This window comes from Macrosteles quadrilineatus, unplaced genomic scaffold, assembly GCF_028750875.1.
Source record: "Macrosteles quadrilineatus isolate MER2022 unplaced genomic scaffold, UCM_ALF_1.0 Scaffold_1__1_contigs__length_201487025, whole genome shotgun sequence".
Classification (NCBI taxonomy): domain Eukaryota; kingdom Metazoa; phylum Arthropoda; class Insecta; order Hemiptera; family Cicadellidae; genus Macrosteles; species Macrosteles quadrilineatus.
In genome coordinates, this window is record NW_026542594.1 from 31,723,980 (window position 1) to 31,796,068 (window position 72,089).

General features: G+C 37.9%; 1 protein-coding gene across 1 annotated transcript; it reads left to right on the forward strand.

The window, feature by feature from the left end:
• The first annotated feature begins 23,909 nt into the window (after window positions 1-23,909).
• Window positions 23,910-27,458, forward strand: LOC128995699 (uncharacterized protein K02A2.6-like). The gene is made up of 2 exons (XM_054420719.1): window positions 23,910-23,937; window positions 24,703-27,458. Exons 1-2 carry the CDS (start codon window positions 23,910-23,912, stop codon window positions 27,456-27,458), a joined length of 2,784 nt encoding a protein of 927 aa, XP_054276694.1.
• The last annotated feature ends 44,631 nt before the right edge of the window (window positions 27,459-72,089 follow it).

Genomic DNA, 72,089 nt, shown 5'->3' on the forward strand with positions numbered 1-72,089 from the left:
AGCGTTTTTCCTCGCACTCCAATCATAGGGGTTGAAGGAAAAATTGGCTGGAGGCTTGAAATGGATTTGATTTGTTTGAAGTGTGTTCTCTTCAATTTCCTGTTGGAGCTGTAGGTTTACATCACGCTGCGCCATGTATCACGACCGTGATAGTTGTCGTGACAATAATTTAATCAGGAATGAACTAAATTAAATAAGACTTTATTTAAATATGTTTAAACTAAATATGTTAAAGACTTTGATTAAACATGTTTTATTTTGTAAGAAGCCAAAAACAATAACAATATTTGTTTAGATCTGATCATGATACCCTAAATAAAACAAATGTTTTATTTGCAGTCTTTATGAAACACAGTGTTAGTCTATGATTCTAGCCCATGAAGAGTGCACATCTGCAACTACTGTATTAAAATCTCAATTATGGCGGGAGAAGTTTGTAGATTGGTGCAAACACGCGAGAGGCTGTGAACCTTCTTTATGAGAAACATCTGTGGCCTACTTGCTGTACAGTGTACAAGTCTAACAAGCTGTTCGGCGGAGCATTGTGAATCAGCTGACGTTTCTTGAACTAAAACAACATGCTGATGTTTGTAGGTGTTCGAAAAGTTTACTTATTTTCAAAACAATTGATTAGTACATTTTATTTTTGACAACCAATACCAACATGTATGCTCCTTAACACTATACGGGTGTAGGCCCTTACCGACCCCGTATCTTTCACGCTACTTGGGTTCTGACCGTACGGTGAGATAAATGTTTTTATTATATTTGTGGTTACCTACTAACCTGACGGCAATATCTGGATAGTGTGATAGGCGTAGTAGGCCTACGTGTACAAGATATTGTGTGTGTTTGACCACTTTAATGGCTAGCGTCTTCTACGTATTACTTATACGACTTTAATTTAAAATATTGTGTATTTTTCCGCACGTGAATAAGGTGCTGATTAAAGAAAAGTTACCTCGTAAAACTTACACTAACCGTATTACTTTAATACAGAAGAGTTAGTTGATGACACTGATAAAAAGCGGTTAAAAAGATGTTGAAATAATGTAGGACCCTTATAGGGCCTGGTCACGATGTTTCTCTATATGCCATATCTCTTTTTAAACGTTATATCCTTATATACATTTGAGTAATAAATTTAAACTTTTTCAAATATATGTCTACTTTCCTTTCTATATAATAAAACTAGCAGTTATACCCGTGCCTTGCAATGGGGTCAGTATGTAAAAGAGACATAGTCTGTTCTTTGAAAATGACTTAATAGTATATTTCGTACCTAGGGCCGAAAATGGTTTTGCCGGCTCGAGACAGTTTTTAAGTTCGAGACGAGGTATGAACGCTATTTTTCACCACACTATACCCTATTACCACTATTCACCACAATTATAATGCACACTGATAGTCAACACAACTACAACTTTAAGGTTATGTGAAGATATAATTTGAGGAATCAGAGAAAAACAATAGTTGCTAGGCAACGGTGACAATAAAACAATTCTATTGCAATGCTATGGATTTTGATTGTGTATTAAAATGCATTCATGTTTTAAGCAAGTAAGCGGACAGCTGATTTTGCGGCCCTAGGGATGTAAAAACCTGCTCGGTACCCAAATTACGACTTCAGCTGGCATGGCCAGCAAAACGCAACTTTCAGCCACCGTATGTAAAACAGCTAAAACCATCATAGTGTGGTGAAAAAGTTGTTTCACTACTACCATTTAATTTAGAAACAAAATTGAACTGTATTATTTAACTTGATAATAATACGTTTTTCTTAACTCAGACTGTAAACACTTAGTTAGGCTACCTAAGATACAGAAATCATTGATAGATTTTAAGGTATAATCAAATAACATGTTGAATGGTTTGTACTATAAACGAAAAGCTATGACAATAGTTCCAAACCTGTCAATAGTGTATTATCGTAACTTATTTTTGTGAAATTATAATCAGGCAAATGGACAATTTACTTAGTCTGCAGGTTTGCTGTGGCAGGGGTGTCTTATTAATATTTACACAAAAATGTATTTAAAAAATAATTCTTATAAAACTCAGGATAAGAGTCTGACTTATTCCCTGTAAAATATTATTACATCATTTCAAAAATATCAGAATAGACTCAGTAATAGATCATAAACATACACAAATGACCTAACTGAAGGAATCCTATACTAATGACATTAACATATGGTTTGACAGTTCCATTTAAGTAATGTTAAATAATGTTTACATTCGGGCTAGTGACATAATTGTTTTACGTTTATGATCTATACCCTTTCTATTCTAATATATGTACAGTATTTAATATGTTTGAACCCGCTGTGTGAAAATGTGAAATCAAAATAAATTCATTTGACAGTCTGCTTGTTTACATTTAAACTTTGTGAGATTGCACTTTTTTACCAAGGAGACCAATCAATATTAACTCTTAAATCTCTCACCTCAGAATTTTGAAAGCCTGTGGGGCAGAGTCCTAGTTTAATACCGAAGGGGGATAGTTCTATATGTATCCTTTGAGTGGTAGCTTTATTTTTGTCCAATTTGGGTCCAATCAGTTCAGTAGTCTTTGAGTTTATCTCATACAAACACACACACACACACAGACACACACACTCACACACACCACCACTGCTTCTTTATAATATTATAAATTATCTAGCTACCATTAAACCCGTGTTAATTTACACTTTTTGTATAATCATTATACCCCCTGTAACGTTATAAATCAATATAATGTAGACTATTCACGTTGTCTTGAAAGATGTTTTGTGTATTATTCACCACGACATGTTCCACTACTCGTCTACGGCGCGTGCGTAAACATTTCTCTCGTGTGCAGCAAAGTGCCACTTCGCCCACTAGTTTCACAAATAACTATTTCCTAAGAAAATATTAAAGTGGTTATAAAAGAGAGAAGACAAACAAATGTCAGTATGGTATAGAATATATAGGCCAACATGGTTTCGTTTCAATTTACTTAACTTTGTAGTATTCATACTCCATTTTGAGGTTTTGTACCATTTTACGACGATTGAAATTGGGTCTTTAGATTACAATTTAAAATTATCGCATGGATGAGCAGAAGTTCAGCAAGTATTCAAGTCTAGATGTTTAACTCAGGATTTGTTGTTAATGGTCACGTTGTATACAAAGGGAGAGCGCCACTTGACCAGGGTGAAATTGTGCAATTCCTTCATGAATCTTGTCTCGAGTAATGTTACTGATCAGTGATCGTACTACAACTCTGTAGCCTACGACAAGGATCCTTGTAGCAGCACAAATCTGTAGCGCAAACACTGTCTACCTGCACGACTGTTTACTGATAAGGAGCCTATGATAAGGAGTTTACCTCCTGGTAATTAACACTCCTTAAGCCACCTTCTCTGTTTGCACCAGACTTAATGACGCTCTCTCTAAAACAATCTGCTGATGAAAATTTTCACGGCCGCATTTAATAGCCCCACCGCAGCAAACCTGCTGAATTAGTAAATGTCCATTTCTCTGATAGGATTTTTTTTAATATTTCCATAAATACGTCGAACTTATTCCCTATTTTAATAATTAAGTTTAACGAGAATCTAAGTTCGCTGCTACCGGGATAGGAAGGAACTAGGTGTTTTTTATGTTAATAGCATAGTGTAACACGAATAAATGTGTCAAACTTTAACAATCTATCTATCTATCTATCTATATATATATATATATATCTAATATATAAAATTCTCGTGTCACAGTGTTTGTCTGCAAACTCCTCCGGAACGACTTCACCGATCGTTATGAAATTTGGTGTGTAAATTCTGTAGGTATGCGAATAGGAAGTAAACTATTTCCCGTTTCGAAATTCTTAAAAGGGCTCCGCCCCAGTGGCTCTGGAGTTTCCCATGTTAACCTTATGGGAAATGGAATTAATGAATCTTAACAGCTGTTTCAATTAAACAAGTTGGTTCTGTTCTATGATGTTCAATGGCATTAAAGTTACAAGGATTACCAACAGGGTGCAGCACTATTATTTCTTTTACATTTATGACAACAGCTAATTTGCAACCAAAAGGTGAGTGAGCGTAGCGAACGAACTTCAACCTGGAGGCGAGTGAGCGTAGCGAACGAGCTAACCTAAAGGCAAGTGAGCGCAGCGAACGAGCTCCAACCTAAAGGTGAGTGAGCGTAGCGAACGAGCTCCAACCCAAAGGTGAGTGAGCGTAGCGAACGAACTTCAACCAGGACGTGATTGAGCGATGCGAACGAGATCATCTTGAAAATTAAACGTAACGGTACTTTCTTTCCATCGGTCTGTCTTAGGGGAAACCTATAACTTAGGCGATACGAAGTTCGCGGGGTCAGCTAGTATATATATATATATATATGCAAGCGAACTTCAACAGTTCCAAGTTAACGAAATAGCAAGAGTTCTAAATTATCAATTTTGGTTTTAACATGTTTGTTTTCTTTAGATTTTACAAATTTGGTTAAGCATAAAATGATGTGAACCAAATTAACTATTATAATATTAAAATCTTTATACAGGCACAGGTTTTGATAAATAATTTTGTTAGGAACCAAAGAGTTATTAACTTTGAACAATTGAAAAATTTAGCAAAAAACTTATCTTTACTAGTACCTACCCTATATTGGTATAAGAAAAAAGAAATAAAGTGTATGCTTAAATTAGCTCTAAAATGGTATTTTTTTAAATGGCTAAGGCCCCGTTTATGCACCAAGTGCGGTAGCGGTAGCGACAGCGGGAGCGATTTCTAACACCATTGAGTTAAATGGGGCTGTTTACGCACCAAGAGCGATAGCGATAGCGGTTGACCTCCCGTTGCGATTTCTAATTCGCCCGCTGTGTAGTTAGGAATCGCAGCGGTTGCTTGGGCTGAAGCCAGGGTTGCCAACTTGACCCACGCGCACGTGCACTTAGGACAAATAGTTGTGTTAATTATTTGGCAGAGTTTGAGTTGGCAAGACTGTGTCCCCCTTCCATTCTCCTTTAACCAACCGCTACCGCTATCGCTCTTCGTTCATAAACAGACTCATTTACAGCGGGAGCGGGCCCGCTATCGCACCGCTCCCGCACTTGGTGCATAAACGGGGCCTAAGCTAAATAATTTCAAAACTACTTGACAGTAGAATACCTTCAAAGACAATGCACTTTTGGCAAAATACTTGTTATTAAAATGTTATGGTTTAAAATAAATTTTACGTGGAAATCGCATTCGGAATTTGCTACAAACTCAGACACAATGTAGTATACAATATAATTTTAAATTTATCACAGTATTAACAGAAATGGTAGTGTACAGTATACACAACTAAACTGGTAGTGATAAGTTTTACTTTTTAATAGCTAATTGTTTTAATTACATCAACCGCAAGCTACATAGACCATTTAATTATTATGAGTTCTTATGATTAATTTACTATATTTCATGGTAATTTTTAAATCCCATAAAGTCTAAATTTGACAATGTTATTTATTTGTACGAAATACACTAATACTAATAAACAGCAAGAGATTATGACCGTAATTTAGCTAACTTTTTATGTTGGTACGCTGTTTTATTTTATTTTATTTTATTTTTTTTTTTTTTTTTGAGAGACATACTCTGCTTTGAAAATGAGCTGTTTTACAACACCAAACACTAAAACAATCTCTAAAGTAAAAATCCCTCTGGTTTGATGGAGACAATCAGGGATGATAAGTGGTTGTCAACATGAGTAGAGTTAGGCTAAACCAGAGTAAAGATAAACCAAGTGTTCATCTCAGGTGTAAAATCTGAAAGTAAACTAATAACCTATTACAGCAGACAGTGTCTGTGGCAAATATTTGAGGATGCGGGGATGATTAAAGGATTATAGGGTCGCCGCGGCGCTGTGTGCTCAACTGATCGTGGTGACGTTTTTAACGAAACGCGCCACAACCTGTAACCGCTCCCGCCAAAACCTACCCTTGCTCTAATTTGAGGTTAGATCTGAAAGTTCTCTGACCAGGTTTTACCCGTGGACTCGAGAGCTCTACCCACACTGACAGTTAATTTGCAAATTAATTTGACATAGGCCTAGGCCTACTTGGTATTTATAAAATTATTAAAACTTTATAGCCTACTGATAAAATATAAATTACACTATAAAAAGGCTTTACATAAATAACACGGTCAAAATTTGACTTTATGGGATTTAAAAATAACCATGAAAGATACTAATTAAATTATGACTCATATAAGACTAAATGGTCTACGTAGCTTGCGGTCTCTAACACTGTTAAAATAAGTTAAAAATTATAGTTATATTTCGTAACAAGGGTTATTGAGGGGTTCAAGTCAAAAATGTTTATGTTTTACATATAACTAAGACCTTAAAATGTATTCTAAGACACGACTAAATTACTGTTGTAGTATTACTTGAATTAAAGTTAGAATTTGAGGAAAAAGTGGTTTCATTTTAAACAACATCATTTAAGCTATGAATACTCATCATATTAAGCGATCGTTTACTGATGCCATATACCCCCTATATAGGGGGTATATGGCATCAGTCGAGAGTCAAGCGATTATGCACTAGCCTACTTAAACCACATCGCATGACGAGGTGGTCCCCATGATGACACGGTTATTGACCAATACAAGTTTCCCCCATTTCTAGAACAATTCAGTGCATTGTCGCAAATAATATAACCACTACTTACAATGCATGTATTATTACAAAAAAATTATTACCTACTTTATGATACAATATTAATATCGATAATCTCTTTTAATGTATTTATCCCAATAAACGTAAATTTATACATACTTTAAGGTTTTTTTATCAATCTATACATCGTTTTTTTAAAGATAGCAAAACTACTTCAATAATGTTAAAATTAGAGTTTTTATAAAATGTAAGTTAAAAGGTAGAAACTCCACCGAATTTGTGAAGTGTATGTTGAAAACGAGTAAATTAGAGAAGACAGAACTGCTTGACAAGAGTTGAAGAACAAATCCGTTTTGAGTTGCAAGTCTAGAGTCACTTAATTAAGACATACCGATTTCAAGACAGCACAGCGTCTTATTAATAATTTTCAGAAGAGTCTGGCTCCGCGCTCGTGTTTGTACTGAGACATCTGCCCGCGCTCACTGTTTGACTTGGTTATTGGAGCTTTCTTAACTCACTCTCTCTGGAATTAATAATAAGCTTTCCGTCCTCTATCACTGGAGTTTGCGACATTTTTGGGGGGACCTAGAGATGAGTAGGAAGTAAAATCAGGGATAATAGTATCTGGATAAGAGTCTTGAAATGAGAGAAAGTTTGCTTATGAAAATGAGAAGAGTTGTTGAAGCGTTTGAGACTCCTCGAGTTATCACAATGCCTCTCATTCTACCTTGAGGAGAGAGAGACTATGGGCTCGTGTCTGTAATGCAAGTAGCAATGTTTAATGTGGGTAAAGTATGATATTAACAATGATTATCATATGAGTAGTAGTTTTAAGCACTGGACTTTTAGGAGGAGCCCTTGCATCGGTAGTTGGAAGGTTTCGATGTCTTCCTAATCCCATACGCATAAAACTAAACACTGTACCATTGCATCACAAAACCGGTGTGGAATTTCATAGTACAATATTTTTAACACGTATCAGAGACAAATAGTTTAGTGAGAGAGTATTAGATGGTTGCACGAGCATTTAATATCGTTTGGGTCTTAAGCTCAACCTCAAAATTATGAGTACAATTTTTCTTAATATTTTTAAGAGAAAGATTCTGTTATCACTGAACAATAACCTGTTCAACAGATTTTACAGGTTTTTGTGAAAATAGGAAATGCATCCTTTTTTTAAATGGTTTTTGTATAGAACGTAATCAATGATAACGTTAATTTACGTTTACGTAAAGTGCATACTAATATACATGGATGTCGTAGTTTTACCAAGAAGAGTGTTATGAGATGAGTATAACATCCGTTGCGAAGCACCTACTTATAATTTTATAATATTAACATTGATATTAACTACCTGCAAGGAATTATTCTAGGAATAATTACCACATACATGTTTTGCTGCTAATTATTCGTTAATAAATCAACGAATTTGAAAACAAAACTTTACTTAATTTTATCCTTATCCTGTACCAACCCAAAAATAGTGCAAGTTTGTGTGCTAAAATATTTTACTGGTTTAATATTTTATAGTGTTTTAGAAAGCGTGTACAATGTGTTCTCTAAAGTAAAAACTTTCCTAGGGAAGAAAGAGATGCTAATAATCGAGCCGTAACTTGTACGGTACACAGTTTTTAATTGAGAAGGACCGAGTGTCAACAGTTCTGGTGAGGGGGAGGGAATGTACACAGCATCCATTTTGCAATACGCTGTACCTTTTCTCACTCGCACCAAAATTACTAAGTGTAAACACACTTTGAGAGTTGATCTTGTAAAAAAGTAACCAAACATTGTTACGGTTTACTACAGCCTTTCGTGCCTTTAGGGCTGCATGTTGACTTCATGGTGTGTTTTATGTGAGGAGAGCTTCACGTACAAATTGATTATATTACCGAAAATGCGAAGTAAGACAAATAATTTTTATATTTTCAAACCATGCTGGTCATTATGTTGTCATTATATTTAGATACTATTTTAGTGTTCACTTAAATATGTTCTTTACCTATTTTTCAGTGGTAATATAAAGTAAGTTAGGAAACCTTCAAATTATGCCAATTGTAATAATTGATATTTTGGCTTAAAACAAGGTGGCAACTCATATTGTATCAATGGACATAGATATTATCATTAATTTGACTGTTTTACCTTGTCTACAACAAACTGAGTGGCTAAAATTGAGTCTATCACTTAAGAAACAACGCTGACTGCTACCATCATAGACAAATAGAATAAATATTTGTCTATGCTACCATTGACTATTAATACTCTGTAATTTACACACTGTATATTAATTTAATAGTCAACGCCTATACGAACAGTTAACTCATGAAATCACACTGTATTCTAAGCTATTCGTTTTTAAAAGGCACTATAGTTGTGCAAATAGTTCTACAAAAATATTATAACAAACAAATACTATGTTTAGGTTCATATGTACCCACTTATATACATGTGCTCATATATTTATATGCGTAGAAATATAACTAGTAATCTATAATACAAAGGTGCATATAACATCAAATAAAGTAAAGGGTCAGCCAATTACGTATGACTATTGACATCTGCTGCCAAAGACTAAAGAGTAACCTGCGCCCTTGCACTACTCGTTTATCTGTGCGTTCACTAATCAGTAAATAGTGATAATTAACGGTTATTGCATATCCTGATGTGACGGTGACAACACTTCTTATCACTCTGTAGAGGTTCCAATTTCTCTCAAACTATTTAACCTAACCTTTCTAATAACATTTTAAAATACGTACTTGGCTAAGATGTTTAAATGTTGGCCGTATCGTCTACGTGTTTTAATTTTTAAGTCCAACCAATATGGACGTTGAGAAATAAAGAAGCTTGAATTTTTTAAATCTTATTTGCCGTCAACTGTCGGTAGTCATAACTCATGTACTCATCAAAATAAAGTACGAAAGTATAAAAATGTGTGTGTCCATTTTTTTGTTATACCGGAGCTTTTTTCATTTTACTCTCAAACTTCATCATTTCTCCTCTCATTTTACAGCCTAAGAGTGATGTTTGTATTAATGATGTTGTCAAAGGTGTATTGTTGTTTGGCCAGCAGACCCAGGTCCGACGGCCAGTAGGTAATGGCCACGCCGCATCCTGTTGTCCACGGCTCTATTTGCTCGGACTTGCATATTGCAGATTGCGCTCACCACGCGTTGATTGCACAGTTGTGTTCAAGTGTCCACAAAACAACGAATTTCCAATATAAAACCACCCTAATGGGCCCCGGTATTTACATTGGTTTCATTTCGATCATTGTTCCAGAAGGACTTTTAAAACATAAATACCCCAGCCGCAGCAAACCTGCAGACTAAGCGAATTTCCATTTACCTGGCTGGCTAGATTTATACTAAAATATTCCCTTAAAATTGTCAGATTTATTTCCTATTTAAATAACATTAATCTATATATAAAGCCAAAAGTACCCATGAAATTTTGAGAAAACTACATCCTATTTTTTTTTTATTTCAGCTTAACTCAACCAATCAATAATTTTATTAATACTTATGAAGTCAAACGGGGTGAAGCCCGTGGGTAACAGCTAGTTTTCATAAGTACTTAGGTTTGCTGCTACAGGTAATGTATTGAGGTGTGTTTTTTATTGAAATCTTAATTGCTTAGTATGAAATAAATAATAAAATGGCAAAAAATGATTAAAATATATCCATGAACAAGCAAACTACAACGGTTTATTTATTCTCCATAAGAATAACATGGGAATTTTTAATTTACATTTTTTTAATTATCTCCGTAACCGTTAGGCATACAACAACGCTCCAACATAAAAAAATATTTCTTTGTTTCGGCTCTACAAAATGGTTTGAAAGGAAATTGTGAAATTTTAAGTTTTTAGGGGGAAAATGGGGAAAACCAATATTTACCCCTATAAAATATTTTGGAAATTTCTCGGTAACCATTAGGTGCATAATAACGCTTCAACATACTAGATTATTTTTTTAAGCTCTTCAAAATAGTTTTAAAAGAAATTGCTAAATTCTATGTTTTTAGGGTCAAAATGGGAAAACCCTATTTTTACCCCTCCCATAAACCCCTGTTAACATAGTCCGATCATGCTGGTTCGCGAACTCGTTCGAATAAACGTAGGTTTACACATTTGTACCAAATTTCATCAAAATCTGATCACTTTTGCTCGAGTTATCGCGCTAACGGACACACACAAACACACATATATATATATATATGAATTTGAACGGATGGTGTTTTTGGCCTCTGGGGGCCTCAAAACGAAAAAGTAGATAGGTCCCGGGTCTAGGTCTAAGGGTCTAGACCTACTGCAATAGCTTATTCCCTATATGGGAAATACCTTAAAAACCAAAAAAGTTCGGTTATATCTTTTTACTAGTTAATGGTTATGCACAAGTTTCAATAATTACAATTAGAACACTAAAACGGTACAAATTGCTCTGCAACCAAAGTATTTAGAGACATTTCTTCTCCTGTAGTATTTAGTTTGATTTCCATACTTAGATTTTATCTTTATATTATTTTTATCATTACAGCATCCTAAAACCCAATTGGCCAAGTGTGGCCCAAATTATCATTTAATAAATGTAATTTATTAAATGATTTGCAGAAATATCTGACCAAAGCCATTACAGTATAATCAGTGTACAAAGCCAAAACCAATTTGGCACTGCTTGATATCTTTTCTTTCGAGAAGAGTGCTAACTCACCTATAATTATTTTCGTTATTTTAATTTACAGTTATAAATAGAGTTGTAGCTCTACAGTCACATCATGTACTAATTTTCATTCCTAACCGTTAATACTCCTTACTTTTTCGCAAAAAGATGCATCGCGTTTAAATAAACGACTGAGCTGGTCAAATACTGTTCTCTTTTGAATAGCTCATAATTTTAATGCATTCAGACATATTCGCTTGAAATGTTTGTACATCCAAATTAATTATGGACCTCTATTGTCCTCTCTTTCAACCACTACAGCATTCTATCTACGTTGGCCTTCTCCAGTTGTCTTGAACGACGGAATATCCATTCCATTCATATGTATAAACCTTACCATTTTAACATATTGCATTTACATATTTTGTGTGAGTTAAGTTATCATAAATACTCTGGGAAATGTTTTATTACTGCCAATAATGTAAATGTAAAAGAGTATATACTTACCTACTTTAGTACATTAGACGTTGCATCGACAGTTCATCCTAAATCCTATAAAAGAACCTGGGGTGATGCCGTCGTACTATGGCATTAGTTGACAACTGTAAAATGATGCCTAAATTGCTCAAATCTGAACTTGTGGCCTGCGAGGATGGATGCAGGTTGTAAGGGTCCAGACAGCCGTTACATCAGGGAGGCTGTGGTAACGGGATTACCCTACCACAATCGAACCAGCGCTCTGGCGAAGGAACGTCCAACAATAGAATCATAGTGACCTGCGTCGAATTAAATCCGCCCAACTAAAAAACTGCTCTTTGCAAAAGACCTGCAGGGTTCAGTGAGGCGGCAAGACGAACCGAATGAGATTTGCTTTTATTGCGGGGTTTTGGACAGATTCCCACAGTATTTCGACATGGGAGGGTGTAAGTAGACATGAAAATATACCCTGTCAATAAATCCACTGTTTCAATCAGGACAACACATTGATAGAACGCGCTATAACCACACGTGTGCAACATAAAATCAAAGTTTAATTAAATTAAATTAATGAAAATGTTTCGATCTCTGTAAAATCTACTTTTATCCAGAATGTTGGTGCTGCAGGAAGAAAGTTAAAGAGAAAAATTAGGAATAATTATCAAAGCCTTTATTACAAAGTTTGTTGGTTGGCAGTTTTATTGGTGTCATCAATTTTGCGGTCAGTCCATTTACCAGTCGGCCATTTTCTGGTCATGTGTCGATTTACGTATGGGGTGAGTAGGTTCTGGGGGTGGGAGGATTTCCATTTTGCGGTCAGGTTTCGATTCCTAGAATATCTGATGATGAATAAATAGTGCTATAAGTGGTTCCATGTACATTGAGTAGAAACAGTTCTTGATTTTGTGAGCTATATACACATCAGTTCAACATAGGGCAGATGTAAAATATCTTGAGAGAATTCTTCAATCTATGGGCCTTGCTGAGATCATTAAAGAGCCCACACGTGTTACAGAAAGCTCATCCTCTCTGATTGACTTAATAATTGTCGACAAAGCTCACAATCTAGAAGTAGGAATAGTTGATACAACCAACATTTTTACTCACAATGGAAAACGGATCACTGACCACAAGCTGACTTACTGTGATGTACTATACAATAAGCCTAAAAGCAAAGCAAAGCTTATTACATATCGAAATTTCAGAGATTTTGATGGCGATAAGTTCATTGACGTTGCTTCCAATATATACTGGGATAACGTCAAGACACAGCACAACGTCAACGACATTGCTAATGTAATAACAACAAATATAATTCAAGTGTTTGACGAATGTGCCCCTATGGTGAGAAAAAGGATAACCAGAAAGAAATCACCTTGAAGAGATTCAAATGTAAAATATCTTACAAATGAAAAGAATAAATGTAAAAATAACTACCTGGCTGTGAAAACACAGGCTTCAAGAAATGCTTACTGCAGAGCCCACAATGCACTAAATGTGGCCATAAGATTAGCTAAGAGAAATTAATTTTCTGAGAATTTGAATACAAAACAGCCTAAGACATTTTGGGCCACTTTACGAGCTGGAGGTGTAATGAGCTCTGTTGAAGCAAAAGACCATTATGTTGAACTAGAAGATTTAAACCATTATTTCTCAACTATGGGAGTAGGTCTAATTGCCCGGTACCATATAGGGCGGAGTGGGACCGGAGGTAATTAGTAATTACAATGAGTAATTACAATGAGTAATTACAATTAGTTTTTTTTATGTAATGAGTTTTTTTTGTAATGAGTATTTACAATTATTTTTTTATCAGTAATGAGTAATTACAATTAGTTTTTTTTTTTGTAATGAGTTTTTTTTTTTTTTTTTGTAATGAGTATTTACAAAGTATTTAGTTTTTTTATGGGTAATGAGTAATTACAATTAGTTTTTTTTTAATGGGTAATGAGTATTTACAATGAGTTTTTTTTTATCAGTAATGAGTAATTACTGATTAATACGCACTACATAGGTGACGGAGGGACGACCGGAGGTAATGAGTAATTACAATGAGTAATTAGAATTAGTTTTTATGTGTAATCTCAATTAATTTTTGTAATGAGTATTTACTTTTAGTTTTTTTAAGGTAATGAGTAATTGCAGTGTTTTTAGGTAATTATTATCTATTCTGCCTCACACATGCCTCCGCCTCCGCCTCAACCTCCGCCTCCGCCTCCGCCTCCGCCTCCGCCTCCGCCTCCACCTCCGCCTCCACCTCCGCCTCCACCTCCGAGGTGGTAATGATTAATTACAATTTGTTTTTTTTTCGACAGTGTGTAATTACCAATTTATACACATGGCGTAAGTGGTGGAGGGTACCCCTCACCACCAGTGTTGTGAACTTCTCACAAAGATAAAAGGGGATGCTTCCACAATCCCTCCCTTCGCCAACCTCGCCACATGTTTTAACATAATTTATGATGTCTAGACACGTGGAGTAGTGCGTAGGAATCAACAGAGAGGGTTCATCGCAGACACTATTACATCACTGTCTTAGCTAAGCTGAGATAGTATGAAATAGTTATAATTATTGGTTTGTTTGTTTTTTTTTTTTGTTTTTTATATTATTTATTTAAAAAAATCTAAACTTATATAGTATACAAATAATCTTAAAACTAAGGAATTAGGTTTCATTTAATACAATTTCCGCTTCAGCCCGTTGTTGCAGCAGACATTCCACTGTGACCAGCTTTGCCATTAATTTATTTAGATGTGCCCATTCCTCGGGGCACCTCGGTTGAGCACACCATTTACAATTAAACTCCCACGAATCATCATCATGCTGGTTCTTGAGCTCCTCAGTTGTCATCTCTTGAAATTTTTTATTCATATCTTCAGCTTCCAACGCATTGGCGATATGAATTAGCTCCTGCTCGCTAATACCTCGAAGCTGATTCTCGAGGTATTCTGCCTCAATTGTATTGGCAATATCAATTAACTCCTGGTCGGTAAATAATGGTTCCTGGTCCGACATGTTGATCGAGCAGTGGTGATACTTTCTTGGCTAAAGGATGAATGAATAGTGAGATACGTTTGGATCAGCTCCAACCGTGACGTCTCAACGCTACCTATTGAGCAACTCTTGAACTAACAGTGAGGATTTAGTCAACCACTACAGACCACATATGTTGATATGACGAAGACAGTGGAGATACAACGTCGGAGGGACCACCAGCGCAGGTGTTGACTGTAACCACCTGTTAAGATAATATTTCATGTATGAGGGGAGTAACTCCGTCTGACACTCCCTAAGCATTGTTTGATGCGCATCATATCATACACATCTCTAATAATCAGCAATAAATATGTTTACGCATAATTTGCAAATACCAATTATTGTATTGTAAATGCGTGGTTGACAATTAATAATTTTTCAGTAAAAACATAATACAATGAGTATGCGTTACACGTATTTAGTGTTTATAAGTAACGAATAAGTACTATATGTAAGAAGGCTTATGAATAATTTATAAGGTTATTACTGCACCGGTATATTTAACTTGATTCAAATCATTGGGTTTATTTTTTAAACTCAATTATTTAAATCATACTCACAATGCCAATGTACATAATTTTCTATATACACATCACTTCTAACTATGTAATGATTCAAGTTATTTTTTTTTTCAATTTAATTTGTTCTGTAATAATTAATTATCGATTAGTACAAATGGCGTAAGTCCCCGTCCTTATTTTTTTTTTAAGTATTATCATGTATTAAAACGTGACAGGGTTTTTTTTATTTCACGATTCTAAATCAACCACTTTATGGATTTTCATCATTTTTGTGTTGAAAGAAAGATCATTTTTTTAAACTAGAAAATGTTGAAACCATAATTTTAGTTTAGGGGTTCAGTTTGTTTTGTACATCAAGTTTTAATTTTCAAAAAGTCTAGCAGCCGACGCTAACATTCTAGACAATCTTTTGGTATAATACAATTTGTTTAACTTAACAGTTGTAAACATTCAGCGTTTTCGACACAAATTCAGCATTTGATTGAAAATGAACGGACATACGTAGAATTAACTTATTTATACTATGTGTAATGCTATAATCATCGATACGTTCATTTATTCGGTAAGATGATGAGAGTTTATTTAAATATACATAGTAAAATACTAGATGTTCTAACTTTTTTTTAGCAGTCTTTAAAATATTTAGCTTGTTTTAGTGCAATATAATTTGTTATAACTAACAGCTGGTTGATTACAAAAATATTCAATAGAACTATGTGTGATTTTGTATTGATTATAGGAAACTAGCAGAGTACCCGTCCTTCGTACGGGGTTGGCATATAAGTATAAAATACTTAGTACAGTTATACTCAAGCTTAGCGTTTGCAATGAGGGAGGACACAGTTTGACAAAATTTGCTTCTTTAAATTTACAGTATTCTATAGTATTACACATCTACCACAGCCATAATGTTCTACCACTTCACCTAAACAATAGAGAAAAATAAATATTAAAAAATTCGCAAGATATCACAAATTATTCATTAAATTAAAAACATAAACATAACTTCCTACTTTGACAGTTAGTTTTCATTGTGTATTACAGTTTTTTTTTTGTTTTTGTTTTTTTTTTTGCTGCTTAGTTCAAATTAGCTGTTTTTATAAATGCAAAAAATATATAGTGCTGCACTCTGTTTGTAAATCTTATAAACTTTTAATGCTTTTGCATATCATAGAATCAACTTTTTAGTTGAAACAGCTGACTAAATTCTTTAATTTCCTTTAAATATGAATACTCATAAGGATAACATGACGAACTACAGAGCCACTGGGGCGGAGCTGAAAAGATTTTTGAGATAAGAATATGCCTATATGTTAATCGGGAATGTAAACTATCATCATGCCAAATTTCAGCCCAATCCGTCCAGTAGATAATGCGTGATTGAACTTCAAACAAACACACACACAAACTTTCACATTTATAATATTAGTAAGATAAGTGAGATTCTATAACCATTGCTGTATACGAATCGAAGCTCACGAATCTTCAAAAGAAAGCTTATGACAATTATTTTACTACTACTCGACCTTTTGAGGAAATTATGGGAAAATAACAGTGAAAACATGTTTTAATTCATATTGGCAGCTTTTTATTTACTATAAATTTTGAGCTGCTTAAACTATGCTTGAATTGGGAACAGAAATATTGATATAATTATATATAGTTTTAATGGACTATTCGATTCCCGTACACACTATTCGACGGTCCAACATCTCGTAATTATTATTTTGGAACTAACAGTGAGGTTATTTGGTCAATCACTACTTTCGGGCCAACAGTATTGATGTCACCATAATGTTTTTTTTTTTCGGTAATGAGTAATTAACGGTAATCTGTTTTCATGGTTACCTTCCTATCAGATGTGATTAAATGATGACATCTAGACCACGCATAAATATGGATATACCACAGGTCTCCCTCTTTTCAAGAATCAAGAATCAAGAATTGTTATTTCCATAAAATGCAGTTACATTACTGGAAAACGTCAGTACAACTACAGCTCAAATAAAAACTAAAATAAAACAATGGTACAAGGTTTACTTCCCGCACACTTCGTCAAACGTGACTTATAGACTGCATCTGTTGACACACATATGTAGGGACTAGAGCTGATAAATAGCTAACAGCACCTGCTACAAACAATTCACTCTCCATCACTCATTTCATCCCCACCAGATCTCGAATGTGAACCCCCAAAACTTCCAAACTGTTTAGTCCGCAACTGTTACTGAGCAAGACAACATCAGCAATGTCGTTCACTTTTGAATTGAGATTTACCGAGGAAGACGACTTGTCGAATTTGAGTATGCTGGAAGAATTTGATTCAACATACGAGTCATGCTGGTTCCAGCATGGCTTTTGAATCGAAGGATTTCCAGGTATATGAGACCGACGGAAAGGAGGATTGAGGTACTCTGGTACCTAATTGCCGAGGCAATTATTAGTGGCAGGGGTTATTTTATGAGAATCCGTCTGTTTGACCAGGTCTTTGAGGATTTGGAATTCGGAACGACATATGGAGAAGAAGATATGCTTAATTAGTAAAGTTCTTTACGAAAAAGAAATAAACCACATCCTTCCCCCTTCTTCTCCAATAATCGGCCTTTTTCAAGGCCACACAAGCTTTAGTGAGTTAAGTGCACCATAACAATCAAAATAGATGGTGCAATATAGTGCTATTTAGTTTTCGAGTTGGACCACCCACGTAGCTAGGTGGTGACGTCACCTTGTGAATACGTTATATCGTAGTAGTTGTTGATTTATCCGCAACAACACGCTCATTGGTCGAATCATCTATGGAATACAAGGTCTATATAATGCACCCATACTTGTTTAAATCTGACAAATCAACTTAACTTCGTATGAGTTAGCTCCTTTGGAAAACATTTTTGTCTACAAGTTATAAATTGGTCATTTATTAGATTCTGTTGTGTCGTTATACACCGACAAAAACCGAAGACTTTGGTTTGCAATACGAAAATTAAAAAGAACTTTTTCTAAACTAATATGATTTGTTTATTCTTAAACTATTCGTCTGTAAAAACATGAAGAAATAAGGGTTCACTTACATAATCCGTTACCAAAGACATCAGTGTCGAGTATAATTATTTATCTCATACGGCAACACCCTGTCGTAGATATCCATTACTTTAAAAAGATATAAAAAATCATCGTGGTCAATTGTATCATTGTTTGAAAGATTGGTATATCAATCGCATACTCCTCAGTGTTGTTTGCATACACATTCCTTTCACAGGGTAGGTAGACAATAAGAAGCGATTGTTGTATAATAACTTTATTCCTGAAAGACGAATATATACAAATAAGAATCCTTGTCCCTGGAACACTGTAGAGCTTAAAAGTGCGATGAAGGAAAGAGACAGTTTATATAAACGCTATATTAGAACTAAGGATCGCATAATTTGGGAAGAATACAGGGTGTTAAGAAATAGAATCAAACGTCAAATCAGGGATGCTAGAAATAGATATTTCGTGAATAAATTTGACTCTGAATCAACTAGCAAAAGTTTGTGGAAGATAGTGGAAAGTCAGGGATCGGGTAAAGAGCCTAAAGATATATCCGATCCTGTGGTAGACTTAGAAGAATTGAACACGTATTTTTGTGGTATAGAAAACAATGTTAACCTTGAACTTATTCAATATTATAACTTACTGAGAGATAATGATAATTTATTTGGCTTTAACGAGATTGCTGTCGATTCTATTTTAAAGGTTATTAGTAATATTAAATCTAATTCCGTGGGTAGTGACGGTATTCACATTAAATTGATTAGAATTGTGTTTGATGAAATTAAACAACTACTATGTCATGTGTTTAATTTTTCTCAAACTAATTGTGTGTATCCAAGTCAATGGAAAAAGTCTTTATCCTACCATTACCTAAAGAGTCAAGAATTTTTAAACATTACAGACCTATCACCTATTTAATATATTATGTGTGTTAGGTAAAATAATTGATAAAGTTGTGTTTCAGCAAATCTCTAGTTATATTTGTGATAGTAATAAGTTGTACAAATACCAATCAGGCTATAGTTTGGTTCATTGTCAGAATGGAAGTGTAATCTAATTGGTGGACCCCAGGGCTCTACCTTGTCTGCAATGTTATTTTCTCTATACATCATTAAAATGTGTGATTAATTGGTTTTTACTAAATCTATGCTCTACGCAGATGATTTGCAATTGTATTTACATGCTCCTATTAAAAATATTAATAATGCTATTGATATGTTAAACACTGATTTGGACACTTAATTAGAGTGGTGCAATGGTCATGGCCTAAAACTAAATATAAATAAATATAATTTGAGGTACTAGCAGGCTATTGAACACAATAGATTTGGAAGTAGTCCCTAAAGTAATGATAGATAACAATGCTTTAGAGTATCAAACAACTTTTAAAAACTTGGGTTTAAGAATGATGAACAGCTTATCATTGTCCGAACAATCTAGTTACATACACAGAAAGGTATATCAGTGTTTATACCAGTTAAAGCGCATGTGCTTCAATCCCTCTGAAAAGTTAAGAAAAACTTTTATTTTAACATTGGTTTTTCCCATTTTTCGATTGTACTAGTGTAGCTTTTTGTGATATCAGTAATGCTCTGTTAACTAAACTTCAGAGAGTACAAAACGCTTGTATTAGATTTATTTTTAGATTACAATTACATGAACACGTGACAGAATATTATAAAAGATTAAATGTCCTGAAGGTTAAAGAGCGATTAGAATATAATACTCTCGTCTTAGCTCATAAAACAATTAAAAGACACGAACCAATGTATTTATTTGAGAATCATAGATTTATGAGGAATGTTCATCTTAGACGGACACGTTTTGGTGATAATATTTTACAATTTCCTAGACACAAGACAGTCATATATACTAATTCTTTCCGTGTTCAATCAATATGTTTGTTAAATTCCCTCAATGATGAAGTAAAAAATAGTATTAGTGACAAGATTTTCGCAAAAAGACTCAAAGCTAAACTCTTAGAAAGATATAGTTTGTAAGATGTTCAATATAAATATGTTTATAATAAGAATCGTGACAATTTGTTTTCCTTTTTTTTTTGTAGGCCTATATAGTATACTAAACATTGTTGGGTTTCTTTTTATTTCACTGTCCAATTGTATAAAATAGTGTTGTTGTATTATAGCTACAACATATCATTAAACAACTTGTGAATTAAAAAAAAAATCGGCATTGTAATAAATATTTTATTGAGTGTAACCACAACAATGTATTGTGATGTGCTTTTCGTGCCTGTTGTGATGGAAGATTGGACCATCGAGGTCTAAATCACAGCAGGTGATATAAAGAAATGTCAAATGTCAAAATGTCTCTCTCTCTCTCCCTCCCTCCCCCCCTCTTTCTCTCTCTCTAATAGTAATATCTGAAGAGTGAATTTTGAATACGTAAAAAAATATTTAATTTGTTGACTTTTTTTATGCGGCTGCCGGCGGTGGCCTTGCGCGATAATACAACGCGTTACGCGTGAGGGTAATGCGTTACTCTTTCGCGTTACTCTTTCGCGTGAAGCGTTTCGCGGAAGTCATATATTAAAACGCGCGGGCTCGATTCTCTGAAGGATTTCGCGTAACGCATTACTCTTACGCATTTCGCGTTACTCTTACGCGCAGATGCGTTTCGCGGAAGTCTTACATACACATTAGCGTTACTCCTACGCGCGGGTGCGTTTCGTGGAAGTCTTAAGCGTTTTAAGATTATGTAGTAAAATAAGTGGTAATAAAAAAACTTCAAAATAAATTTTAATCCGCAATTCACAGTAATGTGGAACTCACAAGGAGATAAGGGGTGTCTACATCGCCCCTTCCCTCGCTACCCTTGCCACCTGTGTCAAGAGATTAACGTCGTCTAGACAAGGTGATTGATGCGTGGGACAGCAAAATAGAGGGCTTGTGAAATGCATTTCGCGGAAGTCTTACATACACTTTTGCGTTACTCCTACGCGCGTGCGCGTTTCGCGGAAGTCTTAATCGTTAAGCATTTCGCGTTACTCTTTCGCGTTACTTTTTCGCGTTACTTTTTCGCGTAATGCGTTACCCTCACGCGTAACGCGTTGTATTATCGCGCAAGGCCACCGCCGGCAGCCGCATAAAAAAAGTCAACAAATTAAATATTTTTTTACGTATTCAAAATTCACTCTTCAGATATTACTATTAGAGAGAGAGAAAGAGGGGGGAGGGAGGGAGAGAGAGAGAGACATTTTGACATTTGACATTTCTTTATATCACCTGCTGTGATTTAGACCTCGATGGTCCAATCTTCCATCACAACAGGCACGAAAAGCACATCACAATACATTGTTGTGGTTACACTCAATAAAATATTTATTACAATGCCGATTTTTTTTTTAATTCACAAGTTGTTTAATGATATGTTGTAGCTATAATACAACAACACTATTTTATACAATTGGACAGTGAAATAAAAAGAAACCCAACAATGTTTAGTATACTATATAGGCCTACAAAAAAAAAGGAAAACAAATTGTCACGATTCTTATTATAAACATATTTATATTGAACATCTTACAAACTATATCTTTCTAAGAGTTTAGCTTTGAGTCTTTTTGCGAAAATCTTGTCACTAATACTATTTTTTACTTCATCATTGAGGGAATTTAACAAACGTATTGATTGAACACGGAAAGAATTAGTATATATGACTGTCTTGTGTCTAGGAAATTGTAAAATATTATCACCAAAACGTGTCCGTCTAAGATGAACATTCCTCATAAATCTATGATTCTCAAATAAATACATTGGTTCGTGTCTTTTAATTGTTTTATGAGCTAAGACGAGAGTATTATATTCTAATCGCTCTTTAACCTTCAGGACATTTAATCTTTTATAATATTCTGTCACGTGTTCATGTAATTGTAATCTAAAAATAAATCTAATACAAGCGTTTTGTACTCTCTGAAGTTTAGTTAACAGAGCATTACTGATATCACAAAAAGCTACACTAGTACAATCGAAAAATGGGAAAAACCAATGTTAAAATAAAAGTTTTTCTTAACTTTTCAGAGGGATTGAAGCACATGCGCTTTAACTGGTATAAACACTGATATACCTTTCTGTGTATGTAACTAGATTGTTCGGACAATGATAAGCTGTTCATCATTCTTAAACCCAAGTTTTTAAAAGTTGTTTGATACTCTAAAGCATTGTTATCTATCATTACTTTAGGGACTACTTCCAAATCTATTGTGTTCAATAGCCTGCTAGTACCTCAAATTATATTTATTTATATTTAGTTTTAGGCCATGACCATTGCACCACTCTAATTAAGTGTCCAAATCAGTGTTTAACATATCAATAGCATTATTAATATTTTTAATAGGAGCATGTAAATACAATTGCAAATCATCTGCGTAGAGCATAGATTTAGTAAAAACCAATTAATCACACATTTTAATGATGTATAGAGAAAATAACATTGCAGACAAGGTAGAGCCCTGGGGTCCACCAATTAGATTACACTTCCATTCTGACAATGAACCAAACTATAGCCTGATTGGTATTTGTACAACTTATTACTATCACAAATATAACTAGAGATTTGCTGAAACACAACTTTATCAATTATTTTACCTAACACACATAATATATTAAATAGGTGATAGGTCTGTAATGTTTAAAAATTCTTGACTCTTTAGGTAATGGTAGGATAAAGACTTTTTCCATTGACTTGGATACACACAATTAGTTTGAGAAAAATTAAACACATGACATAGTAGTTGTTTAATTTCATCAAACACAATTCTAATCAATTTAATGTGAATACCGTCACTACCCACGGAATTAGATTTAATATTACTAATAACCTTTGAAATAGAATCGACAGCAATCTCGTTAAAGCCAAATAAATTATCATTATCTCTCAGTAAGTTATAATATTGAATAAGTTCAAGGTTAACATTGTTTTCTATACCACAAAAATACGTGTTCAATTCTTCTAAGTCTACCACAGGATCGGATATATCTTTAGGCTCTTTACCCGCTCCCTGTGTATTATAATGTTATATTCACATATCATCATATGTTAAATGTATCATATGTTAGTTGAAGGCTTGAAGGTAAACAATATCAGTCATGTTTATGTTTCAGTCTTGAGTGGAATTGGAAATAAACTTCTGAACTTTAAATGTTAAAGCTTCTAATTTTATTTATATTTTCTAACTAAAACATGGTGTCAGGTGTATTTTGAAACCTAGAAGAAATAATGGAAGTATCTGGATTGTTTAGGTTGCCTGAACCTATGAGTTTTGAAGGAAATGTGAGTGAAAATTGGAAAAGATTTCGTCAGAAGTTTGAACTGTACTTAATAGCTACTAGTCATGGTAAGAAACTTAAGGATGAAATTAAGATTGCGCAGCTGCTTAATCTGTTAGGCGATGATGGCCTAGATGTATATAATACTTTTAAATTTGAAGATAATGACAAAGATAGTTTTGATTGCGTACTTGATAAGTTTGAATCTTACTGTTGTCCTCTGAAAAATGTCATATTTGAGCGGTTTAAATTCTATAGAATGAAGCAGGAAGAAGGTCAAGACTTCAGTAAGTTTGTTATGCAGTTAAAAATAGCAGCTAAATCATGCGAGTTTCTTGAACCTGACAATATGATTAGAGATAGAATTGTCTTAGGTATAAGAGATAAAAGTACTCAAGAGCGTCTATTAAGAGATACAAAACTTGACTTGAAGAAAGCTATTGATTTCTGTATGATTGTAGAGAGTAGCAAGGATCAATGTAGGACTATTGTAGAGCACAATGAAACCAAGCTTTCGGGGACTAAGTCGGATCCATACAGTGTATGTGTTGTTAATAATGTACCAAATCAAGAACTTTCGCGGAGTATTGCAAAAGAAAAACAGAATGATCTATGTAACTTTTGCGGCTACAAACATGTTCGGGGTAAATGTCCTGCATATGGCAAAACATGCTCGAAATGTGATGGTAAAAATCATTTTGCAAAGGTTTGTAGGAGTAAAACTATAAAATCTCATGCTGTTACAAACGAGGAACAACACAATGAAGACTCTTGTGTGAGCGATGTTAGTTTAGGCTCGGTAAGCTTAAACATTAGTGGAGTGAAAGGTCAAAGTGAAAAATCGTGGACGGAAAACTTGACTGTTGGTGGTACACAAATTAAATTTAAACTAGATACAGGTGCAGAGATCAGTATTTTACCTGCTAGTTATGTACGGAAAATGAACATTACACACGTAAAACGTAGTTCTTATGTACTCTCAGCCTGGGGAGATGAAAAATTCAAAATCAAACCACTAGGTCTTGTGATGTTACAATGTAAAACAATTACAGGTGTAACTGCAGATGTGAATTTTGCTGTAGTGAATGTCGAACATGAACTGCCAATTTTAGGACTGAACGATTGTGTCAATTTAGGACTCATTAAGAGAGTGTCATCGATATATTTGAATTTTAAGGATAAGGATGATGTTTTAACCGGCTACAAGACAGCTTTTGAAGGATTGGGAAAGTTTCCAAGCACTCATCATATTCAGCTTAAGGAGGGTGCTATCCCACAAATTCGACAATCACGGAGAGTACCTTACAGTTTACAGGAAAAACTAAAGGAAAAGTTGGACCAACTTGAGGAGACTGGGGTGATTCGGAAGGTTGACAAACCTACAGCATGGGTCAATCCTCTGGTGATCGTGGAAAAACCCGATAAGTCTTTGAGAATCTGCATAGATCCGATGCCATTGAACAAGGTGGTAATGAGAGAGCACTTTCTAATGCCACACCCTGATGATATTCTGGTAACGTTGAGTGGTTACAAATATTTTACTGTTTTGGATCTTAAGGATGGGTTTTTTCAAATTGTTTTAGATGAGGAGAGTCGTGAACTGTGCACAGTCAGTACCCCATTTGGGAGATATCAATTTTGTAGATTTCCTTTTGGAATCTGTTCGGGTCCAGAATTGTGCCAGAAAAATAACTACAAATGCTTTGGAAACCTGAAGGGAGTTAACATAGTACATGATGATATTATTGTAGGAGGAACGACATCGGAAGAGCATGACGAAAATTTAAAGAGAGTTTTGGACGCAGCCCTTAAACTTGGAATCAAGTTTAATCCAAACAAGATGCAATTTAAGAAGAGCGAAGTTAAGTATCTGGGACACATAGTATCGGCTGAAGGAATCCAACCCGACCCAGATTATGTAAAGGCCATAGTTGAAATGGACCCACCCACGGACAAGAAAGGGGTAGTGCGGTTATTGGGCATGCTAAAGTATTTATCGAGGTTCATACCAAATTTAGCAAAAATCACTGCACCCCTCAGACATTTGACAAGAAAGGATGTGGACTTCTTATGGACCGTAGAGCATGAAGATGCTCTGAAGATTATCAAGACGTTAATTTCCAGTGAACCAGTTTTGGTATACTTTGACTCTCGAAGACCTCTTGAAATACAAACAGACGCTTCTCAAGATGGCCTAGGATGTTGTTTGTTGCAGAGTGGGCAGCCAGTGGCTTTCATGTCCCGTTCATTGACTGATACAGAGAAGAGATATTCGCAAATCGAAAAGGAAACTCTAGCTATAGTTTTTGCTGTTGAGAAGTTTCACAGGTTTATTTATGGCTATAAAGTAACAGTTCAGACTGACCACAAGCCACTTGTAAATATTTTTCAACAAGATTTGCACGTGGTACCAGGTCGGCTACAGAAAATGAGACTAAGGTGTTTGAATTATGATCTGGAAGTAAAGTACTTACCTGGTAGTAGCCAACTTATTGCTGATACGTTGTCAAGAGCAGCATTAAAATGCACAGGAATGACAGTGTCTTCAGAATTTCAAGTACACAGTTTAACAAGTTCATTGCCTATGACGGAAGAGAAGAAGAAATTATTCCAGCGTTACACTGAAGAGGACCAAGAAACTGCTATTGTGAAGAGATACTGCAAAGAAGTTTGGCCAGAAAGGAAGCAAGACACCCCAGAGATAGTACGCCACTATTGGAACCAAAGACATATGGTATCTGAAGAAGATGGTTTATTGTTTTTAAATCACAAACTGATTGTGCCACGACAGCTACGACAGGACATGCTTCAGCGAATCCATATCGCGCATGGAGGAATTGAAAAGTGCAAAGCTAGGGCTCGACAGATACTTTATTGGCCACGAATGGCTACAGACATTGAAAGTTTTGTGGCTCGTTGCAGGATATGTGAAAGGTTTTCCAGGAGTAATGCAAAGGAAACCCTTATGCCGTATCCTATACCTACTAGACCATGGGAGCGTATCGGATGTGACATATTTTCATATGGAGGAAATGTGTACTTGGTCATGATGGATGCTTACTCAAACTGGTTGGAGCTGGTTAAAATGCCATGTAAATCAGCAACGTCTGTAATATCAGCATGCAAAGACATCTTCAGTAGATTTGGCCCTCCTGATATAATGGTAGCGGATAATGTCCCTTACAACAGTGCCCAAATGAGGGAATTTGCCCGTGAATGGAATTTTGAAATTGTGACACGCAGTCCAGGCTATGCACAATCCAATGGGCTTGCTGAAAGGGCAGTTGGAATAGCCAAAGAGTTGATAAGGAAAGTACAGTATGACAATAAGGATTTGAAAATGGCTTTATTGGAGCTTAGGAACATGCCCGTTAAGCATCTGGGATATTCTCCAGCTCAGCTGATGTTTCAACGCAGGTGTAAGACAACAATCCCTGTTACCGAGGAACTGCTGAAACCAACGCTGAATGATGGAGTACAAGACAGGTTAAATACAAGACAACAGCTGCAGAAAAAATACTATGATCGGTCAGCCAAAGACTTAAGGGTTGTAAGAAATAACGAAAGAGTTGTCTACAGAAATGAAGGAAGGTGGGAGCAGGGAAAGATTGTTAATCAAGGACCAACTCCAAGAAGTTACTGGGTAGAAGGTGATAACGGAGCTATATTAAGAAGAAATCGCCGCCATCTGAAACCATCACTCACTCAACAAAACAATTCCCAGTCAGTTCCAAGGCAAGACGAGCCAGTACAACTAAGACCTCGTAGAGAAATCAAGCTACCATCAAGATTTCAGAATACAATATAATGGTCTTAAAAGAAGGGAGAAGTTTGGTTGGTTATTGTTTTTAGTTAATTCTTTCAAATTTGTTTGCTGTTTTTTAAAGGGGAAAGATGTATTATAATGTTATATTCACATATCATCATATGTTAAATGTATCATATGTTAGTTGAAGGCTTGAAGGTAAACAATATCAGTCATGTTTATGTTTCAGTCTTGAGTGGAATTGGAAATAAACTTCTGAACTTTAAATGTTAAAGCTTCTAATTTTATTTATATTTTCTAACTAAAACACCCTGACTTTCCACTATCTTCCACAAACTTTTGCTAGTTGATTCAGAGTCAAATTTATTCACGAAATATCTATTTCTAGCATCCCTGATTTGACGTTTGATTCTATTTCTTAACACCCTGTATTCTTCCCAAATTATGCGATCCTTAGTTCTAATATAGCGTTTATATAAACTGTCTCTTTCCTTCATCGCACTTTTAAGCTCTACAGTGTTCCAGGGACAAGGATTCTTATTTGTATATATTCGTCTTTCAGGAATAAAGTTATTATACAACAATCGCTTCTTATTGTCTACCTACCCTGTGAAAGGAATGTGTATGCAAACAACACTGAGGAGTATGCGATTGATATACCAATCTTTCAAACAATGATACAATTGACCACGATGATTTTTTATATCTTTTTAAAGTAATGGATATCTACGACAGGGTGTTGCCGTATGAGATAAATAATTATACTCGACACTGATGTCTTTGGTAACGGATTATGTAAGTGAACCCTTATTTCTTCATGTTTTTACAGACGAATAGTTTAAGAATAAACAAATCATATTAGTTTAGAAAAAGTTCTTTTTAATTTTCGTATTGCAAACCAAAGTCTTCGGTTTTTGTCGGTGTATAACGACAAAACAGAATCTAATAAATGACCAATTTATAACTTGTAGACAAAAATGTTTTCCAAAGGAGCTAACTCATACGAAGTTAAGTTGATTTGTCAGATTTAAACAAGTATAGGTGCATTATATAGACCTTGTATTCCATAGATGATTCGACCAATGAGCGTGTTGTTGCGGATAAATCAACAACTACTACGATATAACGTATTCACAAGGTGACGTCACCACCTAGCTACGTGGGTGGTCCAACTCGAAAACTAAATAGCACTATATTGCACCATCTATTTTGATTGTTATGGTGCACTTAACTCACTAAAGCTTGTGTGGCCTTGAAAAAGGCCGATTATTGGAGAAGAAGGGGGAAGGATGTGGTTTATTTCTTTTTCGTAAAGAACTTTACTAATTAAGCATATCTTCTTCTCCATATGTCGTTCCGAATTCCAAATCCTCAAAGACCTGGTCAAACAGACGGATTCTCATAAAATAACCCCTGCCACTAATAATTGCCTCGGCAATTAGGTACCAGAGTACCTCAATCCTCCTTTCCGTCGGTCTCATATACCTGGAAATCCTTCGATTCAAAAGCCATGCTGGAACCAGCATGACTCGTATGTTGAATCAAATTCTTCCAGCATACTCAAATTCGACAAGTCGTCTTCCTCGGTAAATCTCAATTCAAAAGTGAACGACATTGCTGATGTTGTCTTGCTCAGTAACAGTTGCGGACTAAACAGTTTGGAAGTTTTGGGGGTTCACATTCGAGATCTGGTGGGGATGAAATGAGTGATGGAGAGTGAATTGTTTGTAGCAGGTGCTGTTAGCTATTTATCAGCTCTAGTCCCTACATATGTGTGTCAATAGATGCAGTCTATAAGTCACGTTTGACGAAGTGTGCGGGAAGTAAACAACCCAATATTGGTAAGAAACCTTGTACCATTGTTTTATTTTAGTTTTTATTTGAGCTGTAGTTGTACTGACGTTTTCCAGTAATGTAACTGCATTTTATGGAAATAACAATTCTTGATTCTTGATTCTTGAAAAGAGGGAGACCTGTGGTATATCCATATTTATGCGTGGTCTAGATGTCATCATTTAATCACATCTGATAGGAAGGTAACCATGAAAACAGATTACCGTTAATTACTCATTACCGAAAAAAAAAACATTATGGTGACATCAATACTGTTGGCCCGAAAGTAGTGATTGACCAAATAACCTCACTGTTAGTTCCAAAATAATAATTACGAGATGTTGGACCGTCGAATAGTGTGTACGGGAATCGAATAGTCCATTAAAACTATATATAATTATATCAATATTTCTGTTCCCAATTCAAGCATAGTTTAAGCAGCTCAAAATTTATAGTAAATAAAAAGCTGCCAATATGAATTAAAACATGTTTTCACTGTTATTTTCCCATAATTTCCTCAAAAGGTCGAGTAGTAGTAAAATAATTGTCATAAGCTTTCTTTTGAAGATTCGTGAGCTTCGATTCGTATACAGCAATGGTTATAGAATCTCACTTATCTTACTAATATTATAAATGTGAAAGTTTGTGTGTGTGTTTGTTTGAAGTTCAATCACGCATTATCTACTGGACGGATTGGGCTGAAATTTGGCATGATGATAGTTCACATTCCCGATTAACATATAGGCATATTCTTATCTCAAAAATCTTTTCAGCTCCGCCCCAGTGGCTCTGTAGTTCGTCATGTTATCCTTATGAGTATTCATATTTAAAGGAAATTAAAGAATTTAGTCAGCTGTTTCAACTAAAAAGTTGATTCTATGATATGCAAAAGCATTAAAAGTTTATAAGATTTACAAACAGAGTGCAGCACTATATATTTTTTGCATTTATAAAAACAGCTAATTTGAACTAAGCAGCAAAAAAAAAAAAACAAAAACAAAAAAAAACTGTAATACACAATGAAAACTAACTGTCAAAGTAGGAAGTTATGTTTATGTTTTTAATTTAATGAATAATTTGTGATATCTTGCGAATTTTTTAATATTTATTTTTCTCTATTGTTTAGGTGAAGTGGTAGAACATTATGGCTGTGGTAGATGTGTAATACTATAGAATACTGTAAATTTAAAGAAGCAAATTTTGTCAAACTGTGTCCTCCCTCATTGCAAACGCTAAGCTTGAGTATAACTGTACTAAGTATTTTATACTTATATGCCAACCCCGTACGAAGGACGGGTACTCTGCTAGTTTCCTATAATCAATACAAAATCACACATAGTTCTATTGAATATTTTTGTAATCAACCAGCTGTTAGTTATAACAAATTATATTGCACTAAAACAAGCTAAATATTTTAAAGACTGCTAAAAAAAAGTTAGAACATCTAGTATTTTACTATGTATATTTAAATAAACTCTCATCATCTTACCGAATAAATGAACGTATCGATGATTATAGCATTACACATAGTATAAATAAGTTAATTCTACGTATGTCCGTTCATTTTCAATCAAATGCTGAATTTGTGTCGAAAACGCTGAATGTTTACAACTGTTAAGTTAAACAAATTGTATTATACCAAAAGATTGTCTAGAATGTTAGCGTCGGCTGCTAGACTTTTTGAAAATTAAAACTTGATGTACAAAACAAACTGAACCCCTAAACTAAAATTATGGTTTCAACATTTTCTAGTTTAAAAAAATGATCTTTCTTTCAACACAAAAATGATGAAAATCCGTAAAGTGGTTGATTTAGAATCGTGAAATAAAAAAAACCCTGTCACGTTTTAATACATGATAATACTTAAAAAAAAAAATAAGGACGGGGACTTACGCCATTTGTACTAATCGATAATTAATTATTACAGAACAAATTAAATTGAAAAAAAAAATAACTTGAATCATTACATAGTTAGAAGTGATGTGTATATAGAAAATTATGTACATTGGCATTGTGAGTATGATTTAAATAATTGAGTTTAAAAAATAAACCCAATGATTTGAATCAAGTTAAATATACCGGTGCAGTAATAACCTTATAAATTATTCATAAGCCTTCTTACATATAGTACTTATTCGTTACTTATAAACACTAAATACGTGTAACGCATACTCATTGTATTATGTTTTTACTGAAAAATTATTAATTGTCAACCACGCATTTACAATACAATAATTGGTATTTGCAAATTATGCGTAAACATATTTATTGCTGATTATTAGAGATGTGTATGATATGATGCGCATCAAACAATGCTTAGGGAGTGTCAGACGGAGTTACTCCCCTCATACATGAAATATTATCTTAACAGGTGGTTACAGTCAACACCTGCGCTGGTGGTCCCTCCGACGTTGTATCTCCACTGTCTTCGTCATATCAACATATGTGGTCTGTAGTGGTTGACTAAATCCTCACTGTTAGTTCAAGAGTTGCTCAATAGGTAGCGTTGAGACGTCACGGTTGGAGCTGATCCAAACGTATCTCACTATTCATTCATCCTTTAGCCAAGAAAGTATCACCACTGCTCGATCAACATGTCGGACCAGGAACCATTATTTACCGACCAGGAGTTAATTGATATTACCAATACAATTGAGGCAGAATACCTCGAGAATCAGCTTCGAGGTATTAGCGAGCAGGAGCTAATTCATATCGCCAATGCGTTGGAAGCTGAAGATATGAATAAAAAATTTCAAGAGATGACAACTGAGGAGCTCAAGAACCAGCATGATGATGATTCGTGGGAGTTTAATTGTAAATGGTGTGCTCAACCGAGGTGCCCCGAGGAATGGGCACATCTAAATAAATTAATGGCAAAGCTGGTCACAGTGGAATGTCTGCTGCAACAACGGGCTGAAGCGGAAATTGTATTAAATGAAACCTAATTCCTTAGTTTTAAGATTATTTGTATACTATATAAGTTTAGATTTTTTTTAAATAAATAATATAAAAAACAAAAAAAAAAAAAACAAACAAACCAATAATTATAACTATTTCATACTATCTCAGCTTAGCTAAGACAGTGATGTAATAGTGTCTGCGATAAACCCTCTCTGTTGATTCCTACGCACTACTCCACGTGTCTAGACATCATAAATTATGTTAAAACATGTGGCGAGGTTGGCGAAGGGAGGGATTGTGGAAGCATCCCCTTTTATCTTTGTGAGAAGTTCACAACACTGGTGGTGAGGGGTACCCTCCACCACTTACGCCATGTGTATAAATTGGTAATTACACATTGTCGAAAAAAAAACAAATTGTAATTAATCATTACCACCTCAGAGGTGGAGGCGGAGGTGGAGGCGGAGGTGGAGGCGGAGGCGGAGGCGGAGGCGGAGGTTGAGGCGGAGGCGGAGGCATGTGTGAGGCAGAATAGATAATAATTACCTAAAAACACTGCAATTACTCATTACCTTAAAAAAACTAAAAGTAAATACTCATTACAAAAATTAATTGAGATTACACATAAAAACTAATTCTAATTACTCATTGTAATTACTCATTACCTCCGGTCGTCCCTCCGTCACCTATGTAGTGCGTATTAATCAGTAATTACTCATTACTGATAAAAAAAAACTCATTGTAAATACTCATTACCCATTAAAAAAAAAACTAATTGTAATTACTCATTACCCATAAAAAAAACTAAATACTTTGTAAATACTCATTACAAAAAAAAAAAACTCATTACAAAAAAAAAAAACTAATTGTAATTACTCATTACTGATAAAAAAAATAATTGTAAATACTCATTACAAAAAAAAACTCATTACATTAAAAAAAAACTAATTGTAATTACTCATTGTAATTACTCATTGTAATTACTAATTACCTCCGGTCCCACTCCGCCCTATATGGTACCGGGCAATTAGACCTACTTATGGGTTGTAGCAAGACTGTGAGCACCGAAACACTGAGATTCTTTAGCAGCAATAAATGTGCAGGGATAAAATCACCATTTACTTTTTCTCCTGTTTCAGAAAGTAAGGTAAAGGATATGATGAACAGTATCACAAGTACTGCATTTGGGGTGGATGGAATATCAATAAAAATGATCAGAGGTTTGAGCCCTTTTTGTATTGGAGCAATTACTCATTTGATCAATGTATCACTGCGCACTGGAAGTTTTCCTTCTAGTTGGAAGCAGAGCGTGGTAGTTCCTCTCCCAAAAACCCTAAACCCTTCTTTGGTGTCTGACTTCCGACCTATTTCGATCCTCCCTTTTATGTCCAAAATACTGGAAAAGGTTGTGGCCGAGCAATTAGTCTTTCATTTAGAATCTGAAGGATTACTTCCTGAAACACAGTCAGGTTTCAGGCAGGGGTTTAGCACTTGTTCAGCTCTTCTCAATGTTATTGACGTAATGATCGTTGCAAAAGATAAGGGCCTAAACAATGTGATGACTTCTCTTGACTTCTCTCAGGTGTTTGATTCGGTAAATTTCGAGTTGCTTCTTGCAAAGCTGAGGTTTTATCAGTTTAACGACATCTCAGTGAGGTGGTTTTCATCGTACTTGACCGGGCGTACTCAATGTACAAAGGTTAATGGACAGCTCTCGTCAGCACTTCCAAGGTTTGTCGGTGTTCCTCAAGGCAGTTGCTTGGGGCCTATTCTATTCCTTATATACACTGCAGATTTGAAAGATAAATTGAGTCACTGTTCTTTGCACCCTTATGCCGATGATTCCCAACTGCTAATTTCTTATAAGCCCTCAGAAACAGCTGATGCTATTCTTTATATCAACAGTGATTTAGAGAGTGTATATAGATGGTCGGATGACCATGGTTTGCTATTGAACTCCAGTAAGTGTTCTGTCTTGCTTGTAGATAGGCCATCTTCTGGTGCCCACTCAGTGAATAGTTGTGTTGAACAGTGTATCTTTGTTGATGGAAAACCACTGATTTCAAGTAATATTCTTAAGATTCTCGGTGTCACTCTCGATTCACAACTTGATTTTTCTCACCATGTCAAAGCTATCTGTAAAACAGTAACAATACGTTTGAAAACTCTTCGCAGACTAAGCTCAATTTTGCCAGAACTTTCTAAGTTGGGAATTGTCCGCTCAACCATTTTTCCTGTTATATACTATGCTCTTCCTGCTTTTTCCTGTTGCCTTACTCAGGAAAATCTTATGATCCTTACCCGGCTGCAGAACAGAGTGCTTAGATTTGTCTACAATCTGGAAAAATTTGATCACACTAGTGAGCACAGATTGAGTGCCAAGGTGTTGTCAATCATGGGGTACTCTGACATACAAACTGTAAATCTGGTCCACAAAATTCTTCAGACGGGAAAACCTGAATACCTTAGGGAAAAGTTGGTATTTAGACATGAACTAAGTGAACACAGTACTCGACAGGACAGCCTGTTGCACTTGCCAAAGACAAAACTGGAAACGGGGAAGAAGCTAGACGGACAGCGTCCCAGATCTTTGTTTGGGGAAATCCCCTGATTTATGGCCTGAGGGTAGTGGTCACCGGAGGAGGGGTGGGGAATCGAGAATTCTGAATCCCACCGGAGGCGTTAACTTTTTGTCAAAGATTTCGCTTAGAATGCGATTACTTAACTGTACATCTTTTGTTAGAATTTATAATTTTATGATCAGAACTATTTTCGATTAGGAAACCTTTATTAGATTTTTTCATTAACAGTAAGTTTGGTTGGTTTGGTTAGGTTATGATAGTTTAATTTTATAATTAAAAAATTAAAAATGGAATTTTAGGCATTTGTAATTTTATTTCATGAACATAACTATTTTTTTATTAGAAAACCTTCATTCGATTTTTCATTATCAGCAAGTTTGGTTAGTTCGGTATGATAGTTAAATTTAATTTAATTAAAATGTAACCTACAAACGATACGTTTTGACAGCGACGGTGATAGAGCTAACAATTTGCCGCGAACAGTTCGGCTATGCACGGTATGTAGCGGAAGCGTTCGACACCAACCTACTACCCGGGGAAGAAGGGGTTTAGTTTCTTTGGCCCAAAAAAGTACAATGCTTTGCCACCCACTTTAAAAGAGTACAGTTGTCATAGGTTTAAGAAATTTGTAAAGGAAATGTTTACCTAAACTGTATAGATAATTTAATTTTTGATTTTATGAATAGACTATTGTATTGTTTTATTTACTTAATTTGACCAAAGTTGTCATGAAAAACAGAGTTTGTACTTTGATGAACGCTTGGAAATAAAGACCTTATTTATTTATTTATTTATTTATCAGTTACAATACAAAACAAAGAAAGGTTACATATATTAGTTGTATACATTTTACATAGAATAAAGCATAAAATCATTTAAAAATACGTATGGGAATGAATATGTCTAAAGACTATAGGTTATAAATTAATAAAATATATACCAACAAATTACAAACATTTCTATCAATTTAAAACGTGTCATACTTCTCCATACTTTCTTCATAACTTCGAGTGCTCCTCGCGATTCTTTCGTCCAACCCCACTTATTTTTTTCCTCTTCACGCATTGGTTGAGTTCCATTGTTGTGATCTTTATGGTAGTGTTGCTGGAAGTCAAATGTTCGTTATAGGTCAAATCCTACTTCCTACTAATATTATAAATGAGAAAGTTTGGATGTATGGATGTATGTTTGTGACAAGTGAACGCGAAAAATACTGGACGGATTGGGCTGAAATTTGGCATGATGATAGCTCACATTCCCGATTAACATATAGGCATATTCTTATTTCAAAAATCCTTTCGGGCTCCGCCCCAGTGGCTCTGGAGTTTCCCATGTTAACCTTATGAGAAATGGAATTATTGAATCTTAACAGCTGTTTCAATTAAACAAGTTGGTTCTGTTCTATGATGTTCAATAGCATTAAAGTTACAAGGATTACCAACAGGGTGCAGCACTATTATTTCTTTTACATTTATGAAAACAGCTAATTTGCAACCAAAAGGTGAGTGAGCGTAGCGAACGAACTTCAACCTGGAGGGGAGTTAGCGTAGCGAACGAGCTAACCTGAAGGCAAGTGAGCGCAGCGAACGAGCTCCAACCTAAAGGTGAGTGAGCGTAGCGAAAGAGCTCCAACCTAAAGGTGAGTGAGCGTAGCGAACAAACTTCAACCAGGACGTGATTGAGCCATAAAACGAGATAATCTTGAAAATTAAGAAGTTAAACGGGGCAAAGCCCGCGGGTTACAGCTAGTAATTTATACTTGTGCCAATAGGTCAAAAACTACAATGTTTCAGTGTCAGTGGGTGAAAATTCCATTGAGTCAAATAATAAAGTTAGTGCTGAAAACGTAGCCTCTGTTAAAGCGATTGACATATTGGGATTTTGACCTACTTCAACAGAAGTTTTAATATAACAAAATACGATAAAATACAAGTTCAGTTTCACAGAGTCAACAGTGCCGTAAGGTCAAAATTAAAGTCGATTAAAGCCCTATAAAATCCCCCATAAACCCCTGTTCCCATAATCCGATCATGCTGGTTCGCGAACTCGTTCTAATAAACGTAGGTTTACAGGTTTTACCAAATTTCATCAAAATCGGATGATTTTTGCTCGAGTTATCGCGCTACGTACACACACAGATTTATATGAATTTGAACGGATGGTGTTTTTGGTCTCTAGGGACCTCAAAACGAAAAAGTAAATCAGTCCCGGGTCCAGGTCTTACCATGAATACTACGATAATAGCTTATTCCCTATATGGGAAATTTGCTAAAACAGAAAAATAGGTAGGCGTAGAAAAATAGGTTATGAAATGGCGGAGGAGTTCGACGGAAAAATGTGGTGTTAGCGTTATACAGTGTGGTTGAAAAGTCCCGGTCTCGGAACGGTGTAATATATTTTTTACTAATATATATAAAGTAATAAGTCTTGGTATATATCAATAATAGCCATAAATATATACTCTCTGAAGCTATTATCACTTTTTTATCCGTTAAGGGGAACGGCCCATCAGGAGTCAGACAAAACTCTTAAGTAGCAGCATAGGTCGAGTTTGGTATCACATTGAAGGTTTTATTTTGTAAAAATACATTGCCACAAACTCGATCTAAACGGACAACCGAGTCAAAAATGGCAGCCATTCAAATATCTCTTGAACCTGTCCTTTTTTACTCATCATAACTTAAATCTTTATAGTGCAGGCCCATTTGTAATAAAATAAAGTTTCGTGTTTTTTTTTTTTTTTTTTTTTTTTTTTTTTTGTTAAAGGCAAAAACTTAATATATTTAGAAAGAAGATATAAAAATCTCCAAAAAAAATTAGGGTGTCATTTTTTCCAATCCAAGGTGGCGTCCAAAATGGCCGCTGTTAGGTACCATTTTTAGGTTTTTCCTAAATATCTCGAAAACTATCAACTTATGTATACTATACTAAATTAGGAAATTAAAGAAGATTAAATTTCCTACAAGTAAAGTATATGATGTAACTATTTCCGTCAACCATTTACAAGATATAATAAATAACTTATTCAAATACTCCTTCCATAAGGAATACATGTAAATTTGTATGTATAATAAATGCTAAACGTGGCAAAACCTATCCACCTAAGGTCAATATAACCGATATTCTTGAAATATTGACAAATTTTTCAGCAATTTGACACTTTAATCATAAAAATTTTTCAAAAATTAAGGCGAGGGTGAGCACACAAAAAAGTTGTAATTATTTAAGAAAACTATTGCAAATAATGCGGTTCTTGTGAGACCGCCAACGCCTTAGTTTTGGACTAATCTTTATGATTAAAGTGTTCAATTGCTAGAAATTTGGTCAAGATTTAAAAATTATCACATAAAAAACCAAATTTAAAAAAATAAATGAAATTACGTATGGACCTGTGTAGGCTCATTTGTAATGAAATAAAAATTCGTGGATTTATTTAATTAAAAGCAAAAGATTATTCTAGTAAATTATGATGTAAACATAAGGAAAAAATTGAGGCGTGATTTTTTGAATACCAGATGGCGTCCGAAATGGCCGCCGTTTAGCAATAATTTAATTTCTTCTGTAGCACACATGTAATTTAAATTATACTGGAATTGGAAATAAATGTACAAACTGTAATATTACATGTCATTCATTCATCATTAACATTAATTTCTCTATTATTTTGTATATTTTCTCTCATAATGTCTGTTAATGCCCCTGATAATGTATTATCAGTTATTTAATATGTTTCTCCTTGTTAATGTGTTATTTTATCAAATTTTTTTCAATGTTATATAATATCCCATCACCCCACAGAAACATCATCCTATTTTATGTTACAATATAATATTTATGCCAATTCTCTCCATACCTATCCGGTACTCATCAAAAACCAACAATAATCATTTACTTAGAATAATATATAATTGTAAGAAAATTGCAATATAGTAATAACATCTTAAATATAGTATTACTTTTCAAAATTATCCAAATAAAATCAAAATTACTGTGGCAAGTGTCATTTATGTGAATTAACCAGCTGTACATCATTGCAACATTGGACATGGACTTCCTGAGCTTCTACCATTGCCTCTCCCCAGATCCTGCCAACTCTTCACAGTGTGAACATCATTTTATTGGACATTGTGTTTGATTTAAATTAAATTCATAATCCTAAAGTATAATCTAAATTTTAAATTTCTTATCATCCAAAAGTATTCGGGACAAGTGCCTTGAAGAGTGCCAAATTTTGACACTCCAAATTTGGTAACCATCATCCATCTTATTTAACTAAGGACAAATTTAATCTTCATTGGACATTTAATCAGCATAGCCTAATAGGCCCAATTAGTGGATATTTATAGGGATGCACTGTGGATGCGATGCTCCCTGGTGTGGATTAACGTCCGCACTAGTGAGTACTACGACTATCCGCAGTATTATCCTGATAATTAGACCAATTCGTAAATTACAAGGAAAAATGTGGTTCGGATTCCACTATAAACTGTAGGTCCCTTAGTTGCCATTAGCTGTATGGGCTATTAATTAACAGCTGTGTCTAAGGAACATGTCGGCCTTAGTCACTAACAAGACTACAAGATCGCGCCACTCATCCTACACTCATCCTTCACTCATATTTGGGTTAAAATACGCACATAGTGGCGTCCCCATCTTAAATAATTGAATTGAATTGAATTGAATTGAATTGAATTAACTTAACTCATCAATATATACATATTTCAAATTGAACTTTTATTCAAAATGTAATCTTCAAATTTTATTTTATTTCATTAAATTCAGTGAAACCATTTGGAATCTTTCTTTGTACATTAACATTATTATATTAATAGCATCACGAACCTAGTATTTCAGAATAATAACTAAATTAAATTATCTACATTTTAAAGAAGCCTAATATATCATTCGAACCGGCACGACCACCCCTCCCTGAGATTAAGAGGTCATCTATTTAAATATTAATTAGTACTTTAGAAGAAACCAACCCAATATAAGCCTAGAATCTTTTCATCCACTTTGGAACCCCCACCATTTTGAACATTTACCATTGTTAACTTACCCTGTAGCTAATTCAACCAATAACTTATCTTATATTTGTATTTCATTAATAAATTTTATATTGTAAGTTACCAAATCTATTTATTCTTAAAATAATTCATATATTATAAGATTAAGATAAAGACTTACCTCATTAGACAGAAATAAAACCCAAATTAGGAATTATCTTTATTAAGAAAGAAATGACTTTGAGTTCAATGAGGGCTAACTTAATAGCCAAAGGAATTTTGTAGGCCTAAGTTAATAGAAAGTCTATAGAAAGCTTTATGGTGCGTAGCAAAACATGAACGATTGTTAAATTACTACACAGACAGCACACTTTCTCCTCAGGACATCCCACGGATATTGCGACAGGATATGCAAGATATCCCATAGTGGTCCTATGGTCAACCTGGGATATCCCAGGATATCCACAGGAATGCGTAATGTCCCCGCCCGGGGATGTCCTACGGATAAGCTCACAGCATATCCGTGGGACATCCGAGGTCATCCCAGGGTAGTCCTCAGGACATTCTCAGGACATATGGGACTACTATGGGATGTCCCTGGGATAAAGTGTGGTCTGGGCCTGAACATAAAAAACACAAAATAATATAGATTTAGTATGAAAAGCTTAATTATAAGTTTAGTAAATTGATTAAATAGTTAATAAACACAAATTTTGAAGAAAAAAACGAGAATAAGTTTTTGGCCCAGACGGATCTCGAACCTGATACCTTTGCCTCATGAACCTCTTACCTTACCTCCTGAGCTATCTGCGCTTGATGATTATGGGTGTTTTTAAGTGGTGAAATAGTAGCCGACGGTTGCAATGGTCGCAATACTTAAAATAGTTTTGATACTACAGTATACTAGCTGTTACCCACGGGCTTCAACCCGTTTGACTGCAAAGTATTATAAAAAACTATTGATTGGTTAAGTTAAGATGAAATAAACAAAACAGAATACAGCATTACAAACAAATAATCACACCAGATATAAATAAGGTAATAAAAATTGAAAGAATAACATACAAATAAGAACAGCTGAGGTATTTTTAACATTAAGTATATGGAAAGTTCCCTTTGGAAAGCAACTAAGACCTTAAAGGGCAATTTATAAAAAAAATGAATAATTTTGCGCAAGGTTTCTCGTCATGACGAACATTTTAAGTATATGGTTTATGGGGATGTGACTTTGTAGCGTCAGCTGATGACGTTGTCATAGCAACGCATTAAGTTAGTCTGATCTTTGTTTTTCTACAGGAATGTACACACAATTTAACTCTTATTAAAATACTTTTCTATTACTTATTTGGTCGTAATTTTATTCTATGTACACGAACAACAACGACCAAAATGGTGACCCCGACTACAACCGTTATCTAAAGACTTATTTTCTTTGAAGAGTTTAAATCTTTTGTGTTTCCTCCTTCGAACGATGTCATTAGAAGACCTGCAGACTCAACTCGCCGAACTTAGAACTGCGAATGAAGAACTGCGTCAACGGATTGGACAACCCAGCACTTCTCAAAACATGTCGGTGAACAGAGTAGCCGTCAAACTTCCGCCCTTTTGGCCTGAAAGACCAAGTCTGTGGTTCTGTCAAGTTGACTCGCAATTTCTTATATCTGGAATTACCAACGACGACACCAAGTTTCACTACGTGGTCTCGCAATTGGACACAGGAATTGCTGCTGAAGTCGAAGACATCATAACAAACCCTCCTCAAGGCGACAAATACGGACATCTAAAAAAGAAACTGATTGAACGCCTCTCTGCATCCGAAGAGCAACGTGTGCGGCGGCTGCTGAGTGAAGAGGACCTTGGAGACCGCAAGCCTTCTCAGTTTTTGAGGCATCTTAGGTCTCTTGCGGGCTCGACTCCCCTTCAAGACAACATGCTTCGTCAACTGTGGCTCAGACGACTCCCTCCTCATTCACAAGCCATATTGACTACGCAACTTGAGCTCTCCTTGGACAAACTGGCAGAACTGGCTGATAAGATCATGGAGGTAGCTGACATTCCTTCAACACCTGGTATTTGTGAAGTCTCTTCAGGTAACACTTCTTTATTAAATGCAATAGAATCCCTCTCTAAACAAGTTCAAGCATTATCAGAAACCAGAGTACGAGATACACAGGTGAGACCTAGGGGTCGTTCCCAGTCTCGTGGTAGATCAGGAAACGAACCTAATCCCTCTAAGAACTGGTGCTGGTACCATAGAAAATTCAAAAACAATGCTACCAAATGTCTTTCTCCGTGCTCTTTTCAGGGAAACCTCAGCAACAATCCGTAGAGGCCGCAACGGATTGTTCAAATGCTGGCGGCCGTCTCTTTGTGATGGACAGAAATTCACGAACTAGGTTCCTTATCGACACCGGGTCTGATGTGTCGTGTTTTCCTAAACGCCTTATCAAATATAAACGTTTTCCTACTAGCTATTCACTAAGTGCTGCCAATAACAGTGAAATAAAGACTTATGATACCATGCCTCTCACCCTTAATTTAGGCCTTAGACGTAATTTCCCTTGGAGTCTAGTGGTAGCGGATGTTTCAATACCTATATTAGGTTCAGACTTCCTTTCACACTATCACTTATTACCCGATTGCAAAATGAAATGTTTGGTTGACAAGAAAACGGGATTGAATGCCGAGGGAATAGTTTCTAACAACAATCAAACTAGTATTAAAGTTATATCTTTCTCTTCGCCATTGGCAGAAGTTTTTTCTGAATTCCCTGATATTATTCGTCCTCCAGGCTTACCTCGTGCTGTGAAACATAAAACAGTTCATCATATAAATGTTACACCTGGTCCTCCTGTTCACTGTCGACCACGTCGCTTACATCCTCAAAAATTGAAAGCTGCCCGGAAAGAATTTGAGGAGATGGTTAAGCTTGGTATTGCTCGACCCTCTGAAAGCCCCTGGTCCTCACCTTTGCACATGGTGCCTAAAGGTGAAAATGGATGGCGTCCTTGCGGTGATTACCGCGCTTTAAATGCTCGTACTGTTCCTGACAGATACCCTGTACCACATATTCAGGATTTCTCGTTCAATTTATGCATATATTGTCGACATTTTAGTATTTTCCCAGTCTGAAGAAATACATAAAGAACACCTAAGAATGTTGTTTGAACGACTTTCTGACTATGGAGTAGTTGTAAATCCATCTAAATGTGTAATTGGTGTACCAGAAGTTACATTTTTAGGTTACTTAGTCTCATCTGCTGGGACACGTCCACCTCAGGAGAGAGTCACTGCTCTACAAGACTACCAGTTACCTCAGACAATGCGTGGTCTTCGCAGATTCTTGGGAATTATGAACTTTTATTGTAGGTTTCTGCCAAAGGCCGCTGAATTTCAAGCACCTCTGCACTCCCTACTTAGTGACGCTGATTCAAAAGGTTCCCTCCCTGTGCCCTGGACTCCAGAGACAGAAGAAGCTTTCCAAGCATGCAAGGCTAGCTTATCATCAGCAACACTATTGTTTCATCCTAAACCTGATGCTCCTCTTGGTCTCTTTACAGACGCCTCTGGAGTAAGTGTAGGTGCTTGCCTCCAACAGTTTGTCGATGACTCTTGGCAACCACTAGGTTTTTTCTCCAAGAAACTATCATCCAAACAGTGCATCTGGCCTGCATAGTACAGAGAACTCCTCGCTATTTATGAAGCTGTGCAGCATTTCCGTCATCTCTTGGAAACAACTTCTTTCACTATATTCACAGATCATAAACCACTTATTTATGCCTTTCAACAGCGCCGTGACAAGTTGCCTCCAGCTCAGTTACGCCAACTTTCATTTATCTCTGAGTTTTCGACAGACATAAAGCACATCAGTGGTTCACAAAATATAGTTGCTGATGCTTTGTCACGTGTTGAAGCCATTTCAACTGTTTTAGATCATGAATCCTTAGCCAAGTCACAAGAGTCAGACGAAGAACTTCAAAATCTCATTTCAGAAAGTACTACATCTCTTAGATTGGAGAAAGTTCCGATTCCTGGAACCCATTTGAGCCTTATCTGTGACACCTCAACAGGAACTCCTAGACCCTTTGTGCCATCAGAACTGCGACGTAGAGTTTTCGACCAGTTCCACAAGCTGAGTCATCCTGGAATACGTGCCACAACAAAACTTATCTGCGATCGTTTTGTCTGGCCTTCCATTCGTAAGGATTGCCACAAATGGACTCAATCTTGCCTCTCATGCCAAAAATCTAAGATAACTAGACATGTTTCTACTCCCCTTGGTGATTTTCATACACCTACAGAACGTTTTTCTCATGTCCACATTGACCTAATTGGCCCACTTCCCTTATCAAAATCTTCTAGGTACTGTCTAACTATCATAGATAGATTTACTCGTTGGCCTGAAATTTGTCCTATTGATCAAATAACTGCCGAATCTGTTACTGGAGCGTTTGTCTCTACTTGGATAGCTCGATTTGGATGCCCACAAAAGTTGACATGTGATCGCGGATCCCAGTTCACATCGACTTTGTTTAAAGACCTAGCACGACAGTTGGGCATAAAGCTCCAGTTCACTACCAGCTGGCATCCACAAGCCAACGGTATGATTGAAAGACTCCACCGCCAGTTGAAAGCTGCTATAATGGCTCACAGCAAATCAGACTGGACCGAAGTACTGCCGTTTGTCCTTCTCGGAATAAGATCTGCCTTCAAGGAGGACATCACTGCTTCATCAGCTGAACTGGTGTACGGAGAACCACGGCGTCTTCCGGGAGAGTTTTTCGTAATACCTTCCCACGAGAGCAACGAGCCACAAGAATTGGTATCAGGGCTGCGTAAGCATATGAATCGACTAAGACCTACACCCGCATCACGCCACATTAAACCAGGGTCGTTTGTGTTCAAGAACCTCAATACTTGTGACTTTGTATTCCTCCGACAAGACAGCTTAAGAAAATCTTTACAGGCTCCATATTCTGGTCCTTACAAGGTCATATGCCGTGACGAAAAGACAATTACCATCATTGTAAGAGGCCAAGAAACTAAGGTATCTTTGGACAGGGTCAAGCCAGCCTATATTATTGCAGATGAAAGTCCTATTCCTGAGCCCACGAAACGTTTGGTGCCGACTGGACAAGCAGAGGAATCCTCAAAACTACCACCATCTTGTCAAACTCCATCTACGAATTCTTATACAACTCGTTCTGGAAGACAAATCCGACCACGGGTTACTTTTCAAAATGATGTATAGCTTCCTTTTCTCCGTGGGGGGCTGGTGTAGCGTCAGCTGATGACGTTGTCATAGCAACGCATTAAGTTAGTCTGATCTTTGTTTTTCTACAGGAATGTACACACAATTTAACTCTTATTAAAATACTTTTCTATTACTTATTTGGTCGTAATTTTATTCTATGTACACGAACAACCACGACCAAAACTTGTAGTTTTCTCAAAAGTTCATGGGTACTTTTGCCTTTATATATAGATAATACGATTCTGTTAATCTGTTTAGGCCTCAAGTAGTTGAATTGTTTTTCTGGTAGTTGGAGAGGATACTGGTATTTGAATAGATTATTTAATTACCATTAGATTAGCACTGTTATAATTGATTGTTATATGATTAAAATTAGTTTTTGATAGTTTTATTAATTTAAAGTTAGAATTAAATTCACATTTCACACAACTATGATAGAACTCTAGTTTTCCTGAACTCAATGGTAGTAATATGTCAGTAAAGTTAAGTCAGCCCCCACAGTATTAACAAGACATATTTTCAATCTGGGAAACCTTAAACTTTTAAAACAAATTATAAAACCTCAACATCTTAATGCGTAGGAATCTTATAAAAAAAAAAAAAAAAAAAAAAAAAAATATTTGTTAAATAATGAAGACGGCCCAAATATAAATTCGGAATTACTGAAAATAATTACATCATGAACAACACTGAAATATATCCAAAATTCAAAAGATTAATTTTTCTAATATTATTTTATATTTTTTCAATATCCTTTAAATCATCTGTTTTAACTTTGTTTAAAATTAATTTATTAAGAAAATATTTACTTTTTGTACTAGTGTAAACACAGCCTGAAGATGGAAACCTAGTTTCTGAAAGCGCTAGTGAAAAAAAACAAATCATTATATATTGGCCTTGTTGAACATTTAAATTTAGATACATACATTTTATTGATTTTGTGTTTCTTCACTTTGAAGATGTGCTCATTTTAGCACGAAACAGCTGTCGTGTTTGACTACTACACAGGATCATTTTAGGCAAGGTAAAATAAACCATATTCTACATACATTTCATCAGTGGTAGTATTTTTTTTCTTCGGTTTGTTACCGGGACATTACAGGATATCCAGTGGATTTTGTACATGTCCCGGGATGTCATGGACCATTCTGGGATATCCTATGGCATTCGTACATATCCCGGGACTTTACAGGATATCCTGAGGTTAACTTACAAATACCGGGACATTACGGTATATTGTATGATATCCTGTGGATTTCGTACTCATCCCGGGATTTTGCGGGATATCCTGAGGATAGCGTACATATCCTGAGACATTCTCAGGACATATGGGACTACTATGGGATGTCCCTGGGATAAAGTGTGCTGTCTGGGTATATTAGCCAATTAGTATAAATGATACAGAGTAATCTTTAAAATGTAGTTTAACTATTTAAATCACGTTATTACTTAGTGTTCAGTGATGTATGACTGCTAAAATGCAAATAAACACTGTGTGATATGAGTAGTAATGGACATCAAATGTCTTCGCACTCTTCTTTTATTCCTGGTTGACTTGTTTTGTTGTTGCAAGTAAAAGCCCAACAACCACAGATTTCAGTATATGGGAGATTTTTTGTGCGACAACTACACCTCCCTTCACATTGAGATTTGCATCCACACTTTATTAGGTGCAGCATTGCTTCAGGAGCTGGTGGATTCAGATATCGAACAGGACTGTAGTGACTTGTATGATTGTTTATTTATTTATTTATTTATTTCCCACGGTTAAACCAATTTTACAAATTTGTCTACATCAAGATGATAATGACAATAAAAACAATAACCAAAACAATAACAAAAATAACAATTTACAATTCTAAAAAGCATAGCAAAACAACCATAACAATATAATATTGTGTTGTGTTGGTGTTGGAAGACATGGATTATTTGAATCAGCTTTCTTCCAAATCATAGCTATATAGTGTGCACGCAGGATATGTAAGTCCAGTGAACCAGAAGTTGGCGGGAGGTTTTCCGCTTCGGCTGCACGATTGGCGTAGAGGTACCAGCGAAGCTCTTTTACTGTTGTGTGGGTTTTTGATCGATATATTGCACAAACAAAACGTTCAAGCTGAGAGCATCACAGGGAAGATCATTGTCATCACCTAGCATTGCTAGTGCATCTAGGATCTCATTATCACAAGACATGAACGCCTTGAAACACCAGTCCTTTGATCTGCCAGCAAACCTACAGACATATCGGAGCCTGTCAGTGCGTGGAATCCCAGCAGTGCAGAAACACGATTTTCACCTAAATTGTTGTATATGTTACAAACAGAAATGTTTCTCTTCAGCCTGCCTCTTCCAGTGAGGAAGACTGTAGCTAATGGCAAACGAAGATACTTGTGTATAAGTAGCAACAACACACCCGTGTCTGGAGACATTACTACAAGTTCTGCTTCATGGGGAACACTTACAGCATGCAGTATGAGCAACGTGTCTGCCTCTTCTTGGCTGTGGGTAAGAAGTGAGTCTGGAATATCAACATTTCCCTTAGTTTGCATTCCTGAGGTCACCATAAATTTCTTCAATCTGTTGTCTGGGCTTGCAAACAAACAAAAATACTCTGTAAGCTCTGCTTTGGTCCGGATATCTGAAAGAAAGTCCTTGAGGGAAATATTCTTTATTAAAGTGGTGTCCTGCACATGGTAATGTGATGAGTTTCCCTTGGTTCTTTTTGTCCTCATCTGTTCCTTGAGCGACGAATCCATGTACCACATACACTAATCTGACCTCATCATAGTTTTCTGCTATGTTACATATTTTTGCCAAAAAATGATTCTGCAAAATCCTGACACGTCTTCATTTGGTCTGTCTTAGTCACCGAGCAATGAGCCTACACAGGTCCATACGTAATTTCATTAATTTTTTTTAAATTTGGTTTTTAATTTGATAATTTTTAAATCTTGACCAAATTTCCAGCAATTGAACACTTTAATCATAAAGATTAGTCCAAAATTAAGGCGTTGGCGATTTCACAAAAACCGCATTATTTGTAATAGTTTCTTAAATAATTACAACTTTTTTGTGTGCTCACCCTCGCCTTAATTTTTGACAAATTTTTATGGTTAAAGTGTCAAATTGCTGGAAAATTTGTCAATATTTCAAGAATATCGGTTATATTGACCTTAGGCACGATTATTACGTTTAGCATTTATTATACATACAAATTTACATGTATTCCTTATGGAAGGAGTATTTGAATAAGTTATTTATTATATCTTGTAAATGGTTGAACGGAAATAGTTACATCATGTACTTTACTTGTAGGAAATTTAATCTTCTTTAATTTCCTAATTTAGTATAGTATACAAAAAGTTGATAGTTTTCGAGATATTTAGGAAAAACCTAAAAATGGTACCTAACAGTGGCCATTTTGGACGCCACCTTGGATTGGAAAAAATGACACCCTAATTTTTTTTGGAGATAACTATATCTTCTTTAATAAAAAATAAAAAAAAACACGAAATTACATATTGGCCTACACTATTATTGGTCATTAAATAACAAAGTTATATACACCTCGTCAACAATGAAATGGCGTCAAAAAGGGCCTTGGATTAATAAATAGTTATTAGATTACTAAACACAGCCGTTAAAAACCTCAAGACTGACACAGGTACAAATATCTAATTTCACTTACAGCGTAATAAAAATAAAACTAGGCCTATCCTGATAAACTTGTGTGTTATAATTAATAAGTGGTCTGTATTTTAGGAAAGAATAAAATAAATAATAGATTAAAAAATAGTTTAACTGTATTTTAAAAAAGAAACATTTTTAACCACTGAGATAAACAGTAACAATCAATAATTAAAAATCAGCTGGTAATATGAACATATTAAACTAGCTGTACCCGCGGGATTTGCCCCGTTTTACTTCATAAGTGAGCTCGTTCGCATGGCTCAATCACGTCCTGGTTGAAGTTCGTTCGCTACGCTCACTCACCTTTAGGTTGGAGCTCGTTCGCTGCGCTCACTTGCCTTCAGGTTAGCTCGTTTGCTACGCTAACTCGCCTCCAGGTTGAAGTTCGTTCGCTAAGCTTACTCACGTTTTGGTTGCAATTTAGCTGTTGTCATAAATAAAAATAAAAAAATAGTGCTGCACCCTGTTGGTAATCCTTGTAACTTTAATGCTATTGCACATCATAGAACAGAACCAACTTGTGTCATTGGAACAGCTGTTAAGATTCATTAATTCCTTTTAAATATGGAAAATCATAAGGTTAACATGGGAAACTCCAGAGCCACTGGGGCGGAGCCCGAAAGCCCAATCAAAATAAAAACAACTTAGTTTTCCTATTTAATGCCTAAAGAATCATTGTACCAAATTTCAAGCTCCTAGGTAAATGGGAAGTGGGAGAATCAGTGATGAGTGAGTGAGTGAGTGAGTCAGTCAGTGAGGGCTTTGCCTTAATATATACTAGCTGTACCCGCGGGCTATGCCCCGTTTAACTTCATAAGTGAGCTCGTTTGCATGGCTCAATCACGTCCTGGTGTAAGGGTTTTATTTTTAGAAGGACGTTATTTTAATTCGAAGGACGATTTCATTTTATTTAGAAGACGATTTTATTTTATTTAGAAGAAAATGTCATTCTACTTAAGGAGATAGTTTTTATTTTTGTAAATATAAATATAGTTTGAACCAGAAGGTATATTTATTATTTCGTCGAGTATAAATACTTAATTTAAATCAAAAGAATATTTTATGTTAAAAGCCGAAACAAACTTTGTTGTCGTCGGGTCGTATCAGTTGTTAGGAGCGATAAGGCGCGGACGAGCACGCACCGTCGAGTTGCCCGTCCAAGCGCGTTGCAACCTGCACTCGCGACCTTTGCACTGATATCTGGAAAATTCCTACCGTCACAGGAGCGTATATAAAGGGCTCTGGGTATGGAGAGTCAACAGTCAAGACAGATCACTCGTGCGGTACGGAAGTAAGACGTCTTGGTGAGTTAACGGTAGTTTTTAAATTAATTTCATGTGCATAAGAATATTTTGCACTGCAATTCGACCATTCGATAGATATACGATAATTTCATGTGCATAAGAATATTTTGCACTGAAATTCGACCATTCGATAGATATACGATAATTTCATGTGCATAAGAATATTTTGCACTGAAATTTGACCATTCGATAGATATACGAGAGTTCTAAATTTATTTCATGTGCATAAAAACATTTTGCACTGAAATTCGACTTTTCGATAAATATAAACTCGGCCTGTGCTTAAGAACATTAAGCACGGTTACTCACGATATTTTTCTCATACCGGCACCGGCTCTAGGTAATTTACAGTAGTTATCTAACCGAACTACCCAGTTGGAGGACCAGGTAAGGTTAGAGTTAGTCGGGTGTGGCAGTACATGGTGCACCACTAACCCAGAGTCAGGTAAGTATAAGGGAAACGTGTGCAATAGTATATATTGCACCGCTCGGGGTTAGAATAGGCGTTAGGGATTTCGGCCCACGCTTATTTTACCCATCGACGATATTCGGCCATCAGGGCACTAATTTAAGCGAACGGTAGGGAAACGTGTGCAATAGTATATATTGCACCGTACGGTTAGGTTGCGTGTGCAATAGTTATATATTGCACCGCTCGGGGTTAGAATAGGCGTTAGGGATTTCGGCCCGCGTCCATATTTTACCCATCGACGATATTCGGCCATCGAGGCACTAACTTAAGCGAACGGTAGGGAAACGTGTGCAATAGTATATATTGCACCGTACGGTTAGGTTGCGTGTGCAATAGTTATATATTGCACCGCTCGGGGTTAGGATAGGCGTTAGGGATTTCGGCCCGCGTCCATATTTTACCCTACGACGACTTTCGGCCATCGAGGCATTATCCGGCTCGAAGGACCAATTCGGCCATCGAGGCACTAACTTAAGCGAACGGTAGGGAAACGCATGCAATAGCATATATTGCACCGTACGGTTAGGTTGCGTGTGCAATAGTTATATATTGCACCGCTCGGGGTTAGAATAGGCGTTAGGGATTTCGGCCCGCGTCCATATTTTACCCATCGACGATATTCGGCCATCGAGGCAATAACTTAAGCGAACGGTAGGGAAACGTGTGCAATAGTATATATTGCACCGTACGGTTAGGTTGCGTGTGCAATAGTTATATATTGCACCGCTCGGGGTTAGGATAGGCGTTAGGGATTTCGGCCCGCGTCCATATTTTACCCTACGACGACTTTCGGCCATCGAGGCATTATCCGGCTCGAAGGACCAATTCGGCCATCGAGGCACTAACTTAAGCGAACGGTAGGGAAACGCATGCAATAGTATATATTGCACCGTACGGTTAGGTTGCGTGTGCAATAGTTATATATTGCACCGCTCGGGGTTAGAATAGGCGTTAGGGATTTCGGCCCGCGTCCATATTTTACCCATCGACGATATTCGGCCATCGAGGCACTAACTTAAGCGAACGGTAGGGAAACGTGTGCAATAGTATATATTGCACCGTACGGTTAGGTTGCGTGTGCAATAGTTATATATTGCACCGCTCGGGGTTAGGATAGGCGTTAGGGATTTCGGCCCGCGTCCATATTTTACCCTACGACGACTTTCGGCCATCGAGGCATTATCCGGCTCGAAGGACCAATTCGGCCATCGAGGCACTAACTTAAGCGAACGGTAGGGAAACGCATGCAATAGCATATATTGCACCGTACGGTTAGGTTGCGTGTGCAATAGTTATATATTGCACCGCTCGGGGTTAGAATAGGCGTTAGGGATTTCGGCCCGCGTCCATATTTTACCCTACGACGACTTTTGGCCATCGAGGCATTATCCGGCTCGAAGGACCAAAATTTATTTCCGATCGATTACTAGGTCTGTGATAGCTGTGATGAAAAGAGTTGTATTGGAGTAAGCTTTTGCTTGACTCACACTCATTTCTGAGCTTAGACTTAGTATTTACGAACCTTGGACGAAATTACCCACGCTTCGACTGTTTTATCCGGCAAACTTTATTTGTGAGGTACGTTTTTTCGACACCCCGGTAATTTTAACCTCACATTTTGGCGCCCGAACAGGGACTTTGATAGGTCATCGCACGATCGATATCCGAAACGATGGAGTTAGATATTTTGAAATTCTGGCATACCTTAAGGTACATCGTTGGTTTAAAGTTTATCTCGAGATATATAGTAGAGGGTGATGGCGCTGGTAAGAAATCAGAGGCGAGCCCTACGATTGATCCGACTACGACTAGCGAAACCCCAGTAGTAACGACTACTACAACGACCGCATCGACTGATCAAACTCCGCGGGTTAGTTGGGTATATAACTTAACAAAGCCCCAACTACAAGCAGAGCTTTCTAAATATGGTTTACCGACTGAACGGCCTGTCACAGAGTTGAGGGCAGAACTCGTAAAACTTTGTCGTGATGGTGCTTTGTCGTCGACGGTCCATAGTGAAGGGCATGAGGTTACAGCCCAAACATTAGCCAGACTCAAAACCCTTTAGCCTCGGAGGCGGGAAATATTCGAGAGATCTTAGGTCTACCTCCCACAGCTAGTTTTTCTGTGCTTCGTCAGTTACTAACTTCTTTGCCTCTCTCAACGACCCCACTAAAACGTACCGATAGCAACGTAGAAGTATTAGCAGGTGCCGCAGCACTATATCCAGCACCGGCATTTGCTCCGTCTGACCCATATCAAGATACTTATACTAAGATACTTATACTCTGGGGAATCCTAAGAAATTCGTCTACGGAGCAGACCAGGGTCTTCACGTTCATAATACATCGGTTAGAGACTTACCCGAGACGGCATCATTATGCAATATCGTTAGAAAATGGAATCTAAGATTTGATGGCCGAAGAGATGCCGACGCTATATCCTTTCTCGAGCGATTACACGAGTTAGTCGAAGCATACGACTTGCAGCCCGATAATGTTCTGAAAGCTTTACCCGAACTTCTAAAAGAAAATGCTTTGCTATGGTACTGAAATAACAGACATTTCTGGACAAGCTTTGCCGACTTTCTGAGGGACTTTCAGATACAATATTTACCTCCGGGGTACTGTCTTCAGTTAGACGATGAAATAAGAAAACGTACTCAAGGGGAGGGCGAAATGTTTCGTCACTATGCTATCGCCCTGATGACTTTGATTAGGAGACGAGGTGGTTTTACCGAGACCCAGAAGTTAGAGAGAGTCTATCAGAACATGCACCCCAGTTACACACTGTATGTAAGAAGGCGGGACTTCACCAATCTTTCTACGTTAATGAAAGTCACGGAAGAGTACGAATTATATCTTCGAGAAAAACAAAATTTCAGCCCACCACCGAATCCCGCACAAGCTCTAGTACCAGAGACAGCTTATCATGGTAGATTTCGTCCTAATTATCGACAAAATTTTAATGCGTCCACAGTGGGTCATTCCAAGGGATACTCTACTGACGGTCCCTCTCAATCCGAGATACCAACGGTACAACGGAAGTAAAGAAGGAGTTTTTTTTTCTTTTTCGGTTTCTTTTTTTCACATTTTACTAAGAGGAGAGTGTAAGGGTTTTATTTTTGGAAGGACGTTATTTTAATTCGAAGGACGATTTCATTTTATTTATAAGACGATTTTATTTTATTTAGAAGACGATTTTATTTTATTTAGAAGAAAATGTTGTAACGAGTTATTTTCCCTAGGGGGGTATATTTTTGCTATTTGGCCGCGCACCGATTGTTGAGGTGAACGAGCGGCGGCGGCGAAGCTAGCGAGCGCCCTTTGACCCGGCTTATCAGTGCCGATAAGCCTGGGATATCCTAGATTTTCAGGATAGCCTAGGACGGACATTCGAGTCGTGGATCCCGGACAGTGAGGATAGTGTGGTGTCTTGTGGACGACTGGGATACGTCGGTGTGGTGTACGTAGAGAGGAGTGTACGTGACAGTGGTGTCGGAGTACGTTGGTGGTGTGATCGCGCCGAGTGTTGGTGTAAGTTGGGTACAGACCCACTATTGGTGAGTGGACGACGTTCCTTACATTTTTGTTTAAGAGTTGATAATATTATTATCTGATTTTATTGCGATAGTTAGAGTTGTAACCGTGCTGGTCAAAGCCTGACGGTAGTTAGGATTTATATTAGTCAGGAATAATATTAAAGTGTATTCCTGACGGTTCTGGGCAGGTGCTAGAGCGCAAATAATATAATTTAATTGACTGTAGTAGATATTATTTTGCGTTCGTTATACCTAGAGTTAGTTATATTACTAATAACTCTGAGGCCCGACAAACCTAGGCTGCACGATTTAGCGTGCGTAGTTGGAAACACGTGGCCAGTAGGCTAGTAGCTAATATTATTAGCCAATTAACAGAAGCCCAGCTAAGTAACATAAAGTTGGTAGTAGCAGTAGCAGTAATAGGGTTGTTATTGTTTATTCAGTTGATTATTTTAATTTAACCTGAACAGCTTGTTTGGTAGTCCAACACGTTATCTTGGTAGCTTGGATAGCGGAGTACCGGCTATCAGATAATATATTTATCTAGTGTTTGGAACGTATTTAATATTTATTTATCTGCTACTAAGTAGCTCAATATTTTAATAGTGCAATTGTCATTTAGTTTTGCTTGTTTGGCTTGGTATTTATTGAGACCAGCTGCTAGTGGTGTAGTCACTCTACCTATAGTGTACTTGTATATTATTATGTGGTACGATTATTGAGTGAACTGTTTGATTGTTAGCTTGGGCATTAGAGTTGTGTATTGGATTATAGTGGCCTAGTAGACCCCGCCTGGTGATAACACGCGTTGTGGTTTTTATTGGCAAGTCGTCGTGTAACTCACCGTGTTTTAGGCACTCTGGGCTTAACTATTGGATAGTTAGGACGAAGCCCGAGTTGCGTAGTCAGCAACGACCCCCTAGGAGTGTGGAGAATCGGCGTAGGCCTGGTAGTGATTATTGCACGTTTGTTTTGGTGACTTGTTTTTGACTTGTTCACAGTGCCCGTGTATGAGCCAGTCCTATACCGGTTAGACCCGGCTTTTGGCCTAGTGGTTTCCCTGACCTTATCGCAGACCCTGGAATTTTACCCAGCCATTGTAGGCTGAGCTATCCTTGGCAAACGGTTGCGGCGACTGCACTTTTAATATTTTTTCCAATGCAGAGAACATCGTCACAAGATGGCGCCTGCGAACAGGGACTGAGGTTGGCAGTGGTGCTGAGTTGCTGACGTATTAACGGCGCCCGAACAAAATAATTTTATTTGTGCAGATTTGCTGCGGACTTGTGCAGATTGGCTGCGGACCTGAGCTGTTGAGCAGAGTTTTAGGCAGACCTGCTGTGATGTTATAGTCGGTTGGGTAGGCCTAACCTGTTTTCTGTTACAGCGTGGTGTTTTGTGAACCCTAATTTATTTAGTGGTTGTATACATAGATATTAGTTAGTAATTTTAATTTTGTTAATTAATTGAGCCTTATCATTGAATATTATTTGAGTGAGAACCCTTATTGTGTATTTGTGGTTTGACTTTCACACCCATAATTGGTTTGATTTATTATTTTGCTAATTAATTGAGCTTTATCATTGAATATTATTTGAGTGAGAACCCTTATTGTGTATTTGTGGTTTGACTTTCACACCTATAATTGGTTTGATTTATTATAACGGTGTTAAATATATTTTAATTGGTTTCGCTCTTATTTTTGCGGATTAGTCGTGGTATTTGAATTTTAAATATGGTTGTGACTACGAGTACGACGTCCGTGCTGGGCGGTACGCCTATTACGTCTGCTATTGCTACGACTAGTTCTGGGGTTAGCTCCGAACTGTCGGTGATGACGACATCGTCATTGTGGCCGGCGTCTTCGCCCGTTTGGCCGACAATTTCTTCGGTAGTGGCTACGACGGTGACAACTTCGTTGACCTATTCCGCGCCAGCGACTTTGTCCTTGGGGTCGCAGCCCCGGGACGTTCGCGTGGGATGGATCTATGACCTCTCGAAAGGGGAGCTCATGAGGACGATGGACCAGTATGGTTTGGTGACCACTGGTACTTCTGCGGAATTACGGCAGAGATTTTCATCGTTTTGGAAGCAGCGGAATGCCCGTCGGTACAGCGAGGATAGGCTGTGCACGGCTGGGGCTGCTGCACCGAGATATGTACCGACGGCTACTACTACAACTGTGGGGTTTCCTGACCCCCTTAGAACCGTACCTCAGGTACTGGGTAATACGGGATCGAATCAAGCGGAGATAGTGGGACTTAGCAGTGAGTTAGAGGTGGTTAAAGAGATCCTTGGGTTGTCTTTGGAGACCGATACCCGGACTCTTAGAGAACATCTGGCATCGGTGGTGCGACAGGCGAGGGGCTCGCCGAGTAATGAGGTCGGCTATGGGTTCGAAAGACCCGCCAACCTTACGTCCCCTGTTGTGGCTGCTCCAATGCCTACCTTTGGGTTACCTAGTAGACCCGAGGGATGGCAGCGGCCCAATGATAGTTCTGAGAGACCAGCCCGGCCTTCAAGCTTGGAGCTGCCTCGAGGCTCGGATATGCTCTCAAATGAGGCCAGCAGGGTGGAGCCAAAGGATTGCTCCAAAATATGTAACACGGTACGGAAGTGGGGTTTGAGGTTTGATGGCCGACGAGACCCTGTGTCGTTCCTGGAGCGCCTTGAAGAGCTGATGGTCTCGTACTCTATAAAATCAGAGGACCTGCTCAGAGCGCTGCCGGAGCTGTTGCAAGGCTCAGCGCTTCTATGGTACAGGAATTGCAAGGAGCTCCTGTATTCATTCGAAGCTTTTCGGCATCAATTTGAGATCCAGTTCCTTCCACCTGGTTATCAGAGGAATTTGGATGAGGAGATCCGGAAAAGGACACAGGGTGAAGGCGAGCACTTCCGGGACTACGTTGTTGCCATAAGTACCTTGCTTAGGCGTAGCGGTACGTTGTCCGAGCATGGTAGATTGGACTTGATCTACAACAACATGCGACCAGAGTACAAACTCATGGTGCGACGGCGGGACTTCCGCAATCTGGCCGAGATGGTTGAGTTAGCCGAAGATTACGAGGCCTATCTGCGAGAGAAGGCGGCCTTTAGACCTCCTCCTTCTCCGAACGTAGCGCTGGTTTTGGAAACCGCCTACACACCCAAAAAGAAGGTGGAGAAGCGCGCCGAAACTGCCGTCGTCGAGAAGCGGAGTTTCGAGAGACCATCTCCGGAAGCTGAGTCGCTTGGGCGGGTGGCTTCGAAGTTGAATCGGGTCCACGGTCAACGGCCCGTGACAGCAGCTAGAGTGCCTGAGGGTCCAAAGGGGACGGTGAAATGTTTTAGGTGCCAGGAGATTGGTCACTTTGCCCGAGAATGTGGTAAACCAAGGACCGTCTCCTGTTTTGGGTGTGGCGAACCTGGTTTGACGGTGAGTCAGTGTGGATGTCGTGCGGGAAACGGCAGGCCAGCTCAGATATCAGGAGGTCAACTGGGCAAGGCCACCCAAAACGAACGACCTCAGAAGAGTGGTCCGAGTGGCTCGGAAAACTAGACAGCCTGGTTGGTGGAGTAGACGAGAACCGGCTGGTTTCGGAGACAAGGCCCTTTGTTGAAGTTGTGCTGATGGGCAGCGTTTTTAAGGCGTTATTGGACACTGGGTCCGTAGTTAACCTGGTTGGGCGAGAAGTCGCCGATCATCTTCAACGCCAGGGGGTAGAACCTTTTAAGAAACCCTCTCCTCTAAGGATGGCAGATGGGTCGCGGTCTAGGGCCGAGTATTCGTTCAGATTGGCAGGGGAGGCTGCGGGAAGACGGTGGGTTGGAGACGCCTTGTACGTTCCCACTCTTACCACTGATATGATTTTGGGTATGGATGTCATACGAGATCTCGGACTTGTGACGGTCGTGACGGAGGTGATAAGAATGGGCGTGGGTGATGACTGTTCTGGCCAAGGTTGCCGCATAGACAGTGTCAAAATTGGTGAAGAAGACCCCGAAGGCCCTTGCAATGGAAATCCCCGTCTGGTTCCTGATACCAAATCATTCAGCACCATGTTGGCTGGTAGTGGCGAGTAGAAGAGTTTTTCTTTGTTTTAAGTTTGAGACCTGTGGTGTAGGGTTCACCATTGGGTTAGGGGTTGGAGTATTTTGTTTTGGCCGGAGTTCAAAGATTTTTTTTTTCTTTTTGGCCGTTTTCTTTTTTTTTCATCCCGATGTAAGAGGGGGATGTAACGAGTTATTTTCCCTAGGGGGGTATATTTTTGCTATTTGGCCGCGCACCGATTGTTGAGGTGAACGAGCGGCGGCGGCGAAGCTAGCGAGCGCCCTTTGACCCGGCTTATCAGTGCCGATAAGCCTGGGATATCCTAGATTTTCAGGATAGCCTAGGACGGACATTCGAGTCGTGGATCCCGGACAGTGAGGATAGTGTGGTGTCTTGTGGACGACTGGGATACGTCGGTGTGGTGTACGTAGAGAGGAGTGTACGTGACAGTGGTGTCGGAGTACGTTGGTGGTGTGATCGCGCCGAGTGTTGGTGTAAGTTGGGTACAGACCCACTATTGGTGAGTGGACGACGTTCCTTACATTTTTGTTTAAGAGTTGATAATATTATTATCTGATTTTATTGCGATAGTTAGAGTTGTAACCGTGCTGGTCAAAGCCTGACGGTAGTTAGGATTTATATTAGTCAGGAATAATATTAAAGTGTATTCCTGACGGTTCTGGGCAGGTGCTAGAGCGCAAATAATATAATTTAATTGACTGTAGTAGATATTATTTTGCGTTATACCTAGAGTTAGTTATATTACTAATAACTCTGAGGCCCGACAAACCTAGGCTGCACGATTTAGCGTGCGTAGTTGGAAACACGTGGCCAGTAGGCTAGTAGCTAATATTATTAGCCAATTAACAGAAGCCCAGCTAAGTAACATAAAGTTGGTAGTAGCAGTAGCAGTAATAGGGTTGTTATTGTTTATTCAGTTGATTATTTTAATTTAACCTGAACAGCTTGTTTGGTAGTCCAACACGTTATCTTGGTAGCTTGGATAGCGGAGTACCGGCTATCAGATAATATATTTATCTAGTGTTTGGAACGTATTTAATATTTATTTATCTGCTACTAAGTAGCTCAATATTTTAATAGTGCAATTGTCATTTAGTTTTGCTTGTTTGGCTTGGTATTTATTGAGACCAGCTGCTAGTGGTGTAGTCACTCTACCTATAGTGTACTTGTATATTATTATGTGGTACGATTATTGAGTGAACTGTTTGATTGTTAGCTTGGGCATTAGAGTTGTGTATTGGATTATAGTGGCCTAGTAGACCCCGCCTGGTGATAACACGCGTTGTGGTTTTTATTGGCAAGTCGTCGTGTAACTCACCGTGTTTTAGGCACTCTGGGCTTAACTATTGGATAGTTAGGACGAAGCCCGAGTTGCGTAGTCAGCAATGACCCCCTAGGAGTGTGGAGAATCGGCGTAGGCCTGGTAGTGATTATTGCACGTTTGTTTTGGTGACTTGTTTTTGACTTGTTCACAGTGCCCGTGTATGAGCCAGTCCTATACCGGTTAGACCCGGCTTTTGGCCTAGTGGTTTCCCTGACCTTATCGCAGACCCTGGAATTTTACCCAGCCATTGTAGGCTGAGCTATCCTTGGCAAACGGTTGCGGCGACTGCACTTTTAATATTTTTTCCAATGCAGAGAACATCGTCACAAGATGGCGCCTGCGAACAGGGACTGAGGTTGGCAGTGGTGCTGAGTTGCTGACGTATTAACGGCGCCCGAACAAAATAATTTTATTTGTGCAGATTTGCTGCGGACTTGTGCAGATTGGCTGCGGACCTGAGCTGTTGAGCAGAGTTTTAGGCAGACCTGCTGTGATGTTATAGTCGGTTGGGTAGGCCTAACCTGTTTTCTGTTACAGCGTGGTGTTTTGTGAACCCTAATTTATTTAGTGGTTGTATACATAGATATTAGTTAGTAATTTTAATTTTGTTAATTAATTGAGCCTTATCATTGAATATTATTTGAGTGAGAACCCTTATTGTGTATTTGTGGTTTGACTTTCACACCCATAATTGGTTTGATTTATTATTTTGCTAATTAATTGAGCTTTATCATTGAATATTATTTGAGTGAGAACCCTTATTGTGTATTTGTGGTTTGACTTTCACACCTATAATTGGTTTGATTTATTATAACGGTGTTAAATATATTTTAATTGGTTTCGCTCTTATTTTTGCGGATTAGTCGTGGTATTTGAATTTTAAATATGGTTGTGACTACGAGTACGACGTCCGTGCTGGGCGGTACGCCTATTACGTCTGCTATTGCTACGACTAGTTCTGGGGTTAGCTCCGAACTGTCGGTGATGACGACATCGTCATTGTGGCCGGCGTCTTCGCCCGTTTGGCCGACAATTTCTTCGGTAGTGGCTACGACGGTGACAACTTCGTTGACCTATTCCGCGCCAGCGACTTTGTCCTTGGGGTCGCAGCCCCGGGACGTTCGCGTGGGATGGATCTATGACCTCTCGAAAGGGGAGCTCATGAGGACGATGGACCAGTATGGTTTGGTGACCACTGGTACTTCTGCGGAATTACGGCAGAGATTTTCATCGTTTTGGAAGCAGCGGAATGCCCGTCGGTACAGCGAGGATAGGCTGTGCACGGCTGGGGCTGCTGCACCGAGATATGTACCGACGGCTACTACTACAACTGTGGGGTTTCCTGACCCCCTTAGAACCGTACCTCAGGTACTGGGTAATACGGGATCGAATCAAGCGGAGATAGTGGGACTTAGCAGTGAGTTAGAGGTGGTTAAAGAGATCCTTGGGTTGTCTTTGGAGACCGATACCCGGACTCTTAGAGAACATCTGGCATCGGTGGTGCGACAGGCGAGGGGCTCGCCGAGTAATGAGGTCGGCTATGGGTTCGAAAGACCCGCCAACCTTACGTCCCCTGTTGTGGCTGCTCCAATGCCTACCTTTGGGTTACCTAGTAGACCCGAGGGATGGCAGCGGCCCAATGATAGTTCTGAGAGACCAGCCCGGCCTTCAAGCTTGGAGCTGCCTCGAGGCTCGGATATGCTCTCAAATGAGGCCAGCAGGGTGGAGCCAAAGGATTGCTCCAAAATATGTAACACGGTACGGAAGTGGGGTTTGAGGTTTGATGGCCGACGAGACCCTGTGTCGTTCCTGGAGCGCCTTGAAGAGCTGATGGTCTCGTACTCTATAAAATCAGAGGACCTGCTCAGAGCGCTGCCGGAGCTGTTGCAAGGCTCAGCGCTTCTATGGTACAGGAATTGCAAGGAGCTCCTGTATTCATTCGAAGCTTTTCGGCATCAATTTGAGATCCAGTTCCTTCCACCTGGTTATCAGAGGAATTTGGATGAGGAGATCCGGAAAAGGACACAGGGTGAAGGCGAGCACTTCCGGGACTACGTTGTTGCCATAAGTACCTTGCTTAGGCGTAGCGGTACGTTGTCCGAGCATGGTAGATTGGACTTGATCTACAACAACATGCGACCAGAGTACAAACTCATGGTGCGACGGCGGGACTTCCGCAATCTGGCCGAGATGGTTGAGTTAGCCGAAGATTACGAGGCCTATCTGCGAGAGAAGGCGGCCTTTAGACCTCCTCCTTCTCCGAACGTAGCGCTGGTTTTGGAAACCGCCTACACACCCAAAAAGAAGGTGGAGAAGCGCGCCGAAACTGCCGTCGTCGAGAAGCGGAGTTTCGAGAGACCATCTCCGGAAGCTGAGTCGCTTGGGCGGGTGGCTTCGAAGTTGAATCGGGTCCACGGTCAACGGCCCGTGACAGCAGCTAGAGTGCCTGAGGGTCCAAAGGGGACGGTGAAATGTTTTAGGTGCCAGGAGATTGGTCACTTTGCCCGAGAATGTGGTAAACCAAGGACCGTCTCCTGTTTTGGGTGTGGCGAACCTGGTTTGACGGTGAGTCAGTGTGGATGTCGTGCGGGAAACGGCAGGCCAGCTCAGATATCAGGAGGTCAACTGGGCAAGGCCACCCAAAACGAACGACCTCAGAAGAGTGGTCCGAGTGGCTCGGAAAACTAGACAGCCTGGTTGGTGGAGTAGACGAGAACCGGCTGGTTTCGGAGACAAGGCCCTTTGTTGAAGTTGTGCTGATGGGCAGCGTTTTTAAGGCGTTATTGGACACTGGGTCCGTAGTTAACCTGGTTGGGCGAGAAGTCGCCGATCATCTTCAACGCCAGGGGGTAGAACCTTTTAAGAAACCCTCTCCTCTAAGGATGGCAGATGGGTCGCGGTCTAGGGCCGAGTATTCGTTCAGATTGGCAGGGGAGGCTGCGGGAAGACGGTGGGTTGGAGACGCCTTGTACGTTCCCACTCTTACCACTGATATGATTTTGGGTATGGATGTCATACGAGATCTCGGACTTGTGACGGTCGTGACGGAGGTGATAAGAATGGGCGTGGGTGATGACTGTTCTGGCCAAGGTTGCCGCATAGACAGTGTCAAAATTGGTGAAGAAGACCCCGAAGGCCCTTGCAATGGAAATCCCCGTCTGGTTCCTGATACCAAATCATTCAGCACCATGTTGGCTGGTAGTGGCGAGTAGAAGAGTTTTTCTTTGTTTTAAGTTTGAGACCTGTGGTGTAGGGTTCACCATTGGGTTAGGGGTTGGAGTATTTTGTTTTGGCCGGAGTTCAAAGATTTTTTTTTTCTTTTTGGCCGTTTTCTTTTTTTTTCATCCCGATGTAAGAGGGGGATGTAACGAGTTATTTTCCCTAGGGGGGTATATTTTTGCTATTTGGCCGCGCACCGATTGTTGAGGTGAACGAGCGGCGGCGGCGAAGCTAGCGAGCGCCCTTTGACCCGGCTTATCAGTGCCGATAAGCCTGGGATATCCTAGATTTTCAGGATAGCCTAGGACGGACATTCGAGTCGTGGATCCCGGACAGTGAGGATAGTGTGGTGTCTTGTGGACGACTGGGATACGTCGGTGTGGTGTACGTAGAGAGGAGTGTACGTGACAGTGGTGTCGGAGTACGTTGGTGGTGTGATCGCGCCGAGTGTTGGTGTAAGTTGGGTACAGACCCACTATTGGTGAGTGGACGACGTTCCTTACATTTTTGTTTAAGAGTTGATAATATTATTATCTGATTTTATTGCGATAGTTAGAGTTGTAACCGTGCTGGTCAAAGCCTGACGGTAGTTAGGATTTATATTAGTCAGGAATAATATTAAAGTGTATTCCTGACGGTTCTGGGCAGGTGCTAGAGCGCAAATAATATAATTTAATTGACTGTAGTAGATATTATTTTGCGTTATACCTAGAGTTAGTTATATTACTAATAACTCTGAGGCCCGACAAACCTAGGCTGCACGATTTAGCGTGCGTAGTTGGAAACACGTGGCCAGTAGGCTAGTAGCTAATATTATTAGCCAATTAACAGAAGCCCAGCTAAGTAACATAAAGTTGGTAGTAGCAGTAGCAGTAATAGGGTTGTTATTGTTTATTCAGTTGATTATTTTAATTTAACCTGAACAGCTTGTTTGGTAGTCCAACACGTTATCTTGGTAGCTTGGATAGCGGAGTACCGGCTATCAGATAATATATTTATCTAGTGTTTGGAACGTATTTAATATTTATTTATCTGCTACTAAGTAGCTCAATATTTTAATAGTGCAATTGTCATTTAGTTTTGCTTGTTTGGCTTGGTATTTATTGAGACCAGCTGCTAGTGGTGTAGTCACTCTACCTATAGTGTACTTGTATATTATTATGTGGTACGATTATTGAGTGAACTGTTTGATTGTTAGCTTGGGCATTAGAGTTGTGTATTGGATTATAGTGGCCTAGTAGACCCCGCCTGGTGATAACACGCGTTGTGGTTTTTATTGGCAAGTCGTCGTGTAACTCACCGTGTTTTAGGCACTCTGGGCTTAACTATTGGATAGTTAGGACGAAGCCCGAGTTGCGTAGTCAGCAATGACCCCCTAGGAGTGTGGAGAATCGGCGTAGGCCTGGTAGTGATTATTGCACGTTTGTTTTGGTGACTTGTTTTTGACTTGTTCACAGTGCCCGTGTATGAGCCAGTCCTATACCGGTTAGACCCGGCTTTTGGCCTAGTGGTTTCCCTGACCTTATCGCAGACCCTGGAATTTTACCCAGCCATTGTAGGCTGAGCTATCCTTGGCAAACGGTTGCGGCGACTGCACTTTTAATATTTTTTCCAATGCAGAGAACATCGTCGCAATGTCATTCTACTTAAGGAGATAGTTTTTATTTTTGTAAATATAAATATAGTTTGAACCCGAAGGTATATTTATTATTTCGTCGAGTATAAATACTTAATTTAAATCAAAAGAATATTTTATGTTAAAAGCCGAAACAAACTTTGTTGTCGTCGGGTCGTATCAGTTGTTAGGAGCGATAAGGCGCGGACGGGCACGCACCGTCGAGTTGCCCGTCCAAGCGCGTTGCAACCTGCACTCGCGACCTTTGCACTGATATCTGGAAAATTCCTACCGTCACAGGAGCGTATATAAAGGGCTCTGGGTATGGAGAGTCAACAGTCAAGACAGATCACTCGTGCGGTACGGAAGTAAGACGTCTTGGTGAGTTAACGGTAGCTTTTAAATTAATTTCATGTGCATAAGAATATTTTGCACTGAAATTCGACCATTCGATAGATATACGATAATTTCATGTGCATAAGAATATTTTGCACTGAAATTCGACCATTCGATGGATATACGATAGTTCTAAATTTATTTCATGTGCATAAGAACATTTTGCATTGAAATTCGACTTTTCGATAAATATAAACTCGACCTGTGCTTAAGAACATTAAGCACGGTTACTCACGATATTTTTCTCATACCGGCACCGGCTCTAGGTAATTTACTTAAGTAGTTATCTAACCGAACTACCCAGTTGGAGGACCAGGTAAGGTTAGAGTTAGTCGGGTGTGGCAGTACATGGTGCACCACTAACCCAGAGTCAGGTAAGTATAAGGGAAACGTGTGCAATAGTATATATTGCACCGCTCGGGGTTAGAATAGGCGTTAGGGATTTCGGCCCGCGTTTATTTTAGCCATCGACGACTTTTGGCGATCGAGGCATTATCCGGCTCGAAGGACCAAAATTTATTTCCGATCGATTACTTGGTCTGTGATAGCTGTGATGAAAAGAGTTGTATTGGAGTAAGCTTTTGCTTTACTCACACTCATTTCTGAGCTTAGACTTAGTATTTACGAACCTTGGACGAAATTACCCACGCTTCGACTGTTATCCGGCAAACTTTATTTGTGAGGTACGTTTTTTCGACACCCCGGTAATTTTAACCTCACACTGGTTGAAGTTCGTTCGCTACGCTCACTCACCTTTTGGTTGCAAATTGGCTGTTGTCATAAATAAAAAAAATAATAGTGCTGCACCCTGTTGGTAATCCTTGTAACTTAAATGCTATTGAACATCATAGAACAGAACCAACTTGTTTAATTGAAACAGCTGTTAAGATTCATTAATTCCTTTTAAATATGGAAAATCATAAGGTTAACATGGGAAACTCCAGAGCCACTGGAACGGAGCCTGAAAGCCCAATCAGAATGAAAACTACTTAGTTTTCCTATTTAATGCCCAAAGAATCGGTGTACCGAATTTCAGCTTCCTAGGTACATGGGAAGTGGGAGAATTAGTGATGAGTGAGTGAGTGAGTCAGTCAGTGAGTCAGTGAGGGCTCTGCCTTTTATATATATAGATAGATAAAAGAGTTTTAAAAATAAATAATGTGGGGCTGACTATAAGTATTAACAAGTACTCAACATCTTATTTAAGATGACTAGCAGAAATAGCACAGAGAGAACCTACATTTAATATAACAGTGATAACAAAAAAAATAAATAAATTAAAAATAATTTTAAAAACACAGAACTATACAGTAACAAAAGTTAGGTACTTGAAACAAAGTGTTTGAAATACTGGGTAACAGTTGAAAAGCGGCTACCAAAAAACTAGATAACAATTTGACTACATTGTTTTTGATGTAATGGTACAAGAATACCTAAATTATTTGACCTTCCGGACAGTAAGCATGATTGCCCACTAGGACAATAAAATTGGTGAGCGCTTTTCCTAGCGCCTTCCGTATCCAAATATGTAGGATTTAGCTTTAACCAAGTTTGAGAAAGCAACTTAACAATCAAGTCATGATGTTGAACCGATGATGTTCAGTACACATCCGGTTAGGTTACAAAATATTTATCCAGGATTAAGGAAATGGTTAAGTGGCATGGTTAATGAAAGGCATGGGGCTGGTGGTGTAAGGCAACACGGGGGAGGGCCGGTGCATGGTGTTTATTCCCGAACATGTGAAACTCATTCTTGGCACTACCTCAATATATATAACCCACCCCTTTATGCAGGGTTGATAAAAAGTATGAATACTCCCTACCAGGAAAACATAAGTATACACTACTCTACATGGAATAAAAGTACACTTTTTGTTGGTATCCCAATTTGTCCGGAATACCAAAACGGAGTATTTTGGGGGACAGCAGAAAGTGTTTAAATGTAAAGTGATGGGTCTTTACAGTCACACCACATTTCAAGGCGAAGAGTTAAAAGGAATATGGGCCAAAATTAGAGGTCTCTATATCACCACGTTACAGAAGGGCGGTAATTTTTATTTTTCATCGGCCTGAGAGACCCCACTTCAAAATATCTACATCAACTATAAAATTTTGTATTGGTTGTATCAGGAAAACTAACTCAGTATACCGTAACAAGATACAAAAGGTACTGTATCTTTCCAAAATGGGATATTTTGAGGCCAGCTCAAAATGTTTCGAAGTGACTTAAATCCACTCTACCTACCATATACAGATTATTACATTATATTATGTTTTGTGGGGTAAAGGTAAACAAGGAGAAGTGTTGCTTTAGAAGCACCTGGCAGTGATATGTCTTGAGGCAAGCCCCCCTTCCCTTGGACTATGGAAATTAAATTTAAACATATATTTCGTCCTTAAAAAGCGCAATGTCATATAACAGACATCAATGTCGTTTTTATTAAACTTAATAAGCGATGACAGGAGTAGTATTAAGTTCCACATAGGTAAACTTTGTGGGGCAATAGAACGACGAATAAAACAATACTAGTAAACACGTTGCTCGAAATCGAGCAATTCAAAGAAGCAAAACAGTTATTTAATAACAAATAAAAGTCATCATAATTTCCGATGAGTTTAAAAGTCTATATTTCCTACAAAATAGTAGCACTTCAACTAACATCCTTGTTCATTGTTTGTGGGAATCATAATTGTAGCTGTAGGTGTTCTTCATTATATAGGTTGATAACGATGTAATATTTTTTAAATCTCTATTTCTTCTACTTGGTGGCACTCTATGACTTTCCATGGTTAACGAATCGGTTCTTTCAATGATTTCTCAAGAAATACAGTACTATGTCATTCGTTTTTCTTATTTGGTAAAATATATAAAACTGTCCAGGCTTTCTCGATTTTTTACATTGTAATTTGCACGAATCTAAATTAAAATAGTAAATATTTAATTTCAACAAAATAAATAACTGTACCCAATGCTTTTTATTGAATTTAAAAATGAATAACAGCAATTAAATTATACAGCCGATCAAAATGTAAACAATTTAGTTCTTCATAAGGATGACATGGGAACTTTAAAAGCCACTGGGGCAGAGCCCAAGGGACTTTTTCAAAAATGTAAGCCCAGTTTGCAAATCTACGTGACACGCTCTTTCCAATGAGACGTCAATGGATAAAATCGGTTAAGAAATGGCGGAGGAGTTCAACCGACAAAGTTTCATGTAGCGTATTAATTATATAGATTACGCTACGGAAAGTTGTACGCATCATCCAATTTTTACAGCAGTCAGGTGTTAAAAGATGCTAGGGCTGAGCGAGCACCGAGCGCGCGAGCGCGACAGCGAGGACGGGGAAACAGCTGATTTCATGTTCCTAATAGTCGTCAAATTGTATGCTAGCTACTAACTTACACATGCATCAATCAGCCATCAGCGGTAGCACAAGTAACATAATACCATTGACTATATAAACACCAAGTGTTAAAGTTTATACAGGGTTAGTAAAAAGTGTGGAGACCCCCTGTTATTTTTTTAACGGCCCATACTAGAAAAACTAAACTTGGCACACCTTTATGGCATGTTATGAAGTACTTTTTGGGCATAACCGTCCTTTGGTGTACATCCCCAAAATTGGGGATTTTGGGGAAAACTCAAAAATCTCAAATACAAAGCCCTATCGAGTGACCCCTCATTTTGAAGGTCCTCGTAAAAGAAAACCAAAAACGCAAACTAGAGGTCTTTATCTCAATCCAGTAAAAAATGGCAGCCAATTGAAATTCTCAGAAGTTGAATTTAACTTGCAGTTTTCCAAGTCTGGAAATCCCCTGTAAATTTTGTAGCGGCTCACACTAGGAAAACTAAACTCTACACACCTCTTTGGCGTGTTATGAAGTACTTTTTAAGCCTAATAGCCACTTGCTTACCAAACCCAAAATGGGGGATTTTGGGGGAAACTCAAAAGTTTTAAATGATAAGCCCCATCAAGTGATCCCTCATTTTGAAGGTCCTGGTAAAAGAAAACTAAAAACGCAAACTAGAGGTTTCTATCTCAATCCAGTAAAAAATGGAAGCTGATTGAAATCTTTAGAAATTGGAAATAACTTGCAATTTTATATTCCATTGGCTGCCATATTTTACTGTATTAAGATAGAGACCTATAGTTTGCGTTGTTAGTTTTCTTTTATTATAACCTTCAAAATGAGGGGTCACTCAATGGGGCTTATCATTTAAAATTTTTGAGTTTCCCCCAAAATCCCCCATTTTGGGTTTAAGAACTTATGAGAATTTCAATTGGCTGCCATTTTTTACTGAACTGAGATAGCGACCTCTAGTTTGCGTTGTTGGTTTTCTTTTACCATGACCTTCAAAATGAGGGGTCACTCGATGGGTCTTTGTATTTGAAATGTTTGAGTTTTCCCCAAAATCCCCCATTTTGGGGATGAACACCAAGTGGCCGTTATGCCCAAAAAGTACTTCATAACATGCCATAATGGTGTGCCGAGTTTAGTTTTTCTAGTATTGGCCGTTAAAAAAATAACAGGGGGTCTCCACACTTTTTACTAACCCTGTTTAGTCAATGCTATTACTGAATTAGATACTATACATATTGTGACAGCTTTATGAAATGGAGAAAAACGTAAGGTTATAAACGTCTATACTTGCTTGCATGACATATAAAAGGTGAAATGGGAGGTTTTCGGGCAATTGGGCACAGTTCTAGACGTTAAAAAGGGCATTAAAACACCAAACTGATTTTAGGAGATATGGCTTCGTAGTCTACAGTAGGCCTATGTTTTGAAACTCATGAATGCAAGTTTGTCATGAAAGCAATCGTCATATTTATTTTTTTAAATGTCTACTTATTCATGACAAATAAATGGAGAAATCGGAGCTTTTGACCACAGTTCTAAACGTTTAAAATGGCTTGAAAAGTCTCCAAACGGCTTTTAGGAGGACATGGCCGTAGTCTAGTGTGTTTTGAAATTCATGAATGCAATCGTCATATAGTTTTTTTATGTCTATTTGTTCATGACAAACAACGGGTGGAATGGAAGTTTATGGACATTTGGCACAGTATTAAGTGTTAAAAATGGCTTTAGAAAGTCATCAAATGGCTTTGAAAATTAAAATTCCACTTTGTTGGGAAGAGGTGAAGATCGACAAGGAAAGTGTTGCTTTAGACAACACCCAGCTGTGATACGTCTTGATGAGTCTTACATCCTCTCCACCTACAATAGAAAAATTACATTGTATAATGTTGTGAGAGGTAAAGATCAACACGGAGAAGTGTTGCTTTAGACAACACCCAGCTGTGATACGTCTTGATGTGTCTTACATCCTCTCTACCTACCATAGAAAAATTACATTGTATAATGTTGTGAGAGGTGAAGATCAACACGGAGAAGTGTTGCTTTAGACAACACCCAGCTGTGATACGTCTTGATGAGTCTTACATCCTCTCCACCTACAATAGAAAAATTACATTGTATAATGTTGTGAGAGGTGAAGATCAACACGGAGAAGTGTTGCTTTAGACAACACCCAGCTGTGATATGTCTTGATGTGGCTTACAGCCGCCCTACCTACCATAGAAAAATTACATTGTATAATGATGTGAGAGGTGATGATCAACGCGGAGAAGTGTTGCTTTAGACAACACCCAGCTGTGATATGTCTTGATGTGTCTTACATCCTCTCTACCTACCATAGAAAAATTACATTGTATAATGTTGTGAGAGGTGAAGATCAACACGGAGAAGTGTTGCTTTAGACAACACCAAGCTGTGATACGTCTTGATGTGTCTTACATCCTCTCTACCTACCATAGAAAAATTACATTGTATAATGTTGTGAGAGGTGAAGATCAACACGGAGAAGTGTTGCTTTAGACAACACCCAGCTGTGATATGTCTTGATGTGTCTTACATCCTCTCTACCTACCATAGAAAAATTACATTGTATAAAGTTGTGAGAGGTGAAGATCAACACGGAGAAGTGTTGTTTTAGACAACACCCAGCTGTGATATGTCTTGATGTGTCTTACAACCGCCCTACCTACCATAGAAAAATTACATTGTAAAATGTTGTGAGAGGTGAAGATCAACACGGAGAAGTGTTGCATTAGACAACACCCAGCTGTGATATGTCTTGATGTGTCTTACAACCGCTCTACCTACCATAGAAAAATTACATTGTATAATGATGTGAGAGGTGAAGATCAACACGGAGAAGTGTTGCTTTAGACAACACCCAGCTGTGATATGTCTTGATGTGTCTTACATCCTCTCTACCTACCATAGAAAAATTACATTGTATAATGTTGTGAGAGGTGAAGATCAACACGGATTGCTTTAGACAACACCCAGCTGTGATACGTCTTGATGTTACTACATCCTCTCCACCTACCATAGAAAAATTACATTGTAAAATGTTGTGAGAGGTGAAGATCAACACGGAGAAGTGTTGCTTAAGACAACACCCAGCTGTGATATGTCTTGATGTGTCTTACATCCTCTCTACCTACCATAGAAAAATTACATTGTATAATGTTGTGAGAGGTGAAGATCAACACGGAGAAGTGTTGCTTTAGACAACACCCAGCTGTGATATGTCTTGATGTGTCTTACATCCTCTCTACCTACCATAGAGAAATTACATTGTATAATGTTGTGAGAGGTAAAGATCAACACGGAGAAGTGTTGCTTTAGACAACACCCAGCTGTGATATGTCTTGATGTGTCTTACATCCTCTCTACCTACCATAGAAAAATTACATTGTATAATGTTGTGAGAGGTGAAGATCAACACGGAGAAGTGTTGCTTTAGACAACACCCAGCTGTGATATGTCTTGATGTGTCTTACATCCTCTCTACCTACCATAGAGAAATTACATTGTATAATGTTGTGAGAGGTAAAGATCAACACGGAGAAGTGTTGCTTTAGACAACACCCAGCTGTGATATGTCTTGATGTGTCTTACAACCGCCCTACCTACCATAGAAAAATTACATTGTATAATGATGTGAGAGGTAAAGATCAACACGGAGAAGTGTTGCATTAGACAACACCCAGCTGTGATATGTCTTGATGTGTCTTACATCCTCTCTACCTACCATAGAAAAATTACATTGCATAATGTTGTGAGAGGTGAAGATCAACACGGAGAAGTGTTGCTTTAGACAACACCCAGCTGTGATATGTCTTGATTTGTCTTACATCCTCTCTACCTACCATAGAGAAATTACATTGTATAATGTTGTGAGAGGTGAAGATCAACACGGAGAAGTGTTGCTTTAGACAACACCCAGCTGTGATATGTCTTGATGTGTCTTACATCCTCTCTACCTACCATAGAAAAATTACATTGTATAATGTTGTGAGAGGTGAAGATCAACGCGGAGAAGTGTTGCTTTAGACAACACCCAGCTGTGATATGTCTTGATGTGTCTTACAACCACCCTACCTACCATAGAAAAATTACATTGTATAATGATG

What these genes read in the sequence shown, in the direction of transcription:
- LOC128995699 (XM_054420719.1), top strand. Translation starts at nt 23,910, where the DNA reads ATGAAGCAGGAAGAAGGTCAAGACTTCA. An exon ending in GGAAGAAGGTCAAGACTTCA is followed by an intron (nt 23,938 to 24,702) that starts GTAAGTTTGTTA and finishes AAACAATTACAG; the next exon opens with GTGTAACTGCAGATGTGAAT.